Source organism: Dermochelys coriacea, chromosome 2 (genome assembly GCF_009764565.3).
Source record: "Dermochelys coriacea isolate rDerCor1 chromosome 2, rDerCor1.pri.v4, whole genome shotgun sequence".
NCBI lineage: Eukaryota > Metazoa > Chordata > Testudines > Dermochelyidae > Dermochelys > Dermochelys coriacea.
Genome location: NC_050069.1, coordinates 140,143,532 through 140,215,620, shown reverse-complemented (window position 1 = coordinate 140,215,620; position 72,089 = coordinate 140,143,532). Strand labels below are relative to the sequence as shown.

The 72,089-nt window shown below is 40.5% G+C and overlaps 2 long non-coding RNA genes across 2 annotated transcripts; one reads left to right on the top strand and one right to left on the bottom strand.

Annotated features, from left to right (window-relative positions):
* Positions 1 to 23,173: 23,173 nt before the first annotated feature.
* LOC122458512 lies at positions 23,174 to 40,386 on the bottom strand. Its single transcript, XR_006278553.1, has 3 exons — positions 40,196 to 40,386; positions 38,260 to 38,264; positions 23,174 to 23,184 (listed from the first exon to the last, which is right to left on the bottom strand). It is a non-coding gene; the product is annotated as an uncharacterized LOC122458512 (long non-coding RNA).
* A 4,382-nt stretch (positions 40,387 to 44,768) lies between these two features.
* On the top strand, positions 44,769 to 63,918 carry LOC122458511. Its single transcript, XR_006278552.1, has 4 exons — positions 44,769 to 44,962; positions 50,153 to 50,158; positions 62,433 to 62,437; positions 63,907 to 63,918. It is a non-coding gene; the product is annotated as an uncharacterized LOC122458511 (long non-coding RNA).
* The last annotated feature ends 8,171 nt before the right edge of the window (positions 63,919 to 72,089 follow it).

Genomic DNA, 72,089 nt, shown 5'->3' with positions numbered 1-72,089 from the left:
TGAACCTGATATGCTCTCACACTAAAGGAGAGAGTCAAAAGGTCACCTTGTCTGATGTGTTCTCTCCCTTGTACCTAGATACAAGTCTCACTGAAACTTTCTGAGACCTTCCTCTGTTTTTGCACACACTGCTTAAATAGTTTGACTTGCCACATTCCTTGCAGTGCTGTCTGACTGTGCGGGCACTCCTTTAGCTTTTCATGCTGTTTCCCATGGAAAATGCACATTGTGGTGGGTATAGAACTCTGGCCACCTGCTCTCCTTTGTACTTCTGGGAGTGTTGCATTTCCTAGGGCTTTCATCATGTCTTGAGGCTTCTGCTCAAGACCCATGTCTAAGCATCTACTAATGCAAAATCACCTTTCTAAAGTAGTTGCTCCCACAGGGGGTTATTCCAAGTGCCACTAACTATTCTGTCCCAAACCAGGAAGTCCTTAAATTGCCTGTAGCAGCCATTGTGCATAAGGCAGTAATATAGAGGTCTATCACCTCCCCTTTGGATTGGTCTCTAGTGAACATTTTGTGTTACTCCACAGTTTTATTCTGCTTCAGGGAACAATATTTCCCCATGGCTCCTGATGAGAGGCTTGAAGTAGTGATAAACAGCTTTCGGCTTTGTTCCCCAATAAGGCACAATAACAGTTTTACTTTCCTGCTGTTCTCGTCCTGGTGCATGGCCAGGTCTTTGTAAACTCAAACTCTGCTTCTGCTGGGTCCATCCCTGGGTTAGGATTGTGCCTCCAAAATCAAGAACTCCAGAAGGCCTCATACCAAGTTCCATGGCTCATACTACAGCTGCTGCACAGCAGAGAACTCTCTGCTCAGATGCTGCTACCATGTTTCATTCACACTGAATGAAGCTGAATGCAGATTAAGTTGAACAAATAGAACTTTATTAAACCCTGTGGACTGCTCTGTCCATGTGGAGGCTGAGTTGCTTCCAACCTAAATCTCAGGCCTTCTTTGTTTCCATTGGGATACTGTCAATATTAGTCTCTCCAGGGAACAATAGCCCTATATCTCTGATTCCACTGTTCAGACTAAATTGTAATTTGGGGTAGTGGATAGTACTCATTTGTACAAACCTTTTCTTTCTGTTTAAATGTATTGGTATCAAATGGTCACCGATCAGAAAGAAAAGTTGTTAAAGATTTTTTTATCTGTTAATGTAAAGAGTATATTATAGCTAGCACTATATACTTGAAAACTCTTAATCCCTACTTTAATATTTTAATTCCTGTTTTGAAGATATATATATATATAAAATGCTGCTTAGATTCATATAAAACTACTTTTAACAATTAGGTAATTAACATTGCCCATTCCACAGAAAATACTATTATATTTGGTAACTTAATCAAATTATAAATCTTAAATAGAAATGCTTAATCTTATCCCTAGAAGATGGTACTTCTAGGGATGAAAAGTAGAAAGAACAGGAACAGGCAATTTATATTAACTTTTTTAAAAACTGAGTCATGATCTGTTAAATGTATCTATCATCATTGTAAATGAGAATAATTTTACATGGAAAAACAATCCTTCCTATATTGACTTTATCCCCTACTTCTGTGATAGTGGGATATAAGAATAGGAGGGCATGAGGAACCCTTCCTTTTCTCCACTCTTCATATGTCTTAAAATAGGATATTAAAAGTGTTTCACATGCTTGAAATACATCATGTAAACAAGGCAAGTTGTAGATAGCATGTGCTAGATAGTTGAGTAGAAGCCTAGGCTGCATGTTAGTTAGCCTAGGCTAACCATCATGTGCTAAACCCCCAGCTTTTATCCCAATCTAGACATACCCTCTAAATGTAGCTGTGCAGAGAGCAGCCATAATTTGATTGACATGCTGTGAAGCATAGCATAGATTTGGAGGAGTTGCCAACTAGTACTCTAGCAGTGGCAATGCTCTCGTACAAAACACGTCTGGATGGGTCAAAGCATGGCTGAGGAGAGAGAAATGGTAATTAAATCAGATACTCATAAAACACCATCTTGATGAGAATAGCCCACATTTTATGGGGAATTATATTCTTAGCAGTATATATATCAACGTTGGGCACAGTGACGTGTGCCTGTAATCTCAGATACTTGGGAGGCTGAGGTTGGTGGATCACTCAGGATTCTGGGCTGCAGTGCACTATGCTGATTGGGTGTCTGGTGCCACTGCCAGCCTCGCCAGCATGTGGCTGAAGGACTGACTAGAACAACACGAATGTCATGTTGTGATCAGCGCTCTCTCTGTGATCTGATCAATCAAGGGGATATATATCGGCCACAGTTTATTAAAAAGCATATAGCTAAAATAAGGATCATTAAAACAAATAAAGATACAATTTCAACCTTAGAACATGATACTAAGGGCTTGTCTACATGGTAAGGAAATGTGCTCCAGGAGGAGGGTGTGATCTCTAAAATGCATCAATGTGCTTAGTGTCAATTCAATCATGTAGACCCTGCTGGTGCTCACTAAAGATTCCCTCGAGCACTTTAACATGGTACTGTTTTAAATAGTGCTACATTAAAGCCCACCAGCAGGGTCTACATGGACCAATTAATGTGCAACATGTTCATGCACTCTGTAGAGCTCATTACCCCACCATGTAAACAAGCTCTCAGATACACGACATTTAAGAGGCGATTTAAAAAAAAAAACTTGTGGTAAGACTGACCCAGAGGAATGTAATTTGTACAGAACTCAGCCTACATACTATAACTCAGAGAATGCGAAAACCTTCTCAAAGATTTTAGCCACACAACTGAAGAAAATACCCGACAGTCTTATAGCTGGAGATCACATGAGATTGATCAGTAGTAGCTAAGTTCCCTTATGAATTTTCTATGTCCTTAAAGCTCTTTAATCAGCAAAGTCAAAGCGCTATTAATTTATATTTTTAAAGCAGAGAAAGCATTTGATGAGGTCAAGTGAACTTGTAGTTATTTGAATTTGTATTACAATTTTTCAAATGGTAACAGTATCCTCGATAAAGAAAGAATCTTCCTTTCGGGACCCAAAGGCGAAGTAGTTAAGGTGAATATTGCCCTTATGTAGAGGACCAACAGAAAGCCTATGTCTATTAAAATAAGGGCTTAAGTGCAATTTAAGTGGTGCATATGCCTTGCATAGGGCGCTGTACATAGGGGTGAATGCCACTTTAAGTGCATAGATGCATAGCAGAAATACTACATCTCCCAAAAGCTGCAAGTATGGGATACTCTCCAAATCACTTTTTGAAATACTGAACCTCAGCTACTGTCAGTATAGATTTTTGTTTTGAAGTTCATGCAAATTTCTATAGTGAACATTTTGCTAAAAATCCAAACTCCGTTCAGAAAAGTCCTGCATAGAACTCTTGAGATCACTGACATTTACATATTGGGTTCAAATCTTGCTCAGCTTGATCCTTTATATGTACTATTACTGCACAGATAGCAATTTTTTTTGTGTTTTGTCTTACTTCACTACAATGTTGCGTTAATGAAGGTTTCAATAAGGAGAGATGAGGTGTCAGGGTACAGTGGTCTAGAGAACTGGAGTATGAAGAAGATTGGAGCTTGATAGCACTCCAATTTGAGTAAAACCAGAATTTCCAGGAGGCTTGGCACTTATCAGAAACTAATTTACAAGGTGGCCGTATATGCAAGCCAGACTGTGTCTCCTGTACATGCTCTTGGCAGAGCCAGTTCGAGGCACCAGCAAACCAAGCAGATGCTTGGGGCAGCACTTTCCAAGGGGCGACATTCCAGACCCTTTTTTTTTGCTTCAGCGGCACTCCATTTGGGGTAGCAAAAAACCTAGAGTCGGCTGTGGCTCTTGGGTTTTTTGTGTCTTTGCTAATGCACATGCAGATCATTTCAGGGAAATCCAAAACAACTTGCCCTACCGTAGAACCAGTGTATGCTGGGTTCAAATTTGACAGTGCACCTCACATATTGATATCAGCTAAATTGTGCAAATTCAAACACCTAAATGAAGAGCCTGTCTTTCAAAAATGTTGAGCACCCTACAGCATGCACAGACTTCAGACAGAAACCAGCTGAGTACTCAATACATTTGAAAATCATGCCACTTATTTAAGCACCCCAATTACAGATTTTGAGTTTAACTTTAATCACATATTTCTGACAATTTTGATTTGAGGGCCTATGATACATGACTTCAGTGATATATGAAAGTAACTATTGAAATCTTCCCTGTTTGAAGGAATACACATAACAAAAAGGTTAGTACTACTAAAAAAAGTACATTTCAGACAAATTGTTATTGACATACTTATGGGTAAGACAAGCTGTTATTTGTATCCCCATGGCCATATAGATAAGAAAGTCAACCACTTACTGTATTTCAGTCAACATCTTAGGAGAAAGTTGATTAAAATGAAGAGAAAGCCCTGTATTTTATGATATTTTAAGATGGTAGAACCTCATTTGAAATACAAAATACACTTGGAACAACACATTACTATGTTTATTCAAGATCAGCTGGTCAACTAAACACTTATTAAATCTAGATTTTGACCTGTCACTGAGGTTGCATACCTTAAAAATGTTCAGTTCAAGTCAAAGTTTTCAAACTTGGGGCCTAACATTAGATATCTACACCCAGCTGAGTCAGGTAAGTGGAAACTGACCAGAAACTGTGTGTGACATAATCAGATTCCAAATGAAGGATGTAGCTAAACTGAAATGAATGAGGATGAATTGCTATTTGCTTGAAAATCACTGGGAGACTGACTTTTTATTTGTTACCCAAGAAGAAAATCAGGATCACCATGAAATTCTTCAGCTGAGACACCAATGGGAGGGGATTGTTTGTTTTTAATTAATCAAACAGGGCTGGGGTCAAATTTTGTTTCTGGAAGATGATCCATATTTTTGAGCCAAATCATAGAGTTGGGTCAAAATCCTGTTGCCTTTTTAATATTCTTTGCAAACTGTATATAAATTGCATGAAATTTCTCTTTAAATTGCTATTTTTTATTACATAAAGATCAGGAAACAAGAGATCTGTTTTTGTGTTTTGGGCATGAGCAGAGAGATTGACAAACTCAAATAGCAAGTATTAATATGTGTATAGAAAGCCAAATAGAACTGGACAGCAGTAATGATTGGGCAACACTTAAAGTAAGAATTTTTATGAGGGTGAAAAACAGCAGCCACTCAGATCAATTTGATTTTCACTCTGTTGATTTTATATTTCATTATCTAACAGATTAAAGGAATAAAAGACAAGTAGATGCAAAGGAGGCACTAACCACTGATTGAGAAAAGTATAAAATCATTTCTTATATATTACAGTGGGGGGGGGGAAATCACGAGAAGTAGTCAAACATGAATGATGCAAAAGCACAAAAAACAGAAATAACACCTTTTTAAAACATAGCAGAGAAAAAGAGGTGACAGATAGGGCCCAAAAAGCAATACATCAATGAGATAAACAAAGATTGAACTTGCCATAATAGGAAGGAGCAAGATGGCTACTGTTGTTTCATATTTAATAACAATTGAGAAAAAAACCTAAATGAACTTAAGAGCACCAAAAATTAAGGGCTTTTCCCATCCATACTTGGACAATAAATTAGCTATAAAACAAAGAGCATAAGCTTCCTGTTGGTCAGATTATCAAAGTTCAGCAGATTCAAGTATTCTGTGCACCTATTTGTGTGTGCAATATCAGCTGAGTGTATGGAAAGTAGGCATTTGCATGTGCATGTGGGCAGGTAGATACATGCCTCACCTGGAAAATCTACATTTTAATTGTTAAGTGCCCACTCCAAAAATGCTTTTTACTGATGCCTAATGTGTAATGGACCTGGACACCTCTCATGTGGAGGAAAGCTTACCAGTCCTGGGGTCGGTCAGGCTACCACGTGACATGGAACAGAGCTCCTCCGTCTTTGTGGCCTATGAAGGATGATAAGGGTGAACGATGCACACAAATGAGATCTGTATGCCCTCCATTGGCTCTCTATGGATCCTGACTCCTCCCCCACGCAGGAACCCTGGAAACTATTATTTCCTGATATCGTAGCAGTGGCAGCAGCTCCTGCAGAGTAACCTATGTATGTGATTGCATGACTGGAACTCAAAGTTATGCCCCAAAACCAAGTGTTTGTGGGTGAATGGCTGGCTGTTGCTTCAGACTCAGCAACTCTTCCTCCACTATCGTCTCTGGGGAGGCCCTGTGGGTCCTGTGTCAGCTAGCACCAGAGGTGCAAGGGGGACTGCTCAATCCACTCACTGTCTTCCCAGACATCAGTCAATCAGGGAGCCTCCATCTCCCACATGCAGGAACAAAAGGGGAGTCACTGTCTCCCTCAGCATCACTGGATCTATCCAGTACCACATTATGAATTTCTTTCCTGATAAATGAGATGCATTGGCCTCCCTTTATTAGTGGTGCAGAGCCAAGGCTCCCCTTACATTTCCTTCATGTACTGGTGCAAATACCAGGCACAGTCCTTACTTTTCTTCTCCACACCTGCAGTGGAAATCCTGGGAGGTCACACACGGACATGGGGACTCCTGCACCACACATATGGATGCAGAGGGAAGTGCCACAATCTGTCTTGATGGTATATATTCTTCATTAAACTATTAGACATCAGATCAGTAGTCTAGTGGCAATGCTAGCAGCTGCACTTACAAATGATATCCCTGTTTGGGTCCTCTGCTCAGTCCCATGCTATTTCGCATTTGTTTCACAATTGTTTTGAAAAGATTCAGAGAAAGGAGGACCTTATCAAACTTTCAGTGCTTTTTTTAGGACGTTCAATTTTATTTTTCAGATGCATTTATTTTCCTCATGAGGGGTTATTTTTTATGTACTAAAAACTGTGAATCACTTTGGTCTTAGCTTCTTTGTCTAGACTGAGACATGGCTGTCTCGGGTGATCGCTTCGTTAGGCTCCTGGCTGCTGCTCTGAGAAAACCCATTGTATTTCTAGCAATAAACGAAATATGACTCTTAACTCAATAAAAGTGAACATTAGATTTAAGGTTTAGGTTCTGCATAATCATATATAAATGCATAATTGGCAAATTACATTCTTCTAATTTCCATACAGTTCAAATGCATGCTATTGTCTCTTCTGATTAATAGCATATAGTTGTACATTGAGTGTGATGTAGCATACCTCTAAATGAGAGCACTGGAGGTGGACAACAGAATTACAGTTTTAAGTCTGTAAACAAAAGGAAGAATACATTATCTTCATTTTCAGTACTCTTTGTAGCTTTTGCAATTTAAATGGCCACTGGTGAGCTGCACTTCAAAACTGTATGAAGACTAATCTTCAGCAATTGTTCTGTCAAAAAACTATATAGATTTTTTTATGCAGGGCATTTTTGTTTGTTTTATATGTAATGATACCACTTCCAAGAAACCTAAGTATTTTCATTGTTGCTTAAAATATATCCACTTGTCATTTAGAAACCTCACTATTGTAGGTGTTTATTATCTAGTAGTTCAAATCTTTTTTTCCCCTTCACCTTTGTCAGCCATATTTTTTCATGAAATAAAGAGCAGTTATTTATACAGTTCTAAAGTATCTGATGCCAGTAAGTTATATATATTGTTAAATTCCAAACAAAGCCACAGTTTGAAATTCATCCTTTCAGAACTTATACATATAATTTTAAGAACTAAAGTAGATAGAAATGTTTCATACTGTATATAGAGTATGCATAGAATGAAATGGGGAAAAAGTATTTTTTATAGTTTTAATGTGTCATTGATCTATACCTTAATGATAAGGTAGTGTGCAACTCTGAAATTCTGGAATCATGGCAAACTCCACCAATTAGTAACATATTACATAGCATATATATATATATATATATATATATATATATATATATAAACTAATAAAGCCATTTGCAAATATTATGAACACTGGGTAGCATAATAGCACTTAACACACAGCACCTTTAAAGTCTTGAAATGTTATTAATTATGAACTATTACTATTATCATTATTTTAGAAAAGAGAAATGCAGGGCAGCTTGGCCATGATCATGAAACAAATTAAAATCTGGGCCAGAAACAGAATACAGTTCTTGTGATTTCTATACCTATGCCCTATCCTCTGGAGTGTGCTGCCTCTAATGAAAACATAGGCCAAATATCAGGACAAATATAATGGGTTCTATTAGATGGCAGAACAGATTACTAGAGCTGGCCAAAAATTTACGGATTGAGCAGTTGGAGTGGAAAGTTGAACATTTTCAAAGAAAGCAGACACTTTCTGGAAGAAAAAAAAAGTTTAATTAAAAAAACAAAACACAAAAAACACAAAGTTTTCTATCAAAAAATCTGATGGAAATACAGACTAACATGGCTGCTACTCTGAAACCTGATTGAAATTTTATATCTATCCAGTCCTACTAGTTTGTGCATGTGCATGCACTTATGTGTGCATAAATTTATATATCACACTCAGAAACAGATTTACTTATTCTTGAAATCAAAGCTTATCTGCTTATATAATTTAGGATATTGTTTTTCCACCAATGGCAATAACAATTAGTAGTGGCTTCTCAAAGCTGTAACACTTCATTTTTGACATCTAAATATTTCCTAGTTATGTTCGATAAAAGTCAAGCCACTGGACCAGTAGGCTTCAGAGCTAACTGCAGCTATGTCACAACTCTGCTTGACTTTCATAGAAGTGGATGTCCCCAAAACCTGCACATCTGATGAGAAATTTAATTCAACACTGATTGTACAAGGACATGCAGTTGTAACAAAAGAGAGATTCTAGATCTGTCGCTATGACACTGGGCCTTTAGTGTACCTTTTTTGTAAGAAGGGACACACATTCCTGGCTCCTACTTATTTAAGAAAATAAAGCACAGTCTGGAGGTGTGTCCATCTTTTCCCTTTTTTCTGATTAAGTGGGAAGGGTGGTCCTGAAACCTTATATTAATGGCCCTAATTAACTTGTGATATTGTGGAAATTGCTGAATCCGCAATATTAGCCTTCCACTGCAATTTTGACACTGGCAGCCCCCACTCTCAGCCCTGGGTGGCCAACAGAAGAGAATTAAAAATGGACTTTATTATCAAAGATAATAATATCCATTATTACTTTCCCACAACTTGGCTTGTCTGCAACTCAGCCGCAATTTTTTGACAATCATCCTGCAATTCAAGTAGGGCCTTATTTATATTGTAATATGGAGTCATAGCACAGAAAAATTGAGAACCTCTGATCTAGAGTATTACAGGATGAAGGCCAATCTAGAAAAACATATATTCTTTATTATTCTCTCAACCAGGCCTCATTGGCTTTCAGATGAGCCAGTTACGGCCCCTTGACTGAGTAGCAGAAAAGCTAGCAAACACAGCATTGTGCCAGGTAAGATTGTCGAGATTCAGGAAGAATTGTAACTAGGGAATCTAGCATCTGAAAATAAATCTAATAAGGAGTCAGTTAAGATAAGGAGACAGTTTGATAGGTATGCTAAATTCCCTAACTCTGGTAACTCCAGTGAAACCAATGCAAGGCACATAACTGAATGGCTCATGGACTTACCATCTGCTACTACTTTGGCTAAAGTCAGTGACTAGGTGTTAACTACCGCAAGGGAATTTTTAAACTTTCAATCTGATACAACAGGCAAGAGATTCCTTTTTCTTTCAGTCTGAAAGCAATAACTCCATTTCAGTCTCTTTCAGAAAAGCTACCTGAGACCAGACATGCTATCAAAGAATCCTACACTGCACAGTTATCTCATTGCAAATTTGTCATTTTGCCTAGCCTTCTTGGGATTATTGGGAAATGTGTAAAGGATCTGGAAGACAGAAAGGAGTCATGATCTGGACAGTCAGTAATGGAGTATCAAAAGGCATCTGCCTGGTTTGTCATTCACTGTTCATACTAGTAGTGAGTGAATTATTTAGAAGGTTGATAACAGGTGCAGAAATTGACAGCTTGCCCAAGAATTGAAAAACCATCTCTCTCTGATACATATTTTAATCCTCAAAGGTATTAGCAAAGCCTTCTATACTGACCCTTCACCAGGGATGTGGCTCGACTGAGGCCAGGCTAAAGACAAAGCAGTTTGCTGTCACAGGATCTTCCATTTCCCTAAAACCAAACAAAAAATCTGCAAGGAAGGAACTGTCAGAGACAAAACATCACAAGCCATATCAAGATGCAGGGTGCATTCTAGTCAAAGTTGGCATCAAGTTAAAGAGAAGAAAAAAGAGGAGAAAGAAAGATAAATCCTAATTATAGGGAATTCCAGCAATTTTTTCTGGGTGTAAACTTCCTTCCTTCTACTTGCTATCATTTAGAGAGAAAGGTGATAAGATAAACACCTTTTCTTGAGGATGCAGTGGGGAAATGAAAAGCTACAATCGAGTCATAGGAACAACAAGAGGGAACACTGGGGGTCAGGGAATCTGCTCAACATCTTAGACAATGTAGTTGAGATAATATAACATCATTTATTAGACTATCTTCTGCTGGTGAGAGAGACAAGCTTTTGAGCCCCACAGAGATCTTCTTCAGGTCTGGGAAAGGTTTTCTGAGCATCACAGCTAAATGCAAGGTGGAACAGATTGTTTAGAAGAAGTAGTCAGCATATATTAAAAGGGACCATTCAGTGCACAGTAGTTATTTAATGATCTGGAAGTCAAACAGGAATCCTACAGAAAAGTGGAAACAGACAAATTGTTAAAGATGAATACAAAAGAATAGAGCCAAGCAAGTAGGCACAAAATCAGATAGGTTAAGGCACAAAATGAGCTACACCTAGCAAGAGACATAAAAAGCAATGAGGTTTTATACTTTATAAAGAGAGGTTCTATAAATACATTAGAAGCAAGAAAAAGATGAAGGAAAATGTATGTCCACTACTTAGTAAGCAAGGAGAATTAAAAATGGAGAAGAAGAGTGTTTAAGAAGAATACTGCAGTGTTTAATGCCTATTTTGCTTCAGTCTCACTAAAAATGTTAATTGTGTTAAGCATCTGGTCACAATGAGACAGAAGGTATGCAAGATAGAATAGGGCAAGAACAGGTTAAAGAATATTTATATAAATTAGATGTATTCAAGTCAGCAGGGCCTGATGAAATTCTCCCTAGGTACTTAAGGAACTAACTGAAGCAGTCTCGGAATATTAGCTATTATCTTCAGGAACTCATGAAGGATGGATGAAATCCCAGAGGACTGGAGAAGGGCAAATATAGTACCCTATCATTAAAAGGAGAACAAAGAGGACCTGGAGAATTATAGACCATTTTAGAACATATTAAACAATCAATTTGTAAGCATGTAGAGCATAACAAGGTTATAAGAAATAGCTAATATTGATTTGTCAAGAACAAATTGTGCCAAACCAATCTAATTTCCGTCTTTGCCAGTGTTAGTAGCCTATTGGACAGGTGAAGATGTAGATTGATTGATTTTAGTAAGATCTTTGACACAGAGCCACATGACAATCTCATAAGCAAAACTAGAGAAATGTGGTCTAGATGAAATAACTATAAGGTGGGTACACAACTAGTTGAAAAACTGTACTCAAAGAGTAGTTATCAATGGTTTGCTGTCAAACTAGGAGGATGTATCTAGTGGGGTCCAAAAGGTGTCTTTCCTGGGTCTGGTACTATTCAATATGTTCCTTAAATAATTGGATAATGGAGTGGAGTGTATTCTTATAAAAGCTGCAGATGACATCAAGCTGGGAGGGATTTCTAATTTCTTTGGAGGACTGGATGAGAATTCACAGTAATCTTGACAAACTGCAAAATTGGTCAGAAATCAATTAGATGAAATTAAATACAGTCAGGTGCAAATTACTACTCTTAGGAAGGAAAAACAAATACACAATGGGGAATAACTGGCTAGCAGTAGTGCTTCTGAAAATAATCTGTAGGTTACAGTGGATCACAAATTGAATATGTCAACCATGTGACACAGTTGCAAAAAAAAAAAGGCAAATATCAGTTTGGGGTGTCTTAACAGGGGTGTCATATTCAAGACATGGCCAGTAATAGTCCCATTCCACTCGGCAATAGTGAGGCCTCAGCTGGAGTATTGTGTCCAGTTTTGGGCACTGCACTTTAAGAAAAATGTGGACAAACTGGAGAGAATCCAGAGGAGAGCTACAAAAATGATAAAAAGTTTAGAAATTCTGACCTATAGTAAAGGTTAAAAAACTGGCCACATGAAGCCTTGAGAAGAGAAGACTGAGGGCTAAGTCTTCAGATATGTTAAGGGCTGCTATAAAGAGAATGATGATCTTTTGTTCTCCATATTTATTGAAGGTAGGACAAGAAGTAAAAGGCTTAATCTGCAGCAAGGGAGATTTAGGTTAGATATTAGGAAAAACTTTCTACCTATAAGGATAGTTAAGTTCTGGAGCAGGGTTCCTAAGGAGGTCATGGTATCCCCATTGCTGGAGGTTTTTAACAACATCAGGTTACATAAGCACCTGTCATGGATGGTCTAGGAGGCTGGACTAGATGGACTCTTGATGTCCCATCTATCCCTACATTTCTATGACTCTGTAGCCCATCAGTGGATGGATGAATCTTCCTCCAGTTGGAATTGTCATTTTTAGAACCCCTTAATGCTATTTGGCCCTTTTGTGTGGTGTAAAGAGGCTGAAGCAAGGATGAAAGGAATAGTCAGAATGAAAATTATGACTCAGAACCAGAGCTGGTAAAATTTATTCAGACAACTAGTTTATTTGCCAAGAAATGCAGCTTGGGGTCAACCTGTACCTATATTTGGGAGTTTGACATAAATGTGCCCAATAGTTTTGGTCTCCAGAAAAATTCTGGGCTGTAATCACAAGAAGACTTAGGCACCATTCACAAAATGGCCAGAGGAGAAGCTCTCTCTCTCTCTGTCTCTCTCTCTCTCTCTCTTTCTGCAATGGAACAGCTCCAGCAGGAGAGAATCAAAAAGACCCACCTGCCAACAGCCTGATGATTAGGGTCCTCTCATCAGGGAGAAGGGAGACCTGGGTTCAAATCCCTGTTTCAAAGCAGCAATTTGAACCTGGGTCTCCCTTACCACCAGGCTAAAGGTAATAAGGGAACCTCTTCCTCCCAACCCCCTTTTTGTGAATCTAGTTCTTTAAAAATGCCCTGAAACAAAACATTCTGGGTTGAACTAAACATTTCACTTGATCTGAAATGGACTTTTTGATAACTTTTTTTTATTCACCAAATATTCAGAACAAGTTTGGATTTAGTTTGATCCAAACTGATTTTTTAAAATGATTTTTTTTTGAACTGCCAGTGAACTGAAAAATCCATTATTCAATCAGCTCTACTCCAAGCGGGTGTCTTAAGTGCTTTTTGAAGAATGACAAAAGTAATAGAGCCATCACTTTTAGATGCAGAGAGACTCTACTAACTTGGAATTAAATTTCTTTAGCCTTTGAACTTTCATCTCCTTTCCCCCTTTTCCTTTCTTTTCTCCTTTTTCCAGATAAAGCTAATTTACTGGACAAATTAATTTCTCCATGCTTTGACAAGTCTAGCTAAACCTAACCTAATACAGCAGAGCTCAGTTTTCCATTTTTATGTATTTTCTCTTTTATCTGTTCTCCCTTACAATTACCTTACAAAGCTTACAAACATTGCAAGGGGAGGTTTCTTTTTTTCATCAGGAAAGATTTAATTGACATCACTTTAAAAGTAATCATTGCCTCATACATGGTATGGCATCTATACAAATCCTGGCAGAAAAAAAACTATTTATAACAGAGAAAGGAGAGACTAATCATGGATAGCCCCTCTTGGGGGCAAAGATGATCCACGTATCTGTACTACAAGGATATTGATAGTGACAGACAAATTACAAAGCCTCTGTACTTTTGTAAGGTTTCCTCTGCTTCTTAAGTAAAAGGTGCACATGTCCTTTTGTTTTGTTTTTTTTTAATGTCACTGCATCCACATTACAAATGGAGAGGGGCATATTTTGCTGTTGGAAAAGGCTTCAACTCATTCACATTATGCACTTAAAGGAGAACATGCAGGATGCCCCATAACGGCACTTGGCACATTTCATCCACAGATCTCAAAGTGCTTTTCAAAGGAAGGTGAAAATTTTTCTCCCCCATTTTACAGATGGGGAAACTGGCACAAAAAGATAAAGTGACTTGCCAAAGGTAGATCCACGAATCGATCACAGGTATCCTGACTATGAGTTTTGTGCTCTATTTATTGGACAGCACTGCCTTGCTGTGCTTACTGCTGGCCACATAGGCAACAACTCCATGGATGCCCCAGGGATCAAGCATCCACGGAAAAAAAATAGGGGGTGCTCAGTACCCACCAGCCACAGCTGTTTGGTGGGGCTGCCAATCAGCTGTCCGGTGGCTGGCAGAAGGTGCTTGGTGAAGGGCAGAGAGTGATGAGTTACTAGTGGATAGGGGATCTCGGGGGAGAGGACAGAGCAGGGTGAGGCCTCGAGGTGGAGCACGCATTGAGGAAAAAAAAAAAGTCAGCCCCTGTGGCTGGCCATATCTGTTCCTGAGTTATATTTGGAAGGATGAAGAAAAATGTGATGAGCAAGGAGATTAACTCGTCATAGAGCATCTTCCTATCATCTGAGAGTTAGAGTTCCAATCCCATTCTACCATCATGCCTCTCTGATCTATTTGCTGCCTAGAGTCTGGAAACAAAGAAAAATAATTTCTTATTCTGACCTTGGATGGTCAAATTGCCTCTGCCTTTTGCAGTAAAGCAACATGAAGCCTTTGTATCTCAGATATTTAAAATGACTTCCGAGTTGTCAGGGAGGTTTTGGACTCTAGAAGTGAGTTATTTTTGAGAGAAAGGACACTAATGTCATTTGTTCATAGTGTGTATCTGAATTATGTACATCTCCTGAGAATATGGTTTTGAAGACAGCTATTACATAGCAAAAGAATAGATGCTCATTTTAATTCTAGTTTGCTCACATACTTCAGCCACCACAAAATCTACACATCTTCAGAAATTATAGTATTCTTTCACTTGCAATTGCCACAATTGCAAGAAATTGCCAGAATTCACTATTAATCTCCACAGCTATGTGTTTCAACTCTTCTATCAGTGAACGCATTGTTGTGAAACTAATTTGCTTCCAAGAGGTATCTTTTTCCACCTTTGACCCCCAAGCCAGCCATGATTTCTTGCCAGAAACCAAAACACCACAATGCCTTTGTGGATGTACAAAATTGACAAGTTTAGCCTTTTGTTCTAAGATAGTAATCAAAAACTGTTCACATATGCCAGCACTTTGTGGTGCATGGTTGATCTGGTTTGTGATAGTACAGGACTAGTAGCTGTAAAAAGTCTGTTAGGAGCCAGGAATAGCGGCACTTTCTTGCTATGTTAGTGTGGGACCACCCTTCCATAGACTTCTTCACTTTTCTTTATTAAGTCTTTGCTGTAGCTGCTGCTACTAGGTCTTTCCTGTAACTTTGGTCTGCTCACACTTATGTATCTCCAAGTTTAGGGGTATGGTGACTATTTTATTGGCTGCACAGAGTCTCTGGGCAGAAGTCCTCGCAGACTTGAGAGGAACATTCAGGGGAGATTGCTGGGATCATTGGGGATGATTACTCCAGGAGGAAGGAATGTGTGAAGTAGTCACATTGATGCATGTTCCTGAAGAGCCCAGCCCTTAGACCTCAATACCAGGTAAGGAAATCTTTCCAGGAAGAATGGAAATCGTCTCGGGACCCCAAAGATCTTTCTTGTGTTCACTTTGGCCTTGTGTCAGGGTATGAAGTTGCAAGTCACTAGCTGAGGGGTGGGGTGGGTGGGCCTAGGTCTCCTAGTGCTGATGCATTCTATGTCTGAGGTATCTGACTTTTTTTGTGACCAAGCCCTTACCAGACGAGCAAGCAGTTTCAGAGTCACAATGATTAAAAAAAGAAGAAGAAGAAAATTCCCTTCAGAGAATTCAGTCTTTTCAGAAGTCTGAAAGGCAGGTGTATGTGGGGTGTGTCACTAGAAAAGGCACACCCGAGGGGATTAGGATTTTCTCCATGCAGTTGCATATCAGCTCAAGCAAAATATCAGTCATTTGAACACAGAACACTTAAAACATAAGCCCCCATATAAGAGAGGGGAATTTAAACATTTGAAAGCTAGGATTATTTGATAATCATCTGACATCAGAGCAAAGGTTCAAGTGATAGCTTAATCATAGGGAAAAGGGAGCAAGTACTACCAATTTCTTCTGTTTCTAAACTGGGTAGGCTACATGCCAGACAGACATTCTCTCACTGATAAGATTTCTCAATAGGCATCTGAGCCCAGCACAGTGTGAGAAAAATAATCTTTTCTTCCTGATTATCATAATGCTGATGACCACTGGCAAGAAACAGAAGGGCACAAGAAGTTAAACTGTCGTTACCACTTGCCAAGATGCTATTCCAGGAATTTCTTATTTTTTTTGGCATGACTTTTTTTTTTTTAATTAAAACTGGCTTTAAAAATGCATTAGTAGAAAATGTTTCGGGCAAACTAGAAAAAAAAAAGACAAAAATCCTTTAACTTGAACAAAGACTTTTTAGGCGAAAGAGCTGGCATGTTTCTTGTTGAAGTAGAATGTAATTTAAAATGACAAAGTTATAAACCCTAGAAAACATCTGATCCTTAAATACAGTCCTATTGTGTTGCTGTGCTATAAATATATGCCGTGCACTGACAGTACATTTTTGTAAAAGCTGCTCTCTAGCAACTTGTAAGATGCTGTAAAAAGGGAGATCTAGTAAATATGCTCTTTATTTATATTTAGAAGTTAATATACCCTTCCAGTTTTGCTGAAGATGATTTTGTTGAGCTACAGTTCAATTTGGCCACCTCTTGGCTAGCGAGATAATATACATACTCTGTCACCCAATGCTACATTAACTTCGGGGCTGTGAATCTCATCAACATGACAAATATTACTTTGGCAAGACCAATACCAGGAATGGTAGATGACCTTGATAATGTAAACTTTGGTCGTTTCCTTATATATTTCTAGCTGAGATAAAATAAGGTCAGGAAATCACAGCGCCATTGATTACATGTTGTAAATTGACAGAAATGTGTTTTTTTTGGAATATAATTTCCCTTCCCCATTGAAAAACTAACAGGTTTTATTTATGAAATATTTAGAATAGTCAAATTTTTGAGATAGGGCTAAAGTTTTTTTTTTTTAAAAAACTGGGATACTTTTAGGTAAATCCCACACAAGCATATAATTAATTTACTAAAATATATGTAAGAGTCTCTGCCTCGGTGGGTTCCATACTTCCACTTAGCAGTGGGCTGGGGTGTTCCTCTCTACCTCAGAATTTCTCCATGCCCCTGGGCTTGTTGTCCATACCTTGCTTGAGCCAGATTCCTCAACACTGGGAATCATAACATTCAAGAACACTTCAACCTCTCTGGCCACTCAGTAAAAGATTTAAGGGTAGCAATTTTGCAACAGAAAAGCTTCAAAAACAGACTCCAATGAGAAACTGCTGAGCTTGAATTAATATGCAAACTAGATACAATTAACTTGGGTTTGAATAGAGACTGGGAGTGGCTGGGCTATTACACATATTGAATCTATTTCCCTATGTTAAGTATCCTCACACCTTCTTGTCAACTGTCTAAATGGGCCATCTTGATCATCACTACAAAAGTTTTTTTCTCCTGATAATAACAGCTCATCTTAATTAATTAGCCTCTTACAGTTTGTATGGCAACTTCCACCTTCTCTGTATGTATATACATCTTCTTACTATATGTTCCATTGTATGCATCTAACGAAGTGGGCTGTAGCCCACAGAAGCTTATGCTCTAATAAATTTGTTAGTCTCCAAGATGCCACAAGTACTCCTGTTCTTTTTGCTGATACAGACTAACAGGGCTGCTACTCTAAATCTTTCCTCCTACAATTCCTATCATACACCCTTATCTGGCTGGAGGGGAGGCTTTTAACAGGTTCTGGCAGGCCCTTGATTCGCCCCAGGTATCCTAATTAACCTAGAGTAACCTCTGTTCAGTTACCAAGGTAAAAAGAATCTGCTTATCCTGTAGCTAACATGTTGACATTCCAGGACGCTCTTCAGGTGTGGAGTTGCTGCTACTGGACCCAGAGCTCTTTCCCTTCAGAGTCTTGTCTGGGCCAGACCTACTCCCTCTGCTATCTGTCCGGTGGACTCCCTGGTTGCTGCTGCTCCTTGGACGGGGGGTCTACTGGCCTGCTCCCCAGAGGGGGAATGAGGGATCCTGCCCCTACTCTTGCTGCCACCACGTGAGGGGTCCCTCCTACCTGGTTGCCAGACTGCCTGCTGGTGTTGCTGCCCATGCAGCTTGGGAGCCCTACTACTGCCCGGAGGAGGAAGAGGAGGACCCTTGCTGCTGGGGGAGCGCGCAGGGACCCTGCAGGATACCATGGAGGAGGCTCACTGCTGGACTCAGTGACTGTTTCCATCTCTGCTCTTGTGGTGGGGGTAAAAACTATTACAGTGGGGACAAGGGAGGATGGCATGGAGCCTGATCCATCTGTCTCGTCTCCTCTCCTTACTCCAGGACTCAGCTGCTTGTCTCACCCCATCCAGGCCTATAGCAGTAGCAAACACAGACTGAGTTTTTACAAATGCATGTAGACACAAGTGCCTCCTCCATTACCCTTGGACTGGCCCTTACCTCTCCTGCTGCCTTTAGCGGGTGGACTATCCCATCCTTTGCTTCCCCCCCACCCCATCTCCTTGCAGTAGTTTGCCACCTGCCCTTTTTGTCCTAGCGCCCAGTAGCTTCAGCTTTTTGCCTGCCCCACCCTTTGCCCTTGTGAATTTAGCTTGTTTGCCTGCCCCAACCTGGTTCCTGGATGATTGTTAGTTTGACTGCCCAGCCCTAACCCCTGAAGTTAGTGCCTTCTGTTTGCTTGTCCTGGCCATGGCTTGTTTCCATCCTGTTCCTTTTTCCCATTGGTCTTGAGTATTCCCTGTCCCCTCCATTGGCCCCTTGCTTTGTGCACTTGTAACACCAAGAGACCCCAGTCATCAGGATCAAACCGGGGACCTCTGAAGCTTAGTGCATGAGACTCTACCACATGAGCTAAAAGCCAACTGCTTGTTAGCTAAGGCTGTAGAGGAAACTCATTTAACTCTCTCTAAGTGGCCTCGGTGCCACTAGATGGGACAGAACACCACAGCCAGGAGGTGTGTGCGTTACACACCCATGCCCCCCGACAAACTTGAGCCCCTTTCTGTTGAGCTCACTGTTCACTTCACCCCTCAATGATTATATACTCCTTCTCTTTTCCCCAGTGCAGCCAGAGGAGCTGGTAATCTCACCTTGTGTCGGAGATAGCCCCCTCTTGATAGCTTCCCTGCCTTAATAGGTGCCCCTGTGCCCTCCCCCCTCTCTTGGCGCCCTCCTGTTTTGCCTGCAGGCTAGCAACGAGGAGCAGTTGACCCTTCCCTTCCCCTTCCCCCCTCCCTCCAGTGTCCGTTCCCATCCCCACTGACTGTGGTGGGGACAAAGGTGGGTGGGGCCCCTCGAGTTGACTCTGGTATCCCTCCTCCGCCTGTCCCCCCATTCTCCCCCTGTGGTCACCATCTCAACCACCACTTCTGGACTGCCTGTCATTGCCCCCAGCAGCGGCAAGCACAAGGGTGGCCTCAGTTGCTGCCATGCCTCCTGTCCCCTCTAACTCTAGGGAAGCCCCCCCAGCCAGCAGGATGGGCCAGGGGACTACAAAGGGCAAATGCTCCACCAAGAAGGCCAAAACCTCCATGGTAGAGGCTGTGCCTTCTGCTGTGGCCCTGCCATCAGTGATGGCATTCCTCCCTTCACTCCTTGGTATTCCCTCCCCCAGCTCTGGGGGTGCCCCTCCCCTGACCCCCAGGGCATAAGTCCAGGTGGCTGTGGCTCCCACGCCTGATGCTATGTCATCTCTCCAGGCCACCGCCTCTGGATCCATCCCTGGTGGCCAGGGCCCCTTCCCCACCTTGAACAGGAATCTTGGCTTTTGTTGCCTCCTGATGCCCACCTCGCCCCACGTGGAGACCTACATATGGGCATTGGCAAGGGTGGTGGGGCCTATGGCTATAGTGGCAGCCTCTAAGATGTATGGAAAGGTAATCTTCTTCCTGGCATTGGAGGCCACGGTCCAGAAGGCAGTGGAGAAGGGCCTGGTGGTGGGGGGCATGTACAGTGTCCTTGAGCCACTGGAGGACCCAGGTGTATAGGTGTTCCTGACCTCTATCCCACCCTTCCTTCCTAATGCTGCCCTATTGCCTTCCCTCTCTGCCCTGGGGAAAAGACTGTCTGTCAGCCTTCTCCCACTGGGCCGCAAGGACCCTGCTGTCTGTCACGTCCTCTCATTCTGCCAGCACGTGGCGGAGAGGTCCTCGAGGGGTCATTTCTGGTCTCCTATTAGGGGGCCTGGTATTGGGTACACTATTCCTCGGGGGAGGCCCGGTGCTACCTCTGCCTGGCAATGGGGAACGTCTGGAGGGACAGTTTTCCCTCTGCTACCCCCTCCTGTGCCGGGGTCTGAGATGGGCTGTTTGGTGCTGGTACAACGGGCGTCATATCGGGGTTCTGCCTCCTGTCAGCCCACCTCAGTAGGCCATGGGGCTGTTGTGGGGACCCCACCGGAGGACAGCCAGGGGCCAGTGACCCCATCCCCGGATGTGCTGCAAGAGGAGCTGCGCATTTTAATCTGGGACATTTGTGGGTTCTGGAATAAGGTGCAGCTTGCTCTCCAATGCTGTGGGGATTTCCATCAAGTCCTCCAGACCATGAGGGCCATTTTGGGGGAGGGTAAAGGAACTGGGAGACAGGACGCTATGGTCTATCAGTGGCCCAATAACTTCTGTGACTCCCTGCTGACCTTCGGAGTTGGTCATGGATTTCTGTGAGATCCAACAGGTACTGTTAGCATCCCTGCTAGCGAGGACCCTCACCCCTAACCCTCACTATGGCACCGATCACATTCAGCTGTTGGACTATCCCATCCTCTGCTTTGCCCACAGTCCCCCTGCAACAGTTTGCCCCCTTTTCCCTTGCCACCTGCCCCACCTTCCCCCTGCTGCCCATTCCCCCCTGCGTTTTGCCCTAGCCCCCAGTAGCTTCAGTTTGTTTGGCTGCCCCGCCCTTTGCCCTTTGGAGTTTTGCTTAATTGCCTACCCCGCTCCAACCCCTGAAGCTAGTCCTTTCAGTTGGGAGGATGGGATAGTCCATCAGCTGAAGGCAGCAGGAGAGGTAAGGGCCAGTCCAAGGGAGCTGAGGAAGCATGTGTGCCCACGTGCGCTTGCAAAAACTCAGTCTGTGTTTGCTGCTGCTACAGGCCCTTGCTGCCTGGGTTCCCAATCCTGCATCTGTCCCTGTCCCTGACTCCAGCCCTGATCCTTCCCCCACTCCTGTCTCTGCTGTTGTCCTTGTCCCTCTTTCCTCTCTTTCCCCTGTTGCTGCAGCCCCTGGAGTTGCCTCGTTTTCTTTCTAAAATGGCCCCTGGGAGGCACCATTTGCATTTCCTTCTCCTGACCCATCTGGAGTTGCTGTTTTCCCTCCACCGCTGTCCTCAGTGCCAGGGTTTGAGATGGGCTGTGTGGTGCTGGTGGCTCTGTGTGCAGGTGGCAAAGTCCCCCTTTGTGCGCCAGAGTTTGGTCCAGGCAGAAGTCACCAGGATTGGAGACTTTCAGGACTACGATGGGGGGGGACTGGGTGAATCCCTTGGTGCTAGGTTGGTGCATGCAGCTCTCCACCCTTCGTACTCCCTGGCACGTACTTCAGGAGATTGAGGCCACCTGACTGCCTGCTTCTCGGGTCTACCGCGAGAGGGTCCTGCAAGAGGGTACTCCCATGGCACACCCAGACAACAAGTGGTGTGACCTATTTCCAGCTGTGGAGGGTGGGAAACCCCAGTGGGCCATCTTGTATTGTATCCTAGTTCCAAGCCCACCGGGGATATCAGCTTGAGGGTCCTCCATGGAGCCCTGAGCACAGGCATGTACCTCCCATCCCCGAAGACTTTTCTTTCTGCGGCATGAGGGAGACCCTGGCACACATGTATCTTTCGCGTGCCAGGTGCAGCCCCTCTTCTGACTCCTCCAGAGCCTCTTATTGTGGTTCTGGCTGCACTTTTCCTCTCACCTGTTTGTTTATGCACACCACATCCGTGGCCCCATGAAGTTGAGGGACCTCCTTGTGAGCCTCCTCCTAGCTATGGCCAAGGTGGCCATTTATAACACCAGGGAGAGGAGGTTGGCTGGGGGGGGGGTCCTCTGTGACTGTGGTTCCTTTTTTCGTTCCTTTATCTGCTCACGCATCCAGGAAGAGTTCATTAAAATGTATTTCTTATGAGTTTCAGATAGATATAGGACTTGTACTATTCATGCAGATTGTTGGGTTTATCGTTAACCTAGAATTCAAATCAGTTAAGATCAGATTCTGCCACCTTTACTCAGGGTGATTAATACCATAGTTCTACAAGTAATTATACAACTATGTAGAGAGTAAGGAGTTACTTAGCATGAATAAAGGTGGCAGAAACTGACTCTTAAGTACTAAAGGACATATTGTGCCCATCTTTACTCATATTTAATTCAGTAGCATTATATGTGAGAAGTTCTACTCAACATGGGTAAGGATGCCTGCTAAAGTAACTGATGAGTGATCTGGGAAAGTGTCCTACCACAGCAGAAGGAATAAGGCAGCCCTCCCCAGAAACATTTGGCAGAGGATTGCAGATAACCTCCAGGAAATTTTCCTCAAGATCTCTATGGAGGACTCACGAGACATCCCAGTGCATATAAACAAACTGTTCTGCAGGGACTCCTCACCCGAGCTAGACAGCAGATAGCGACTCTATCTCTACTTGTTATTTCACTCCCTCTTCTAGTGTGATTAAAAAAGAGTAAATGAGCAGATGTGTCCCTGCAACATCACAGCAAATTGCATACTTACCAGAGGTTCCTTCTCCTGCATCAGGCTCACACATGCTGGATTGCAGCGACTGGTTCAACTGCTCTGGATTCAAAAACAGGTCTTGGATCGCTGTGCCACTAAATCTCCTGGTCACTTGTCCCCCATATTCCCCCTCCTGCTCTTCCTCTCCCAACACCTCCTCCTCACTGTTCACTCCAGGGGCCTGTGATTCCAGCTTTTCAAAAGTATCCACGGGACTCTTGAGGGTGGTGGTGCGGGTCTCTGCTGAGGATGGCATGCAGCTCTTTGTAGAAGCAGGATATCTGCGGCTCTGCACCAGAGTGACTGTTAGCCTCCCTTGCCTTCTGGTATGCCTGCTGAGGCTCCTTGGCATTCACTCAACGCTGCTGTGGGTCCCTCATGTAGCCCTTCTCCCTCATGCCCTGAGTGATCTGCTCATAGATATTGACTTTCTACGGCTGGATCAGAGCTGGGCCTGCACACCTCAGGAGATCCACCACCGCCTGTGTGCTCTAGGCAGGAGTGTGTCTGCAGCACGGAGCCAGAACGGTCAGCTGGGCAGTTGCTTGGTGAGCTCTCCCTGCCGAGCAAACAGGAAATGGACTCTCAAAAATTTGCAGTGCTTTAAAAGATATGGTGTGTACAATTGTGTACTTGTCATCGTGTGGTAGAGTCCAAAATCGTGACCAAAACAATCACAGTGGTGCATTGTGGGACACCTCCTAAAGGCCACTAAAGTTGATGTAAGTAATAAAAATGTCTACACTGACACTGCATTGCTCTAACTACATTAATCTAAGTGCTACACCTATCATGGAGGTGGAGTTACTAAGTCAGTATAGCAGGCGAGTTATATCATCAGGAGCGACATTTTAGCGTAGATGCTGATAGATAGGTTTTAAGTGATTATAAATCAAAGCAAAACAAGTCTGATTTGATCAAATGAAATAAAAACAAAACACATTCTAAGCTGATCTTAACACTTTCAATGCCCTTACAAACTTAGATGCTTCTCAGCACAGGCGGCTGGTTGCTCTTCAGCCAGGCTCTCCCCTTTGATCAGCACTTCAGTCACTTGGTGCGGTGTCTGTAGATGTAGGTGGAAGAGAGAGAGCATGGCAAACGTCTCTACCTTTTATCATTTTATTTCCTCCCTCTTGGCTTTGCCCCCTGACCCCTCTTCAGAGTCAGGTGAGCATTACCTCATCACAGTCCCAAACTGGCCAAAGGAAGGGGGTGACACGCTCAAGAGTCTAACAGATTCTTTTGTTGCTGCCTAGGCCATCATCTTTTGTTCCTGTGAGGCTGGGCTGGGTTTGTCCCATACCTGCCCTAATGAGATGTAAACTGCCTCCCTGCTCTTGGAGAATTTTTGCCTGGGCTTATTTTAAGCCATGAGAATACATTATCAGCCTCATAACTATATACATGAAATTATAACTTATAACATTACTATAACAACAATGCTCAGTGCATCATGATCCTTCTGAAGATATCCGACATGACAAACTTTGCATTGGATACCACACAATTATTTTACAAGGATGAACATGGGGTGCTGGGTGTTCCCGCGAGGTACAGAGCATCACAGACACTTACAACGTTAGGTCAACATAAACTGCCTTGCATTGACTTAACTCTGTAGTGTAGACCAGGCCACAGACAGGGTGATATAATGAAAGAGGGGGAAGTGCAGGCTGCCAGAAGAATAGATAGCCCTTTGCTGAGACACTTGCGTGGGAACTATGATAATTGGATTTCATCTCCGCATCTGCTACATACTTCCTATTGTTAGTAGATCTCAAACCCGCTATCAGTCTTTTATATAAAAAGAAAAGGAGTACCCGTGGCACCTTAGAGACTAACAAATTTATTAGAGCATAAGCTTTCGTGAGCTACAGCTCACTTCATCGGATGCATGAAGTGAGCTGTAGCTCACGAAAGCTTATGCTCTAATAAATTTGTTAGTCTCTAAGGTGCCACGGGTACTCTTTTTCTTTTTGCGAATACAGACTAACACGGCTGCTACTCTGAAACCAGTCTTTTATATATCAACCAGAAATCTTTCTGTGTCTAAACAAAGTGTTTTGGATCTATAAAATCTAGCTCTCTGTTCCTATCAAAGTGAAAAGTTCTTTGTACTTAGACTGAACCATAGTAGAGTAACCAAATGAAGGAATGTGGGTAATCTTTTACTTTGACTCTGCTGACCTATGGAGAATGCTGTCCACATATTCAGAGAGGCAACTAAAAAAAGATGCCTGTCAGTGCAGTTGGATGTTGTAATGAACAAGACAGTATGGTAGATAGGGGCTAGTATTAATCCAAAAATATGGTCTGTGACTGATTAGGGATATTTTTTATTGCAAATGTTTTCTGTGATTTGTGAAATAATGATTCATTGAAAGATGTTTTTAACTCATTAGGAGTTGCTTGTTGCCACAGATGTTTTTAATAATAATGCCTGGGTTAAAAACCCCTTTAGTTTATCAGTCTTGTAAATTAAGACTACATATGGAGCTTCTTTTATGGTATTAGGTAAATTGAGATATTGAGAACAGAACACATAGTGGGATCAATTGTGGGAAAATAGCTTTTCCTTCCCCACAAAGGAATCTCTTCATCCCACATTCTATAAAATGAAAGAGTTTTTTCAATTTAAACTGGAAGTGGACTAGTCACTATTGCTTCCCCTGTTACAGAAGTTTGGTAAACTATGATTTTCTTTCTGTATTCTGTAATGTGTTTTATTAATAATCTCTGATTAAATTATTCCAAGTGAGGGGATTATCCTACAGTATTGTATTATTATTATTATAATTCAGTTTGAACACGTAACACTATTCAATGCAGGATGAGTCATTTCAACCAAAATGTTCTGAAGTTGCCACTAATGTGCATTCCCCATTTTCGGGGTGCTCATCTAGGGCTGTTTTTCACAAGAGCTGAGCACTCATTACTCCACAGGACTACAATGGAAGCTGTCAGTTCTCAGTATCTGGGCACCCAGTTATTGGTGAACCCCAAATAAGTGGACATTTTGCAAATTTTTGCTTCAATCTGTGTCTCAGTGATTCATCTGTAAAATGATAAAAAACCGAGGAGTACTTGTGGCACCTTAGAGACTAACAAATTTAAAATGATGATACTAGTCCTTTTCCCCTTCACAGAGATATGGTGAAGATAAATGAATTAATATTTGTGAAGTGCTCACACACATAATGTGATGATGAGAATGAAGAAAAAATAAATCCTTATTTAACTCTGGGTTTTATTATTAGATTAGATGCTTCCATGCCTTGTGACAGGAGACAACCTAGTATTTCCATATCCATCTCTCTAGTGCCATATTTCTTGCTCCATTATAGTCTGTTTCCAAAACAATGACATCTTTCTCAGTGGTTTTCTTATATGTCATGTGTTGTCCTCTTTTCCGTCTTTCACCAAGTCGTAATTGTCAAGGCTTGTCTGGGAGTAAAGTGGTTTTGGGTTTGTTTGGGTTTTTTTTTTCTTTTTTGACATTTATACAACATGCTCAAATCATTTCAGACTTCTTTCTCAAATTTGGGTTTGGATAGTTTGTAATAAATAAACTACGGGGCCTCACAATGAATTATAAGTATATAAAAGGGAGAGAGACAAGGTAGGTGAGGTAATATCTTTTACTGGACCAACTTCTGTTAGTGTAAGGAACAAGATTTTGAGCTTCACAGAGCTCTTCTTCAGTTCTGGAGAAGGAAACAGTAGTGTTCAAGCTAAATGCCAGGTGGGACAGATTGTTAAGCACAAATAGCTCACATATATTGTAGGAGACCACTTACAATGAAGTGGACAATTAACACTGCTGCAATCAGTGGAGGGTTGTTGTTAAAAGTTGTTGTTTGGGCCATAAAGCCAATTTATCTTAAGATTGTATTTTTTAGTGTGCAGTAGAGTTCGGAATTTAAAATTTCCAGGCTCTTCTTCTCAAGGTGTTTGTGAAAGTTTCTTTGGAGGACTAGGACTGAGAGGCCAGATGTCGCCCACAATTGATAGGGTGTTTGTCTTTTATCATTTTTCAGATAGTTCATTCAAGAGTATGGTGATTGTTTTTTTATTAAAGTATAAAAAGAAAGTATTGATCAGCTGCCTCACCATCTTGTGCACTGGTGAGACACAGGTCCTGCAGCAGGCGGGGGAGGAAATGTATATGATCATGTAATTAAAGAAAAGGGGCAAAAATAAGTTTCATGGGCAATATTGATTCTGGCATTTCCTAACTTCTGAGTGCTTGACTTTACAGTCATAGAATCATAGAATATCAGGTTTGTAAGGGACCTCAGGAGGTCATCTAGTCCAACCCCCTGCTCAAAGCAGGACCAATCCCCAACTAAATCATCCCAGACAGGGCTTTGTCAAGCCTGACCTTAAAAACTTCTAAGGAAGGAGATTCCACCACCTTCCTAGGTAACGCATTCCAGTGTTTCACCACCCTCCTACTGAAAAAGTTTTTTCCTAATATCCAACCTAAGCCTCCCCACTGCAACTTGAGACCATTAATTACTCGTTCTGTCATCTGCTACCACTGAGAACAGTCTAGATCCATCCTCTTTGGAACCCCCTTTCAGGTAGCTGAAAGCAGCTATCAAATCCCCCCTCATTCTTCTCTTCCGCAGACTAAACAATCCCAGTTCCCTCAGCCTCTCCTCATAAGTCATGTGTCCCAGTCCCCTAATCATTTTTGTTGCCCTTCGCTGGATGTTTTCTAATTTTTCCACATCTTTCTTGTAGTGTGGGGCCCAAAACTGGACACAGTACTACAGATGAGGCCTCACCAATGTGGAATAGAGAGGAATGATCACATCCCTCGATCTGCTGGCAATGCCCCTACTTATACATCCCTAAATGCCATTGGCCTTCTTGCCAACAACGGCACACTGTTGACTCATATCCAGCTTCTCGTCCACTGTAACCCCTAAGTCCTTTTCTGCAGAACTGTTGCCTAGCCATTTGGTCCCTAGTCTGTAGCGGTGCATGGGATTCTTCCGTCCTAAGTGCAGGACTCTGCACTTGTCTTTTTTGAACCCCATCAGATTTCTTTTGGCCCAATCCTCTAATTTGTCTAGGTCCCTCTGTATCCTATCCCTACCCTCCAGCATATCTGCCTCTCCTCCCTGGTTATTGTCATCTGTAAACTTGCTGAGGGTGCAATCCACACCATCCTCCAGATCATTTATGAAGATATTGAACAAAACCGGCCCGTGGACCGACCCTTGGGGCATTCCACTTGATACCGGCTGCCAACTAGACATGGAGCCGTTTATCACTACCTGTTGAGCCCGACAATCTAGCCAACTTTCTATCCACCTTATAGTCCAATCATCCAGCCCATGCGTCTTTAACTTGCTGGCAAGAATACTGTGGGAAACCGTGTCAATAGCTTTGCTAAAGTCAAGGAACAACACGTCCACTGCTTTCACCTCATCCACAGAGCCAGTTATCTCGTCATAGAAGGCAATTAGATTAGTCAGGCATGACTTGCCCTTGGTGAATCCATGCTGACTGTTTCTGATCACTTTCCTCTCCTCTAAGTGCTTCAGAATTGATTCCTTGAGGACCTGCTCCATGATTTTTCCAGGGACTGAGGTGAGGCTGACTGGCCTGTAGTTCCCAGGATCCTCCTTCTTCCCTTTTTTAAAGATGGGCACTACATTAGCCTTTTTCCAGTCATCCAGGACTTCCCACGATCGCCATGAGTTTTCAAAGATAATGGCCATTATAATACAGTAATAATAGGGCTGTCGATTAATCGCAGTTAACTCACAAAAATTAATCATGATTAAAAAATTGTGATTAATCGCAGTTTTAATTGCACTGTTAAATAATAGAATACCAATTGAAATTTATTAAATATTTTGGATGTTTTTCTACATTTTCATATATATATTGTATTCTGTATTATAATTGAAATCAAAGTGTATATTATTTTTGCTTACAAATATTTGCACTGTAAAAATGATAAACAAAAGAAATAGTATTTTTTAATTCACCTCATAAAGTACTATAGTGCAATCTCTTTTTTGTGAAAGTGCAACTTACAAATGTAGATTTTTTTCTTACATGATTACACTCAAAACCAAAACAATGTATAACTTCAGAGCCTACAAGTCCACTCAGTCCTACTTCTTGTTCAGCCAATCGCTAAGACAAACAAGTTTGTTTACATTTAAGGGAGATAATGCTGCCTTCTTCTTATTTACAATGTCACCAGAAAGTGAGAACAGGCATTTGCATGGCACTTTTATAGCTGGAATTGCAAGGTATTTATGTGCCAAATATGCTAAACATTCATATGCCCTTCATGCTTCTGCCACCATTCCAGAGGACATGCTTCCATGCTGATGATGCTCATTAAAAAAAGAAGCACTTATTAAATGTCTGACTGAACTCCTTGTGGCAGAATTATATGTCCCCTGCTCTGTTTTACCTGCATTCTGCCATATATTTCCTGTTATAGTAGCCTCGGATGATGACCCAGCACATGTTGTTCATTTTAAGAACACTTTCAGTGCAGATTTGCCAAAATGCAAAGAAGGTACCAATGTGAGATTTTGAAAGATAGCTACAGCACTTAACCCAAGGTTTAGGAATCTGAAGTGCCTTCCAAAATCTGATCGGGATGAGGTGTGGAGCTTGCTTTCAGAAATCTTGAAAGAGCAATATTCTGATGTGGAAACTACAGAACCTGAATCACCAAAAAAAGAAAATCAGCATTCTGCTGATGGCATCTGACTCAGATAATGAAAATGAACATGTGTCGGTCCACACTGCTTTGGATTGTTATCAAGCAGAACCTGTCATCAGCATGGATGTATGTCTTCTGGAATGGTGGTTGAAGCATGAAGGGACATGTGAATCTTTAGCACATCTGGCATGGAAATATCTTGCGACACCGGCTATAATAGTGCCATGAGTACACCTGTTCTTACTTTCAGGTGACATTGTAAACAAGAAGCAGGCAGCATTATCTCCTGCAAATGTACACCAACTTGTTTGTCTGAGTGATTGGATGAACAAGAAATAGGACTGAGTGAACTTGCAGACTCTAAAATTTTACATTGTTTTATTTTTGAATGCAGGCTTTTTTGTACATAATTCTACATTTGAAAGTTCAGCTTTCATGATAAAGAAATTGCACTACAGTACTTGATTTAGGCGAATTGAAAAATACTATTTCTTTATTTCAATTTTTATTTAAATATTTTAAAAAATATTTAAATAAATGGTATTCTGTTGTTGTTTAACAGTGTGATTAATCATGCAATTAATTTTTTTAATCGCTTGACAGCCCTAAATCGTAAACTTCTTTTAACATTGCTTTTTTGCATGATTATATACTTTTCTCATGTGAATGCTACTGTTTGTATGGTGCCCTCGCTCCTCCTCACTTGTAGTCCTAGAAACAGGAGAAGCATTTTTTAAAAGGGTGGGGGTGATTATTTCAGTTTGAAAGTGAAATATAAAGAGAACCTTGGAAAATGGAAAATAACCCATACTACCGGCTGTGAATCTGAAGCTAACTGGAAATCAGTTGTTTTCTGCCGGAAGTTATAAATTGCCAAGATTTTAATTTAAGATTCACTTAAACTATGTCCCCATCTTTCCAAAATATTCATGAATGTTAGTGTACCTGGGATGGGACTTGGGCTTGTAATAAATGCTAAACCGTTTTCGTATGAAAAGTATAGCTCAGTCTGTATTTGGCAACAATCTATCCTTCCAGCAGTAAATCACCCATTTACAGCATGCATGACGTCTCTGTTTCCTGATTTGAGTCTTGGTTTTTATTTTAAATGAACTTTTCTGCTATATGTCATGGCTTCCTTCTCGCAACATTACATCTTACCATTAAGCTGGGCTATGGGACTTTGGCAAAATGTACTTAGGAAATGTATTATTCATTTAGAAAAGCTTTGATGTCAAAATAGTGTTTTGAGGATCACAAGAAATGATTTAGCCAGGCAAATAAAAATAGAGCAAGCTCAAAAATACCCTTTAAGTGGTAACACTATCTATAATTAGCATCCACTAAACTGAATGAAGTATTCATGTTACAAACACAGCTTCATTTCACTGATTTTTTTTAAATGTCTCAAGTCAATTGCATAGTTTTTACATTTCAATAATGAAAGCATTGGCAAAAATGCAGCTGTAGAAAGCAATTAAAATCCAGCACAATGTGGTGGATTTCAAACAGCCTGGGATACTTTGGATGTGTTTTTTTTAATTTTGTTTTGGTTTTGAACCTTATAAAAATATAATCCTTGCCATTCAAAATGGAAGAGAGACTACAAGCTATATAGAGATCTTTTCTCCCACCACTGAAATACAGCTGCATCTTGGATGGAATATTATAGTTCTCTAACAGGGTACAGCAATGCTGTTCAGGTGTAGAGGGGAAGAATTCTTATCCAGTTAAAGCATCAGGGCATTTTAGGGAGGCAGACAGTTCACCTGAATTGGAAATTGGTGAAAAGACATGGGCTAACTACAGCCTATCAAAAAGGTAAACTTTTGTAAAAAAAATTGAAATTATTTCCATTTCACAGGATTCAAAATGGAACCATTTTTTGTATTTACAAATTGAAAGGGGTTTTCATTTTTTCAAAATAATTATGAAAAATGTAAAGTTTTTGAAATGTTCATTTCTCCCATTTTGCCACCAAATACAATAAAGATATATAATGTTCACGGTTGATAACACAGACACAGACCCATTTTTCCCTCTTTACTTTTATATTCTTTCCCTCCTTTTCTATTCTACATCAACTTTGGAAAAGTTAGACAACTGCAACAGTTTTATTCTTCCCTTTGCAGCTTTGTAATGTTTCCAAAGTCAAGGAAACACTGAAATGTTACTGAATGGATAAAAGGGAAAAGAGAAAAAGCAGAAATGAAAAACATAGACATACCCCAAATTTAGACATTCATACCTACTACATTCAGTGGGGAAAAAAGTTAAGAGGAAAAATAAAAATCCAAAAATTTGAATGTTTTATTTTTCAAAAAGTGAAAAGAAATGACAATTGTTGTATAGTTTCAGAAAAAAATAATCAAAAAGGACATTTTCCTGCCCCCCAAAAAAATCATTTTTGACAAAATCCCTTTTTGGGTGAGACAATTGTATTGATCAAAATAATTTTGACTTCTTCTAGCTAATTTTTTCCCTTAAAAGTTGTTATGTTGGATTTATAATAGCCACAGATAGACTATTTTTCAGCACCTACAATGTCACAATGCCCCATAACACTATATTGTATCATTACTTGAGTATTGTCTCAAAGGGAAGAGTGCTATTTACTGATCCATCAATACCATTTCCTGCAACACATGACCCTCCTTCAGTTGTAGTCCCAACACAAGGCAGCTTAAGCATTTGAGATCTGACAGGATCACAGTACAAGGTGGATGGCTTGGGCCTCTTGCATGATCTCATCCATTTCTTCTCTACACATTTCCTCTTTCTCAGTAACAATAATGGCAGTTATTCTCCCAGGGCGAAACTCTTCACATCTTCATTTCCACCCCATCACAAAGCATGCTGTGTTTTGAGTGTGTGTTTTATTTTGGTGAGAGCTTCAGATCCTAAATATCATAATAATCTGATGTTTTATGATCCCCAGTCACCTAAAGAGTTCTCATAGATCCCTGTAATAATCCTTTAACAATACTGACACACCATACCCTCATCCCTTACTCAGTCTCTCCCTCCCCGCACCCTTTGGCTAAAGATATTCAGCTCTTGAAGCCTTTCCTCTTAAAAGAGACTTTTTAAATCCCCAGATAAACCTAGTTACCAAATGGTATCCCCAGAGCAATTTTATAATTTCAGTAATTTATCAATTTTATTGTATGGAAATGTCTTATTTGAGGCATATTTTAGCAGTAACATACATCTAACAATTGAATATTTGACATATGTTCCTTCTCTAATGAAACAGACAATTTTAAAATCAGATTATGGAATCACCCAACCAGGACATTTTACTAGTTACCATTAAAAAAGCACTCATCACTTCATGACATCACACTGATGGATTCTCCATTACATGAAGTTTTTAAATAAAGATTGGATGTCTTTCTAAAAGAGATGCTATAACACAGTCAGAAGTTATGGACTTGATTAATAGGTGAAGTTTTATGGCCCACATTACGCAGGAGGTAAAAGTAGATGATCATAATGGACCCTTCTGGCCTTAAATTCTATGAATTATATGACAACTTTTAAAAGCCACACCCTATCCCCAACATCTACTTGCCACTTCTTAACTTCCTTAGTATTCACATAACTTTCAAATGCTTTCCCACACCTCCGATAAAACCTCTCAGCCTCCTCCACAGATGTGGAAGAAAATGAACTGAAATGCTGGCCACACACAGATCCCACTAAAGTCAGTGGGAGCTGTGGGTGTTCAACATCTTTGAAGAACTAGGTCCCTTATCTATTTCCCCTCATTGTGGGGATGTGTATATGGAGTGGTAGTGAGGCATGTTTTAATAATGTAGTGACAAAAATTGCCACACAAATTTAACCACATTCATGTAACCTGTTCAAATAATTTGAGGATTTTCTTCTACAATTGCTAATACAGGGAAATGAAAATGTAGGCCAGAAGAGGGAAGAATTATTTTTCCTGTATGTCCAGTGCTGTGTGAAATTCAGAGTTTGTTTTAAGTAAATTCCCCCCAAAATCACCTGTCAGCTCTTTTGGCATGAAGTTCAACCCTCTCAAATGTAGCTTTATTCACAGTTTCAAACAAAAAGTGACTTTTTTTCCAATAGAAATCATGTGAAAACAAAATGTCTATTTTTACTGCAAAGAGGTTTTTGCTAGAAAAATGCATCCATTTTTTCCATATTCTCACTGAAAACCTTCTCATTTTCACATGAGAATCAGCTTTTTCTCTTGAAAGCTTTGCATTACTTACTGTAGGAAGTCAAGTTGAGTCCATAACAAAACACAAAAATCCTTGGGCCTGATTCTCCACTGTCTTGCACCTCATACAGTCATTTTACATTTGTGCAAAATAGGTAAAATACTAGCATTCTGATTTGAATGAAGTTTCTCCTGCTGAAGAGAGCTATCAAAGATGGCATTCATCCCTCCTGATTTGGTGTAAGGCAGTTCTTACATGGAGGATACAAGGGCAAACCTTACATAGATTCAAGGTGGCTAGCCTACCTGCATTCAGCCATTGGCATGCCAGTCAGCCCAAAACAACTGGAAGATGCATAGTCAATCAAGTGCTCTAGTGTAGACAAGCTCCTGAAAAGAGGTACCTTGACATCATCTCCTTTCCTAGACTCCCTGAAGCACAGAACAATAAATACATAACCTATAAACTTTAGAGATCTCAGAGCTACCTACTTTCTTTAACTCCATAGGGAATGGAGTTGTTTCAAAATCAAAAACAGGTGATTGTAACAGGGCTGCCTTGGTCCTGCCTCTGTCTCAGTCCACAAATTGCAGAGGCCCTTTTGCTGGGTCAATACCCTGTGCAGTTTATTTACAGTTACATCCCATCGCCTTCATATCATACCCAAGACCTTTCCTAAGCAGAGGGGAGTAATTTCTCTCTCCCTGTTACTACTTCCCCCCATGTTCTTCCTTTCTGTGCCTATTTGTGGGGTCTTGGCTAATGGCTTAATTGGCCTTTCTGCCCTGCCTCACCAACAAATTAGGCACAGCCTTGTACAGTCAGCTCCAATCTGCTTTGCCTGATTGGGGCTGCTGTGAAGAGTGCTGACTCAGGCCTTTGTACCTAGCACTCTGTCACAGTCACATCAAGTGTTGTGCTCCAACAAGTTTAGTACCTAGTTTATATGCCACTCTTTCATCTCTTCTTTCCTCACTCCCTCCAATGCCACAACCTACTCTGATCTTTGGTTTTCTACACACTTCAGCTATCCCATTCAGAATGATATTGTGACATACTGAACTGCAAATGGTATTTCATTTCAGCATTCCAAATCTCTCACATACAAAGTATAGGCATTTCAGACAACTCACTGATGTGAATTCCCATATTTTCTTTGCTTTTCAAAGTAAGCCTAATGGAGGTCTTACAGTTTGCCTTGAAGAAGCAATAGTACAAAACTCACAAGCTAGACCTCCAGAACTTTAACATGTCTGTTTAACCAAGTTTACTGGCAGAGTGAACAGTGTGGTTCAGCTCTTCTACATATCCCCAGTACCTGTCCCTTTTCTGGTCCACCTTTCTGGCAGATGTGTGATTCTCTTGAAACAAATGTCAGTGCTGATTTGAGGATTTGCCACCTCTTAGACAAATGCATTTTTTGCAGTTCAAAGTGCATTAAACCTATAATTGCTATAGTACAATAGGTTGCTTGCCAGAGGCAGGCAAGTACTGTTATGATTTCACAATGGAAGAAATATATCTATGTTTATAGTCTCTCTTAGTTATAAAAAGGATATTTTTATTGAAAAGTGATAAATATACACTGTATATCTATATATGTATATACACTCACAAACACATTCATATACTGGAATATATATTCCCATAGTTTACATATGTTGAAGTGAGGAGGCATGTCTTAAATTGTCACATCAAATGACAATGGCATAATATTTTTTATAGATACATATATAACCAGAGGACACCAATTGCAGAGGAAACTGCTAGCCAATAAGGCCATTATATCTAGATTTCAAATAGCACTTTATTCATAAAATTGGGCCCATTTTTAAGCTATATTCCTCCTTAAAATTAAATCCTGAACTCTGTTAAAATGGCAGGTGTGATGGGTTTCCCCCCTTTAAGGTGCCACCTGATGTACTGGGATACCACTGAGCCAGCCTGTTCCACCAGCCCGAACCCCCCTTTACCCTGTGTTGCTGAGCCAGGCTCTTAAGCTTCCTCTAGCACACACACAAGCAGGGCCACAACCAGCTGCAGAAAAGCACAGACATTGAGATCAGCTCTGGGAAGACTCAGCTGAAGGTACTTGCCCCAGCACTCAGATGCCCACCTCTCTGAAGGGCAGACCCAATGGTATATTGTCTTGAGCTACATAGGTGGTTTAACAGGCCTGTTACAAATATAAATATATATATTTATAAGATATATATGTGAAGTATACACACCTTCTTGCTCCCCACCCCCCGAGTTAGAAATTGCACAAAATGGGTTTAATAATAAACAAAAACAAGTTTGTTAACTATAAAAGGCAGATTTTAAGTGACTATAAGGGATAGCAAACAGAATAAAGCAGATTACTAAGAAAATAAAACAAAACACACATACTAAGTTTAAGATCTTAAAGAGCCTGGCTTCAATAAGTAAGTTCTCACCCTAACTGTTCTTTAAGGCAAGTTACAGACTTTCTGTAGCTTAGAGTTTCAGTTATCTCTTCTTATAGACTGGATCCTTGTCTCAGTCTGGACACACCCCTGACTTTCCCCTCAACTTAGTTTCTTTGTCTCTTCAGGTATTTTCAGCAGCCTTTCTTCTTGGGTAGGCAATGGAGGAAAGTCCTGTTTGCCTTACCCTCCAGCCTTAAATACAAGGTACATAAGGCAGGAACCTTTTGTTTCCCAAACTTCATAGATTCATAGATACTAAGGTCAGAAGGGACCATTCTGATCATCTAGTCCGACCTCCTGCACAGCGCAGGCCACAGAACGTCACCCACCCACTCCTATGAAAAACCTCACCCATGTCTGAGCTATTGAAGTCCTTAAATCATGGTTCAAAACTTCAAGGAGCAGAGAAGCCTCCCTCCAGTCAACCATGCCCCATGCTACAGAGGAAGGCAAAAAAACCTCCAGGGCCTCTCCAATCTGCCCTGGAGGAAAATTCCTTCCCGACCCCAAATATGGCAATCAGCTAAACCCTGAGCACATGGGCAAGATTCACCAGCCAGATACCCAGGAAAGAATTTTCTATAGTAAATCAGATCCCATCCATCTAATATCCCATCTCAGGGGATTTGGCCTATTTACTCTGAATATTTAAAGATCAATTACTTACCAAAATCCCATTATCCCATCATACCATCTCCTCCATAAACTTATCAAGTAGAATCTTAAAACCAGATAGATCTTTTGCCCCCACTGCTTCCCTTGGAAGGTTATTCCAAAACTTCACTCCTCTGATGGTTAAAAACCTTCATCTGATTTCAAGTCTAAACTTCCTGGTGGCCAGTTTATACCCATTTGTTCTTGTGTCCACATTGGTGCTGAGCTGAAATAATTCCTCTCCCTCTCCTATATTTATCCCTCTGATATATTTATAGAGAGCAATCATATCTCCCCTCAACCTTCTTTTAGTTAGGCTAAACAAGCCAAGCTCCTTAAGTCTCCTTTCATAAGACAAGTTTTCCATTCCTCGGATCATCCTAGTAGCCCTTCTCTGTACCTGCTCCAGTTTGAATTCATCCTTTTTAAACATGGGAGACCAGAACTGCACACAGTATTCTAGGTGAGGTCTCACCAGTGCCTTGTATAACGGTACTAAAACCTCCTTATCCCTACTGGAAATGCCTCTCCTGATGCATCCCAAAACCGCATTAGCTTTTTTCACAGCCATATCACATTGGCAGCTCATAGTCATCCTATGATCAACCAATACTCCAAGGTCCTTCTCCTCTTCCGTTACTTCTAATTGATGCGTCCCCAACTTATAACTAAAATTCTTGTTATTAATCCCTAAATGCATAACCTTATACTTCTCACTATTAAATTTCATCTTATTACTATTACTCCAGTTTACAAGGTCATCCAGATCCTCCTGTATAATATTCCGATCCTTCTCCGAATTGGCAATACCTCCCAGCTTTGTATCATCTATCAACTTGACCTCCCCTTCTTGTTCGTGAAAAATTAATGAGGAAGTGCTGAAAGAATGCGGAATCAGTCAATGCTACCATTGTCTGATGCGGCAACGCATGGTGTTGGATGCCATCAGATGGTTGAGGGACATCTACGTAGAACACATCACTGGACATTGGCAATACCAGGAGGGATGAGCTGGAATGCCGATGAGAAGCTCAGTCAGGAAAGTAACTGAAATATTTTCCTCATGGATTGTATTTTCTAAATGGACAATCTACGTAATTCTCAATTACTGAGGGACAATATCCACTCATTGATATATTTTGCTTTCCACAACCAAATCTCTGTACAACTTTTCATGAGTGATGTACCCACGTATTCTGATTCTTATATCTAAACTATATTATTAAATATATTCGCCTAAATTTGGGTAATTGCTGATTATGTACTCTATGTATCATATGACTTCTAAAAACTAACTTTATATTTGTGGATAATCTAAGCACTATACCCAGATGTACAGATACTATTTTCCCAACCTATGTATTATATAATTTTTTAACATTAGCTTTAATAAATTTTTTAAAACCAGGTGGCAGGACAACTTGACCTAGTGTCACAGCTATGTCCCAGGATGACTCTCAGGAAGGAAAGAGATTAGTATCTTCACAGTCTTCTTGTTTCTTCCTAATGGCCTATCAAGGCTGATGGCCTGTTGTCTGGTGGGTGCCTCCCAAATACACACACAGTTGTAATTGTTACATAGTCAGTATTCCACATTCAGTAATTTATAACCTTTCCAATGATACCTTATAAGACCCATTTTGCATAAAATATATCTCAGTTATGCCATAACCATAACATAAGCATATTTCCATAAATAATATGGAGTGTCATGCCAGAGCAGGTATATTTAATTTTTTTAAGTGTTTGTAGCAAAGAAAATAATTCTAATTGAAACACGGGCTTGATACTGATTAGTTTGAAGCAGTGCCGATTTCTAAATTCAACTACAATATACATTTTAAAAGTGAAGGTGCTAACTAGCACAGAAGATATCATAGTAGCTTATTACTCTTGTAGAAGTCTTTTCAAACCTGGCTTTAGTCACAATCAAACAGGAGCTTGGTGGGATCAGTCTTACCACTAGGACCTATTTATTCACATAACAAACTGGATCCAATCCCATTTAAGTCAGTAGGTATCTTTCCAGGATTTCAGTGGGCGGTATGAGACCCACATAAATCACTACAATTCTGTGAGAGGCATAGGACTGAGATAGGAAGGGAGTTACAACTCAGTACTGAGGTGCATTTGAGAAGTGCATGTAAGCAGTATTTGCCTATGCTGCCCTTGTTTCTAGCAGGGATTTAAGTCTCACTTTTTCTTGATAACTAGAATTTACATCATAGTATTGTTGTGGCATGGAATACAGTCTTAATATATTTGTGTATTACATAAATTAAGACAAATTGTATAGTATGTATACTGTGTGTATTCAGTGTACATTAAAATACAGAACAATACATCTCTAACATAACATTTGATAGTTATTTAATAAAGCATAGCCCAAGGCTATATGAGCAAGCTGTATATCATTAGAGAGTTGGCATCTTGTTCCATTATTTTAAAATATTATCACAGCTGCATTGATGATAGATTATAGACCAGAAGCAGTTCTGATTCACTCCACAGACTGAAAGCTCTGAATTCTACCCTCATTTACACACACCACCTGTGTTCCAGGTGTAAATGAAGACAGAATCTGACCCAATGTTTGTAAATAGCATTAATGTATGTTGTTGATTGGCAATATGTATACTGATTATAAATAATTTATTTTGAGGGCAGTAGCAGTAAGGATAACAAAGACTGTAATTTTAATTTTTAAGTCACTGTCCCTACGCACACTACCATTTTAATTAATAATAATACCTAGCTCTAAATTTGGAGAAGATGAGAACATTTATAAAATTTAGTATAACTTGCCAATAATTTTCCTTGAAGTTTCTGAAAGAAGATGTATGTTTGAAACAGATCTATTCCCAGATCATTGTTAAATGAATGGATCACTTCACATGAAATTGCAGAACTACTAACTGTAGTCTGTAACCTATCATTTAAATCAGCTTCTGTACCAAATGACTGGAGGATAGCTAATGTGATGCCAATTTTTAAAAAGGGCTCCAGAGGTAATCCCGGCAATTATAGGCCAGTAAGCCTGACTTCAGTACTGGGCAAACTGGTTGAAACTATAATAAAGAACAAAATTGTCAGACACATAAATGAACATAATTTGTTAGGGAAGAGTCAACATGGTTTTTGTAAAGGAAAATCATGCCTCACCAATCTACTAGAATTCTTTGAGGGGGTCAACAAGCATGTGGACAAGGAGGATCTAGTGGATATAGTGTAATTAGATTTTCAGAAAGCCTTTGACAAGGTCCCTCACCAAACACTCTTAGGGCATGTCTACACTTGCCATTTAAAGAGGAAAAAGTCACTTTTTGTGCAAAAACCATGGGAGTGTCTACACTTGCCAATGACTTTTTGCAGTGAAACTCAGAAGTTTCATTGCAAAAAGAAAACCACCTCCACTAGAGGCATACAGCTCTTACTGGTGATGCTGTTGCAGTGATATGCAAGTGAAGACACATTCTTCCTGTTTACACTCCTTTTAGCCTCCTGAGGATATCCCACAGTGCCTAGGTGACCACTCTAGCCAGCAGCTCTGCTGCCCTGTTGCCAGGTAATCAGACATACATCCCTCCCCCTGTAAAACCAGGGAATTTTGAAACTCCCCTTCCTGTTTTCTAGGCAAGTGCTCACTTATCTGGCCAGGTGACAATGCCTGCTCTACTGAGCAAATGATCCCCTGCTTGGAGCAATGCTGAGCTACTGGAGCTGATCAGGTGTTTGAGAAGAGGAGGCTTTGCAGGGACCCAGGATGCCCTGCGATCACCCCCACCTCCTTCCCACAAGACCCATCATCAAACTGGAGAGAGCTGCACTGTGGGATAGTTGCCACAGAGTGCTGCTCTCATTGGTGATGGAAGTGCTACTAATGTAAACACTCTCTGACACCTGAGTAATTAAGTGAGTACACAAACCAGTACTTTACTTTCATTGGTTCCCTATCACTGTTGAAACTTACAGTGCAAAAACTCTGCAACTGTAGACATACCCTTAGGTAAAGTAAGCTGTCATGGGATAAGAGGGAAGGTCCTCTCATGGATTGGTAACTGGTTAAAAGATAGGAAATAAAGAGTAGGAATAAATGGTAAATTTTGAGAATGGAGAGAGGTAAATAGTGGTGTACCCCCAAGGTCTCTACTGGACCAGTCCTTGTCAACATATTTATAAATGGTCTGGAAAAAGCGGTAAACCATGAGGTAGCAAAATTTGCAGATGATACAAAATTACTCAAGATAGTTACGTTCCAAGCAGACTGCGAAGAGCTACAAAAGGATCTCTCAAAACTGGGTGTCTGGACAACCAAATGGCAGATAAAATTCAGTGTTCATAATTGCAAAGTAATGCATGCTGGAAAACACAATACCAACTATACATATAAAATGATGGGGTCTAAATTAGCTGTTACCACTAAAGAAAGAGATCTTGGAGTCATTGTGGATAGTTCTCTGAAACATCCACTCAATGTGCAACAGCAGTCAAAAAAGCAAAAAGAACGTTGGGAATCGTCAAGAAAGGGATAGATAACAAGACAGAAAATATCATATTACCTCTATATAAATCCATGGTACGCCCACACCTTGAATACTGCATGCAGATGTGGTCGCCTCATCTCAAAAAAGATATATTGGAATTGGAAAAGGTTCAGAAAATGGCAACACAAATGGTTAGGGGTATGGAATGAGTTTCGTATGAGGAGAGATTAATAAGACTGGGACTTTTCAGCTTGGAAAAGAGATGACTAAGGGGGGAAATGATCGAGATCTAAAAAATCATGACTGGTGTGGAGAAAGTAAATAAGGAAGTGTTATTTACTCCTCAACACAAAAGCTAGGGGTCACCAAATGAAATTAATGGGCAGTATGTGCATCCGATGAAGTGAGCTGTAGCTCACAAAAGCTTATGCTATAATAAATTTGTTAGTCTCTAAGCTACCACAAGTCCTCCTTTTCTTTAAACAAAATGAAGCATTTCTTCACACAGTGCACAGTCAACCTGTGCAACTCTTTGCCAGAAGATGTTGTGAAGGCCAAGACTATAACAGGGTTGAAAAAAATAACTAGATAAATTCATGGAGGATGCCTATTAGCCAAGATGGGCAGTAATGAAGTCCCTAGCCTCTGTTTGCCAGAAGCTGGAGATGAGCGACAGGGAATGGATCACTTGATGATTACCTGTTCTGTTAATTCCCTCTAGGTCACCTGGCATTGGCTACTGTTGGAAGACAGGATACTGGGTTAGATGGACCTTTAGTCTGACCCAGTATGGCCATTCTTAGTTCTTATATATGATTTTCATCAGCTGATCTCCAAGTGCTTTACAATGAAGGCCAGTATCATTATGTCCATTTTACAGACAGGGAATGTAACATGCTTTATTAATGGTTAACATGCACTCAGACAATAAAAGGGTTAAGCTGAAGTAACACAAACCAGGAATTAAATTAAGTACCACATAGTGTATTGTGATACAGCATGGCCAGAGGGCAGCAGGAGAGTGTTAGAAGGGAAGCTTATTCCCTGTAGAGGGAAGAAAGTTTGCTATAGATTAATTAAAGCACCTGAAGCCAATTACCTGATAAAAACCCTGTGCTTCAATCAGACAAGAGAAGGAGTTGAAGCAGAGTTGACTGATGTTGGAGTAGAGGGTAGTTTGGAGGAGTTGAAGTAGATTGGATTGGTGCTGGAGCAGAGAGCAGTTTGGAGGGAAGCAGTGGAGAGTTTGGAGAAGTGCTGTGGTGGGCTAAGAAGATCAAGACCCTAGGTAAAGGGACACCTGGTTTGTGCAGAGGGAGGGCAGGAAGCCCCACAAGCTGAAGGGCAGGAGAGGGAATTAGTCTAGGGGAAGGAACCGCTAGTTCAAGTGGTTGACTGCTAACCCTAAGGCCCCTGGGCAGGGACCTGGAGTAGAGGGTCAGCCTGAGTCCCTCCCTCTCCACTCCCCTCATCTAGGACACTAGTGGGGCAGTTAATACCCCAGTTCAAGGGCGAGAAACGGTGCCCTGAACCCTCCCCAAGAAGAGAAAGTGCGAGACCCATCAAAGTAGTGCCGGCAATTTGCCACAGTATGTAGAAGAGGGGAAAAAAATTCTAAAAATATTTGTAGAGATGATTCTGAATGTTTGAGTGTTCCACTATATGAGGAAATAGAGAAGCTAACAGACAACTGGAACAATAAATCTGTGTTGTGCATATTTCCAGTACACATTCCTCCTGGATCTGAATGCCCCACAATGTAATGAACAACTGGAAGAGAAGGTTCTCAGGTCCCAGTTAAATCTTTTGTCTATCTCATGAGAAATTGGATCAAACCCTAGGATATAATCATAGGGCTGCAAGGGACCTTGAGAGGTCAACTAGTCCAGTCCCCTGCACTCATGAAAGGACTAAGTCTTATCTAGGCCATCCCTGACAGGTGTTTGTCAAATCCGCTCTTAAAAATCTCCAATGATGGAGATGCCACAATCTCCCTAGACCAGCGGTGGGCAACCTGCGGCCTGTCAGGGCAAACCGCCGCTTCCCACAGCTCCCATTGCCTGGAAACTGTGAACCATAGGCACTGGGAGCTGTGGGCAGCCATAGAAATGTAAACAAATGGTCTGGTTGCCCGCCAGTGGCTTGCCCAGATGGGCCGCAGCCACAGGTTGCCCACCACTGCCCTAGGCAATTTATTCCAGTGCTTAACCACCTGACAGTTAAGAAGTTTTTCCTAATGTCCAACCTCAAACTCCCTTGCTGTAATTTAAGCCCATTGCTTCTTGTCCTATCCTCAGAGGTTAAGAGAAACAATTCTTCTCCATACTCCTTGTAACAACCTTTTATGTACTTGAAAATTGTTACCATGTCCCTTCTCAGTCTTCTCTTTTCCAGACTGAACAAACCTAATTTTTTCAATCTTCCCTCATAGGTCCTATTTTCTAGACATTTAATCATTTTTGTTGCTATTCTCTGGACTTTCTCCAATCTGTACACGTCTTTCCTGAAACATGGCACCCAGAACTGGACACAGTACTCCAGTTAGGGCCTAATCAGCGCAGAGTAGAGCAGAAGAATTATTTCTTGTGTCTTCCTTACAACACTCCTGCTAATACATCCCAGAATTATGTTTGCTGCTTTTTTGCAACAGTGTTACAATGTTGACTCATATTTAGCTTTCCTTTCTGCATATCCCTTTCTGCAGTACTCCTTCTTTGGCGGTCATTTCCCATTTTGTATGTGTGCAAATGATTATTCCTTCCTAAGTGGAGTACTTTGCATTTTTCAGTATTGAATTTCACCCTCTTTACTTCAGATCATTTCTCCAGTTTGTCCAGATCACTTTGAATTTTAATCCTATCCTCCAAAGCACTTGCAACCCCTCCCAGCTTGGTATCGCTCGCAAACTTTAAACTTAATTGATGAAGATATTGAAGAGAACCGGACCCAAAACTGATCCCTTCCAGACCCCACTCTGTATGACCTTCCAGTATGACTGTGAACCACTGATAACTGCTCTCTGAGGATGGTTTTCCAGCCACCAGCTTTGCACCCACCTTATGGTAGCTCCATCTAAGTTGCATTTCCCTACTTTCTTTATGAGAAGGTCATGTGAGACAGCATCAAAAGCTTTACTAAATTAAAGATATACCACAATCTACCACTTCCCCCCATCCACAAGGCTTATTACCCTGACAAAGAAAGCTATTAGGTTGGTTTGACACTATTTGTTCTTGACAAATCCATGTTGACTGTTACTTATCACCTTATTATCTTCTAGAGGTTTGCAAATTGATTGCTTTATTATTTGCTCCCTTTTCTTTCTGGGTACAGAAGTTAAGATGACTAGTCTGTAATTCCTCAGATTGCCCATATTTCCCTTTTTATAGTTTGGCAATATCTTTTCCCTTTTCCAGTCTTCTGGAATCTGTCCCATCTTCCATGACTTTTCAAAGATAATTGCTAATGGCTCAGATATCTCCTCATTCAGCTCCTTGAGTACTCTAGGGTGCATTTCATCAGTCCTTGGTGACTTGAAGACATCTAACTTGTCTCAGTAATTTACACATTTTCTGTTATTGTTTTCCCCCTCCCCCATGTCATTGAGTAATGGGCCTACCCTGTACTTGGTCTTCCTCTTGCATCTAATGTATTTGTAGAATGTTTTCTTGTTACCCTTTATGTCTCTAACTAGTTTGATCTCGTTTTGTGCCTTGGCCTTTCTAATTTTGTCCCTACAAATAAATTGTGTTATTTGTTAATATTTATCCTTTGTAATTTGACCTAGTTTCCACTTTTTGTAGGACTCTGTTTTGAGTTACAGATCATTGAAGATCTCCTGGTTAATCCAGGGTGGTCTCTTTCCATAGTTCCTATCTTTCCTCCGCAGTGGTATAGTTTGCTCTTGTGACCTTAATAATATCTCCTTAAAAAACTGTCAACTCTCTTCAGTTGTTTTCCCGTTAGACTTGCTTCCCATGAGATCTTACCTACCAACTCCCTGAGTTGACTGAAGTCTGCCTTGAAATCCATTGTCTTTTTATTTGGCTCTTCTCCCTCCTCTCATTCCTCAAAATCATGAACTCTACCATTTCATGACCAGTTTCGCCTTCCACTTTCAAACTCTCAGCCAGTTCCCCGCTATTTGTCAAAATCAAATCTAGAACAGCCTCTCCCCTACTAGCTTTCTCCACCTTATGAAATTGTCTCCGATACATTCCACGAACTTGTTGGATAACCTGTGTCCTGCTGGGTTATTTTCCCAGCAGATATCTGGATAGTTGAAGTCGCCCATCGCCACCAAGTCCTGTGCTCTGGATGATTTTGTTAGTTGTCTTAAAAAAAAGCCTCATCCCCCTCTTCTTCCTGGTTAGGTGGTCTGTAGTAGACCCCCTATCATGACATCACCCTTGTTTTCTACCCCTTTTATCCTTATTCAGAGACTTTCAACAACTGTCTCCTATTTCCATCTCAACCTCAGTCCAAGTGTATACATTTTTAATATACAAGGCAACACATCCTCCTTTTTTTCCCTGACTGTCCTTCCTGAGCAAGTTGTACCCTTCTACACCAATATTCCAGTCATGTGTGTTATCCCATCTGTGATGTCAACTGTCATAGTTGTGTGTGTGTGTGTACGTTAGCATTTTGAGTTCTTCCTGCTTATTCCCCACACTTCTTGCATTAGTATGCAGACATCTAAGATACTGATTTGATCCCCCCCCCAGTTCTGTCTTGTCTCTCCTTTATCCCTGCTATAACAGCCCATGATCCCCACAAATTACGAGCCTTCTCTCAGGTCTCCATGCTTTTTTTACTTCCTGTGGCCTTTAGTCACCTGCCCCCTTCAAACCTAATTTAAAGCCCTCCTCATTAGGTTAGCCACTCTGTTTCGAAATAGGCTTTTCCCCTTTCTCAATAGGTGGACCCCATCTCCACTTAGCAGTCCTTCCTCCTAGAAGAGTGTCCTGTGTTGAAGCCAAAGTAAAAGCCAAAGCCCTCCTGGCGACACCATCCTCACAGCCAGGCATTCACCTCTAGGATACATCTGTCTCTGCCTGGGTCCCTACCCTTGACTGGATGGATCAAAGAGAACACCACCTGCTCTCCCAGAAATCAGAGATTCCAAAAAGCAGAGATTTTACTTCTGCTACATCTGATTAATTTGGGACCTGTAAATCAATTCTACATATTTTGATTTTAATTATTCTAGTACTTGCATTAAAGAAGCTGGTTATTACTAGTGTTGGTATGGTTTTTAATGTAACCCCATATTTTAGTATAGTATTTTTAATAGAATCACAAATTTAAAATGTGTGATTTCACTGTAGTATGGAAAATGTAGTGACCAATCATATTCCTGCATTTGTCAATGCCACTATATTTTGCCATTTTCATTTTATAGGATCTGAGGACAGCAGGGATTGAGAAGATGGCAGGGAGTTTTTACACAGGGTCATTGAGAGCAACAGAATATAAACACTGCGTTATCACCATCTGTTCATCAGAAACTCTTTAACAAGATGGATTCATGTCATAGAGATTCCCTGACAAATCTAGGAAAGAAGAAAAAGGTAAAAAGCATTCTCAAGCTTAAGAAAACAACCTTCAAACTCAGTATTATTTGAACATCATGAAGTAGGGCTAAAAATGAAAAGTGAAAGCAGAGAGAAAGATACCAGAATTTGCTTCTCTGTTTAAGTCTGACAAAACTTTAGAGATGTTTCAGGGAATGATGCACTTACTAACATCACTCAAAGCCATACTTACTCAAGAGCTGTCAAACACTCAGCAATATGGATCTACGTTTGAATCTTGGTCCTGTATACATCATGAAATATATTGTCTGTCCCTTTCACAATAACCGAATATGGGTTATTTTCTCGTGGACTAGTCTGTAAAATTCTGTATAACAAATATTTCAGAGGAATTCTATTGTAACTCAAGCATAACTAACTCATTACATAGAAGTAAATTAAATATGCTCTTCTGTGGGGTGTGTGTGCACGCATTAGAAGTATAGATAAAGTTTGCATAATGATTTCCATTCTTAACCCTTGTGCTTTCAGTCACTTACAACTTTCTGGAACTTACAACTTTCAGCCTGAATTTTATACATTGATTTCTAAGGCAAATGTATTGATTTATTAAAAAGAAATTCAACTTGTTTTGTCTGGATTTTTTTTATTTATACAGAGTTTTTTTTACAGGAATATTATTAAGATATCAACAGAAATATGAGACTTTAGTGGGGTCATATGCACATACTTACAAGATTTGAACGAATATACCACAAATGGTTTATCACGTTTTTTTCATACAATGCAAATTCTAATAACCACTTTTGATTTTATAGCTGTACATTGTAGCTAATTAAATATTTCTGTTGTATAGGGCCTTTTAAGTTGTCAACTTTTCATCTTTCAGGCTGATATTTTCCATGTTTAGTCTCTGCCAAAGCATAGGTAGAGACTAAACTGTTTGGTGTATAAAGTTTTCTCACACAGTTTGATTTGTAAAGTTTCAAATATGGTTGTTATTTTCAAATGTAAATAAAGTATCCTTTGGTGATTATAAATCAGTGTGTGCTACTTCTTTATAAAACTGTTCTAGTATCTCTGCTGGTTGAAGTAGGAACTTGAAATCTAGCGAAGAAATAGCAATTAGAACAAAACATGTGCCTTTTGATAGTCTGGTGAAGGTTGAAGAGGGACTGGACATTAATATGGCTATTAACAATAACAACAGTAAAGTTAAAGGATTTTAGAAGGAATTAAGCTTCAGGGTTTAAAGCAGTTTCTAAATATTAGGAATTGGGAACAGATGATCTAGTCTGCAGACAGCAGGGTTTCTTGCATCTTCTGAATCAGCCGCAGCTGATTCAGCGGTCAGAAAAAGTAATTGGTGGTTTAATCTGGTACTGCAATTCCTAGATTACTTTAATTTTTTTCTGGGCTATAACAGATTAAGAAAAAACCTAGAGCATGGTCACTATTTTTAAACTCATGATTATAGGGTTTTTTTTTCATTTTCAAACTGTCTCCCATTGTTCTTCAGGCTATGTGCATGTGCATATCAAAAAGAAATTTGAGTGGAAAATGTGACTGAATTGTGCCATTTGCACCAAAGCCCCTGGGAAAGGGGGCAGCCAAGTGTATTGAACTTGTAGGACCTACAGGAGGCATTGTATTCTTCCAGGGCTCCCTGATTGTGCTGGTGGGAGGAGGAGAATGTATGATACTTTTTGTGTGTGTGTTGTAACACAGTACCCCTACCTGAAAGTATGTTTGTAGGGAGAGCCCCTATTCTGTCCAACCTCAGCTCTGCTGCTCTCAGGGGGAAGCATCTGATAAAGATGGGTGAAATTTTTCAGACAAATTATTTAGTTGCTGAAAAATGCAGTTTGTGGTCAAACAAAACTGAGTTTAATTTGAAGATGCTGATTAGTTAAGAGGAAAAATAGTTGATGGTGGCATCTCCCCACCTCCTCTTATAGCCTATAGTCCTATGATTTGAGTACTCACCAGGCGTGTGGGAAACTTCAGTTCAGGTTCCCATTCTGCTGAATTCAGAACAGGGTCTTGAACTTGGGCCTCCTATGTTGTAAATGAGAGCTGTAACCACGGGGCTATAGGCTATTCTGGGATGGATTTCTGTCAACCCAAAGTAGGATCCCCCCAATGGTTGAGTACTTTCATCACACCAAAGAGGCATTTTCTCGGTCTGTGGCCCAATGAGTATTATGTATAGAAACTGGAAGAGCTTCTAGAGCAATTGAGAGAGACCCATCCTTGAAATCCCCTATGTGAATGCCATTATAAAAGTGTGCTTGTGCTTATATAGTTTATTTCTCTTGCTGAATCAGCATAAGCTCCACCAATGTGACTGATTTGGAGCTGCTCTGTGAAAATTTATAAATACTGAATGTTAGCTGGGCTGTTAGGGTGTTTTCTCTGACAATATTGGTAACTCAACAGGAATCTGCCTGGGGGCGGGGGGAAACAGGTCAGGAGAAGGAGAATGGCACAATATAAGCCAACCCTCAGCAAACATGTGAGTTAACAACAGACAACACCAGTGCCTGGGGTCTCAGGCTCAATCCTTGATTTTTTGGTTTTGAACTGACGTGCCAAAGCACGGAAAAACAAAAGAACTATAGCAGGAAGCAGAAATAGTTGTTTGGGAGCACCAGGCTGAGACACCACAGTGCTGAAGAAAGTAGGCCTATGTAGGCGATCAGGGCATGGGTGAGCCTTTCAGGTAAAACAGACATGTGCAGGCTGGTGTTTTAAAATCCTCTCCTTTTTTTTCCTGAAAACTTTATTCCTACTGGTAAAACAAACAGTACTTTTATGCTAAGGCTGTCTGACCAATGATTACTAGAACTGTCCAAAACTCAGGGATGTCTTTTTTGGGGGGGAATTTTGATATTTTAATATTTGTGTCTTTTCCAAATAAGAACAAACCCAAGTTTTTTCTAAATTTACCACAAACCAGAAATTCCATACAATCTTTCTTTTGGACACACCAATACCTGGTGTTTCTGCAATAAAATATGCACCTAGGAGCCTGCTAGTTGGTGGGTGAAATTGACACAGTTCTTGTCCATTTCATTGCTACCCTCCACTTAACATTTCATTTCATCATTACATTTCCCATCCACTCCACTAGTCACAGATGTCAGAAGGGAAGAATCACAGGTGCTGAACTCAATCTGACCTGCTGGATAAGAATGGTTGACACACAGAGTACTGTGGCCCAGGGCCTGGTCCAAGAAGGTGATAATTGCAAATTCAATCCAAGAAAATAGACACTAAGTCTTGCATCAGAGGGGGCTCTTAAAGACCAGAAAAGAGACAAAGCTGTAGCTCCACTGTCAGTGTGACAACCAGCAAAAGTACTTTTTGCTAGTATAACTGTCTACATTAGGAGGTTTTTTTTCCCCTGGTGTAGCTACTCTGACAAAACTTTGAATGTAGACAAGGCCTAAGATACTGGGTGCTCAATTTGTGGCTCTTATGTTTAGTAAATCTGTATTTGTTCCATAACAAAGAACTCTAGATAGTACATGATCTTGAAAATGTATTAGAGGAAAATGTGGGTTTGTCTGTACTTTGTGGTGATGTATGTGTTCATTCCTGAAGATTTACAGGAAACCAAGTTAAGGCAGAGAGTGGTTTGAGTTATTTCAAACAGTTAGTTAGCCTGTTCCCCCATTGCTGTAGTGCAGATACCTCATTGGTGCATGTGCAGATTTCACAGGGTTTATAGTTTATGTTCCTATGACAGGACGATTAAACCTAGTAGTTTGGCTGATAGCTCTATTAAGTGCAACTTAACTTTAAAAAGAATTTGGGTGATATAAATAAGTTTCTATTCAAGATCTATTTGTATTTTCTCATAAGATTTTAAGTCACTTGCTTTCAAAGGAGCAAAATGAATACTGTAGCTTTAACTTTTATTCCCCCCCTTAGATTAAAGCAGATGAAAAACTAAGTTAAGCACAGAGTCTGCATGGCTCTTTCAAGAAAGTGCTGTGTAGTGGAGTGTGAAGCCTTCTGCTGTCCTTACATGGCCCAGTTCTTGCACTACTGCTCTGTCCCTCCTATGGCCCAGGGTGTGCAAAGTGTCCACCCACAAGAAAGGAAGAGATGGGGCCATGGCTCCACACCAGCCTGCAGTGCAGCCCCAGCTTGAAGGAGCAACAGGCTTGTACTCCATAAATAAATGTAGCAGGAGTGCTTTCCTTCATCCTGAGAAATTCAAGGAGTGATTCCCAATATCATCCCAGGACAGTATGGGTCTATATTGCTTGTAACTGTATGATGCATCTAACAGAAGGAATGTAGCTCCTAATGACTATAATTTAATTACTGCTGACTAAATAGATTCTAAATCATTACCAGTATAATCTCCTGTAAACTCAGATCAGTGCCTTCCTGCTTTCCATGTTCAGACATGTAAATCTATGTGAAACTGACAATATACAGTGGCAGGATGCCTGAAAAAATTGATAGCAACACAGCAGTTTCACATACAGTCAATAGATCTAAATCCACATTCTCAAATTGTTTAATTAAAATTTCATTTGGTCTGGGAATTAACCCTTTTTCTGTCACTGTTTTACAGTGGTGTGCAAGTGTGAAGAATGTTGTGGGTGATATCTTCACTGTAATTATTCTGAATTCTAAGATGAAGCACAACTCCCCACGCTCCTCCTCCAAAAGTGCTTTATTTCAGGGTCACTCTCCAGAAACGGAAGCTATGATTTATTCATACATGTTTGGCTATTCTGATAGTAGAGGGAAAGTAATGCTTGTGTGTTAGATGTGGTTTTGATAGAGTTTTGCAAGGAAACTGAGAAACTGAGAAAAAGCTCTATTTGTGAAGAATTTTTTCTGTTGTGGTCAATACAAAAGGTGTTAAAAAATAAAACAGGACACAGCAAAAGCTGAATGTGGCCTGGTTTTCATAAGGTTGAACACTCACAGGACACACTACCTTCAGGGAGAGTTATAGCCTTAGGCTGACTCACCACTGGGCACTTGGTAAGCAACCCAACATGGGGCAAATTAACGAAATAATTAGTTAAGGACTGAATGATTAATCAAGTAACAAGTCCTGTTACAGAGCCAGGCTTTGGTCCTAGTGAACAAGAATTCAGACTCAAGAGGAAAAAAAAAGTCTATAACCCATTTCCATGTGAACATAGCCTGGAAACTGTAAATTGACATCAAACAAACTGGTCTCTAGGGTTGAAGAAGCATCCAGTTGGGCTCCATTTCTCCAGCAGGAGGCTAGAGTGACCTGACAGACAGATGCTTATGCATGTGCATGCGCGCACACGCACACAGTAAGTTTACATCACACTACACTTCCGATTTAAAATTACACATACCCACCCCCATGTTATATAGGTTACAAAATCAAACACTTGAAGGTAAGGAAATCCCACAGTGTCCCACACACACTCAATTGTTCTGCTATGTGCATTCATCTTGTGCACTGAATAAGACAAGGATCCCGTAGAAAACAAGAGTATGCGATTACATATGTAAAACATTATTGCCACTACACTTGGGGAAAAAAAATGTGGACAAAAGAGTGTTGCCAAAAAATGTAGATTCAAGTCAAATGAAAGATTTTGCAATGTGTGTTGATTTGCCAAATAGTTTTGAGAAGTTTTTTTTCCCCAAAAATATCAAATGGCTTTTTTTCTCCTAAATTTCATTTTTTTTAAATAAAAACTGAAAAAAAAAACCCAAACTGTACGTCAAACAGAATGTTTCATTAATCCCCAAACTGTTTTTTTTCTTTGACTTTTTGGTTCACCAGAGAGTTCAAAAACATTTTGCTTCACTTTGACCCAAAAATTTTGGTACGGTCAACTAACCAAAAAGTCATTATTTGTAGAGCTCTAATCGTAATAAATGTGTAAGTAGAACAAAAGTAAAGCTTCATAGGCAACTGTAAATCTGGCATTTCCTTAGAAGGCAATGGGCTGTAGGGGTCCAATGCTGGGTGCAAAGGAGCCTACTCTTGCTCTTGTTTCAACACTGGGCATACCCCTCTCATTCCTACGCAATAGCAGTTCTGGTAGCTCCCAGATGGTCTCACTACAGCGTCTGCTTCTACTCTGGTGGTGGCATGAGCCCAGCACTTTGGAATATTTGTGAGTAATGTATATTATATTGTCCAGTTTCCAAAATGGTGTTGAGGAACAGAAATGAGAGAAGGAAAAATGGCAATTTAAACCCTTTTATATCTTAGTGTGACAGGATCCCCAGGGCACAACATAGAGCTGTTAGATGGCTGTGCCCCCTTTACCCTGTGCTGTCTCTCACAACGCTTTGCTACTGACAAGCAGCAAACCCCTCCAAGCATTGTTATCACTCAGCCATTAGCATGCAGAGGCACACCCAGCTAAATTGCATGAATGCTCTCACTCACTCATGAACTATATGCAGGAAAACAGCAGCAAATCTCCCAAGCTTCCTCCCTCCCCTGAAATATACTGCCATACACTGTTCAAGATCTTCTCTTGAACAGTGCAAGCTAATTAATTAGTTCACCCCTTCATCAAAGGATAGGGGATATGCACCAGCTTTTGTAATCTGAGCAGATTCCCAACGCACTTAAACAAAAATCACTGGAAAGGATAATAAACTTATTTCCATGTTTTAAGTACAGAAAGATAGATTTGAAGTGATTATAAAGTATTAGACACAGAGGTCAAAGTTGGTTACATAAGAAATGAAAATAGAATCACAGTCCAAATTCTAACTTTAAGAGACTAACCAAGATTTGAATCAAACAGCTTTTCTCACCCCACTGGATATTCCAGGCAGTTTATACACAGACTGAATTCCCTCTCAGCTTGGAACCAAACTCCCCAGTACAAAGTCTTTGTCTTCCAAATGCTCTTCCAGGGGTTGAGATGGGGGAGGTGAGAGGCCAAGTGGTGATATCAACCCTCATTTATACTTTTCTCCAGGTGCTACATGGAGGGTTAGGCAGCCCTCATTGTGTACGTGCCCACTCTGAGGAGTTGCTGGGAGAGGGGATTCTGGTCCTGATTTAAATCTGTCTTATTAGTTGCTCCTTTGTTGCCACTGAAAAATGCCCACAGCTAGCCTCCGACTTACTACATATATCAGAAAGAAACATATAGCAATACTTCATATAAAATGATAGTATATAGAATGCAACAGGACACAAATGTTCAACAGATCTAGACTTCTTAAATGATACCTCACAAGGCATGCATTGTACAAAACATATAATCATACCACAGTAGTGAATATGGGGGTTCCAGGGTGCTATTTTGAGGTACAGAGTGTCACAATGAGCAAAGGCTAAATGAAATTTCATGGAAGACAAGACACTACTGTAGTCTGAAGGCATTTCACCAAGTGTCAAACGTCTGCTTCAAACAAAAGAAGTAACAGCTTTTTAAAGAACAGGTATAAATGATCCTTTAAAATGGAAAGCGTTCAGCAACCTAAATAAGAGTTGCTACTGCAGCAATCTGCATGGATTTTGGAAGGGGGGCTAGTAGTAGCACTGATGCAAAGCCAGCGGCCCATAGCATTTACTAGCAGATCCTTGACACAGACAGGAAGGGGACATGCTCAGGTAGAAAAAGAGATACTGGCTGTGCTCTTTGGAATGCAATGATTCTATCAGGTAGATGTGCAGATGAAGAAGCCACGGCTGAATACACCCAAGTGATTCCAATGCATGTTATTGAGATTCCAGCACCATAATGTAAGAAGAAGTTACTGCTCAGGAAAGGCAATGCTGGTGGCAAATCCACTGAGCAGGGCATTCCTTACAGAGTACAACACAAATGGCTCTGTAGAGCAGGAGATAGTTTCTATCAACATGCATCAATAGTTTCATATATCCGATGGGCAGCTTCAGGCAACACAGCAAAGTACAAAACAGGTAGGGGTGCTAAAGGCAGTACAACAATTCATAGTCCAAGGTTGGCCAGGTCTCAAGGAGTAAGTGCCAAAGAAGGTTAACCTCTAAAACCTGCAGGGAACTTGGACGGAGGAGCACAGGTTGCAGGAGGGAAGAGTTTGAAGAAGGCACCAGGAAGCCCATGCATCTGAACATGGCTAAAATGCCAGCTAGAGTTGCACCATCTCTCTAAATTGTTTTCTTAATGAAGATCCAATTTAATTTTACAAGCATGGAGTCCTTCCATGTTGTTACAGTACATGAAACAGCTCCCAGCTCCTCCTACACTGAGTTAGTCATTTAAATTGGGATGTATCTTCCCTCCCCCCACCAAACAAAAACCCTCCCTCACTAATCCTCTACATAATCCTTAAACTGGCCCTGAGGTCAGTAGTGCCATCAGAGTACATAGGACTTAAACATAGCTGTGGGGATGCTGAGAAATTATTTCACAGGCCCTCTCGAAAATGTGAAGAGTTGTCAAAAGTTTTAGCCCTCTGTCAACCTACCATTGCTATAGCAGCTGCTGCAAAAGCACCTTTTCTGCATCTTCCAGCAGAACTATTAAGAGAAGGGGGCACACCTCACAGTCTCAACATCTATCAGTCCTTGCAAATGGCCAAATGCAAATCATTGCTGGCTGTTAGCAAATTCCTCTCAGCTGTGTGTCGAGAGGGAAATTAGTGGGACAGAGGAGAATAAGTAATACAGAAGAGGCAAAGAGTCCTGTGGCACCTTATAGACTCAGACGTGGAACATGGGTATTCACCCACGAAAGCGTATGTTCCAATACGTCTGTGAGTCTACAAGGTCCCACAGGACTCTTTGGCACTTTTAAAGATCCAGACGAACACAGCTAGCTCTCTGACACTTAATACAGAAGAGTTATAATATGCTATATCTGCTCAGGGGTGCAACCAGAATTTTCTTAAGGAGGGGGCCCACAGAAAGGTCCCCTCTCCTGTAGAGCACCTGCCCCAGGATGAAGGCAACAGTGGGGTGCAGGGTGCCCTCTGGGCACAGCTCAGAAATGCTCACAGAGGGCAGAACCAGCCACAGGCAGGTCTGCAGCACTGCAGCCAGGGAAAGATACATTGGACCATGCTGAGCCTGAACTACTGTCTCAGGATTGGCTGGGAGAGGAGGTGGTGGCTGCGGGGTGTCTGCTCAGAGCCAGCCAAGGGGGCTGGGGCCACTGTGCCATCCCTCCCCCCCCACACACACACGCACGCACACTTTGTGCCCCTGTATCTGCTTACAAGGTCATTTTATGTTTCAACTTAATCTTTATTCATAGGAACATTGAGTGCCACAAAAAAATCTATACATAATAATATACTGTAGAAATCTCACTTCATCAGGCTATTCCTGTGTGTGACTTGATTAATGTAACACTGGGAAGCTTGTTTAACCTAATTTTATTGTCTACTCAAAATTTATTAATTTTGCAAATCATTGCTTGTTCACTATATTTAAGTGAAATGTAGAGCATTTTTTTATTACTAGGAATAATATTGGACTTGCTCACTTTTTTCTTTGCAAAACATAGGACCAGATCCTGAAAATTCTGTCACAAAAGTAATCCCATAGCAGAAAATCACCAAAGTAGAAGTGAAAGGCATAGAAATACATTATGCAAGCATTAAGTAATCATTCTGTATGGTTAAGGAGCCATTTCAAGACTGAAAACAGAGCTCTGATCTAGGCTGCAATCTGAATGATATTCTCATGTACATTCCAGGTCTCCTAGCTTGACAGACTTCCACCTGAAACTGGAATTTGACTACCAAAAACTTCTTTTTAGAAAGTCATGTTTGGACAAGAGATTGTCATCCTGAAAGCCACCCAATTAGACTAGGCAAATATAAAGAAAAAAGTACACGAATATTCACTCAAACCATGATGTTTGCTTTCTGCAAAGATTCATGAGACTGAATTTTATTAGCTTGAATGTTAATGGAAAAAGAGGTTTTTGAAATTGCATGTCTGAGGGCAACTAAAATGATTAGGGGTTTGGAATGGGTCCCATATGAGGAGAGATTAAAGAGGCTGACTTTTCAGCTTGGAAAAGAGGAGACTAATGGGGGGGGAATATGATAGAGGTATATAAAATCATGAGTGGTGTGGAGAAAGTGAATAAGGAAAAGTTATTTACTTGTTCCCATAATATAAGAACTAGGGGCCACCAAATGAAATTAATGGGCCGCAGGTTTAAAACAAATAAAAGGAAGTTCTTCTTCACATAGCACACAGTCAACCTGTGGAACTCCTTGCCTGAGGAAGTTGTGAAGGCTAAGACTATAACAGGGTTTAAAAGAGAACTGGATAAATTCATGATGGTTAAGTCCATTAATGGCTATTAGCCAGGATGGGTAAGGAATGGTGACCCTAGCCTCTGTTTGTCAGAGGGTGGAGATGGATGGCAGGAGAGAGATCACTTGATCATTACCTGTTAGGTTCACACCCTCGGGGGCACCTGGCATTGACCACTGTCAGTATACAGAATACGGGCCTGGATGGACCTTTGGTCTGACCCAGTATGGCCATTCTTATGAGTATGACAGAAACATACAGAGGCAAGAGTGTCCAACAATAGGGAAAAGGACTACCCCTGCTGTATGTGTAATCTTAGGCAAATCATTTCATCCCTGTGCATCCATTTCCCCCTCACTATTTATCTGTATGTAGCACAATGGGGCCTTAGTTTAGGCCCTTAGTTGTGAGTGCAATGCAGATGATTAATAGCCATAAATATATACAAATATGCACACCGGAAGTCCTTATGCACTCATTCTGACAGAGAACCAGGAACAATACCACGTGACAATTAATCAGCACAGCGGAACTAATGACTGCTAACAGAGATCATAAATCAATCCCAAAAGGTTAAAGAGAAAATACCACAAAAATTAAATGTGAAGAAATTGCAAATTATATGTCATGCAAAGAGCAGATAAATTCATTGGAAAAATATTTTCTTTGAAAATTAGTCACTTGGCTCCATTTCAATTATTATACAATAGAAATAAGTTTCTCCCCTCCCGCCACATAAACATAGTTTTATAACAGAAGCCAAGGATTAGCCTGTGTGGCCTTATAGAGTAGTTAAATACTCCCCAGTATGGACTCAGGTTTTCCCAATCAACGCTGGTTAAACAATTTTCCCTTCCTTGATTTTTCTATTAACCTCTGAGGAAGGTTACTTTAGAAACAAGAGACTAAAACTTTTTGTACCATGTGCTTTTTGGCGCTGGTTGTCCTTTCAGCTGCCTGCTGAACAGATTTCAAGCTAAACCTTCCCAAAGGCTGTTCCAGAGCTACACATTTGTCACCATGTCTTAAATAGCTGACATTATGCATACAATTTTTATTAAACAAGAATAACTTTCAAATTAATTAAACAGTTGACAGCAAGCCTGTTAGTCACTGCTATCATTCCCAGCATTTTACATTGAACAACAGATAAGTTAAATACCTGATTACCTTTGAAGTTAATTGGTTTTTAATAGAGCAGCAAACGAGTTGCAGATACTGAGGTGCATGCCAATCATAGTACGTGAGCTATCTGTTTCTCACTAGTAAGGAATGTCACACACATACACTCTTCTTTAGAAGCTTTGAAAACTGAAAAATAGTAACTAGACTGCAAATAAAATAGAATTCTTGGCTATATGGAGTGACATAAGATAGACTATACCTTTCTACATATGCCTCCTGGCCCCAATCCTACATGGGAATATTAGGACAAACCACTACAAACTTTCTTTAACCACACTGGGACCATACACAAATGCAAGGTCTTTACTAGACTATTTTGATGCAAAAGATTCCCCATATAAGATTGCAACCCTGGGAAATGCAGTAAAAATCACTGATACTCATGTGAAAATATAACTTCACAATAAAAAGGAAGAACACACAACAGATACTCACCACAAGAAGGGAAGGAGATGCAGCCATCCATTACAAAATGGCTGCTTTAGAGATGCAGATTCTTGGTTCGACTAAATCTAAAGGGCTAGCCCCAAAAAGGCTTGCTGGGGAAAAAGTCTTACAGAAGGAGATTGTATTATTTCTGGAGGAGGGGATACTTTGGAGTTATGCCTAGCATCATTTGTTTTGTAGTAGTAGTTGGAGATCCTAAGTAAGTATTGGTACCCCACTGCTCTAGGTGCACATAATTAAAAGTCCCTGCCTCAAAGACATTAAAATGATCATTTCAGTAAATAAATTTCTTTTAAACATTCCTTCACAAGCAGGAGATAGTTCACATTTCAGCACTTCTAATGGGACAGATTATTACCAAGATTGAAGAAAATAGATGGCTCAGTATATTGGCATTTGAACACAAAGTTTTGGTTTTGGAGATGAGTATGGGGGATAAAAGGTAATTACAATCTATTCAGGACCTGGAACCAACAGTTCTGCACACTACAGCCAAATATTCTACTCTTTTCTACCACAGTATATATAATTCCCCATGAATTTTTCCAGCTTCTGTTTTCCTGACGTAGTTTCCGCATGCTTCCTTTTTTTCTCCCTTCTTCTCTTTATAATTTTCTTCCCCTTTCCCTCTGTCTTATTTCTCCCTTCTACCTTTTTTCCTCATCTGTCTCTACTTGTTTATTCTCTTTGTTTTGGTTCTGCTTCTGTTTTTTTTTCCTCCTGATTCCTCCTCTTCCTAATCATTTGCTGATCAATAGCTTCTGTGAAAAGAGTGTGAAATTCTTCCTAAATTATTCATCTTCAGAAAATCCACAAGATAAAATAAACCAAAAGTATTTTCACAGAAAAGTCAAGACCTCTAGCCTTCATTGGTCCCAGCCTGCCTGGTTCAGTTTCTGCTGTTAGGGGGCTTACTCCTTCACCCACTTACTTCCCTGGTCCTTCTCGCATGAACAGAGAGCAACAATACCCGAAGTCCAAAGGTGCAAACAATTCAATGTTTATTGGGGTGAGCTTCCAGCAAGCATGATTCCAGTTTCTTTTCTTAGTGTCCCCCTTCCCAGCTCTGACACCACAGAGCCTTACACCTGTGTCCCTGTTCCCATTCCTGCCCTTAGCCAAACTTGATTCCAATTTCCCCACCCCCATTCCCTGTTCCCATTTCCCACCCACTTCCTGACTGACTGCAGACTCTATAGTAAAACTTGAGTTCTGCTTAGCTATACCTTAACTAATCATTTTCCTGAAATTTAACTAACCAGTCCTAACATATTGTAACACGATTATGTAACCAATTATATCCCACCACCTTAATTAGCTTACACCCAGCAAAATTAATTATACAGCAGACAGGAACAATCACAGAACCAGACAGAGATTATACAGACAAACAATAGGGAAATGGGGACTACAGTGATAGAACAAACACAGAAATGAGGATTTCGCATCCCAGCTTTTGATAGATGAATTCTTGGCAGACAGGATGCTATCAGACTAAGTTTCCTTTTACATCTTCTAGGCACTTCCCTTTCTCTGGAGGTGATAGGCACTATCAGGACAGGATTGTGTTCCTAACAGCCCAATAGCACCTTATTTCAATGTGACTAGGTGGGAATGTGAGGATGTGACCGGTCGCTTCCCAGTTTATGGCTGCCTCTGCTGCTTAGACAAAGGCCTTAGCCTAAGCACAGGGCCTCCGACTGTCACAGTAGGAGAAGGACCTTACGCCGGCAGACAGTGACTTTGAGTCTTTCTTTTATACCTCTATAACTAGCCAAGTGATAGGAATACACCTAAAATTCTTAGAGTATAGGTCTTTACAGACAGGCCTGAATATCTATATCCTAACATCTGCATTCAGTGAAATTTAACAGAAATAAAGACCAAGATTCACAGGGGGACTTAACCCTGTAAATCCAAAATTTAGTCACCACTGGCATTCACAGACCACCTGCTCATCTGCCACCTAGCCCTGTAGGTGTTTAAATGTCTATCTAATTCTGGACACCTCTTAAACCCCAGTGGGATTCTAAATGTTCCCCTGTCAATCTTGCCTGTTGAACCCAATCTGGTAGTTGTGCTCAAAACATGTCTAAAGCCACATAAAGGATGGAGAAGGAAGAGTTGATGCCCCTTTTACATCCACCCTCACCCAAGCCACAGTGATTAAAAGTGCTCACCAGGAGTTAGGAGACCCAGATTCAAATCCCCAGTCTGCCTGAGTTGAAGCAAAGACCAGAATCCAGGTTGAACCATCTCCCAGATGAGTGCCCTTGTTTCAGTAGAAGCAACTACAAGCAGAATTAGCCTGTTGCTTAGGGAGAAACTTAAATTCAAGCCCCTGCTTCACTGAATATTAATTTACAGTAGAACCTCAGAGTTACAAACACTTCCGGAATGGAGGATGTTTGTAACTCTGAACAAAAAATGAAGATTGTTCTTTCAAAAGTTTACAACTAAACATTGACTTAATATAGTTTTGAAACTGTACTATGCAGAATCAAAAAGCTGCTTTTTACCTCTTAATTTAAATAAAACAAGCACAGAAACCATTTCCTTACCTTGTCAAATCTTTTTTAAACTTCCCTGTCTATTTTTAGTAGTTTACATTTAACACAGTACTGTACTGTATTTACTTTCTTTTGTCTCTGCTGCAATCTGATTGCATACTTCCAGTTCCAAATGCACATGTGGTTGACTGGTCAGTTCGTAACTCTGGTCTTTGTAACACTGAGGTTCTATAGTACACAAAGTGAAACAATAGGAGAGATAAAGAGCACCCTCTCCACTTCACAATAGCCTAGTGGTTCAGCTAGTCATTTAGGAAGGATACAATCTGAGTTCAAGTTCCTGCTCCAGAGTGGGGATTCAAACTTTGGTCTCTTATCTTCTAGACAAGTGCCCCACATATTGGGTTAGAGGTTACAAGAGGACACACACACTTTGCTGGTTCTGAAAAACTTTCCCCAAAACTATTGGACCAAATTCATGAATACCTTCAGGTCAATCAAAACTGCATTTTTCACTAAATAAATTATTTGTCCAAAACATTTTGCCCAGCTCTAGTTCCAATGCTTACATTCTCATTGTGAATCTAGACTAAAGTATTCTCCTGTGTTTTAAAATTCAATACATATTACTTCTACCAGCTACCTGTACCAAAAAGCGAAAAATATATATGTTGGTAACTTACCTAGTCTTTCCCTTTCATTTTGACTCAAAGAACACCTAGTGCTAGTTGAAGTTAATTAACCTTCAATTATATGTTCACATGTTCCACCTGCAAATGTCTAAAACATCTAGCTGGTCTAATTAAAGTGCTTTCCCCATCAGGAGATGGTAGACAAGCAGCCTTTCCACTAAGGAAGAAATCCCTAAACTACCAAACTTTGTTCTCTTTCACTGAGGTACATTTCATTGAATGTCTTTACCAGGAGATTTCAAATGATTTCAGTGGAAGAGACTTGATAACACCGTGTGCCACATTTTCAAATGTAATGCAAGGTTGCTAATAATAATAAAATAATTAGAAATGTAGTAATATTATGCAGTTCAATAGAGCCTTCATCCAAAGACCTCAAACATTAATTAGCCTTCCAACTCTTCTGTGAATACAGTTTTAGTTTTCCAGCTTTACAAACAGGTAAACAGAAGAACAGAAAGTTTATGTGACTTACCAAATTACCCAGAGCAAGTCAGTAACAGAACCAACTGCAGAATCAGGATCTTCTGACTCCAAGCTCCTTGCTCTAATCACTAGGCCACACTACTTTACTTTTAGATTACCAACAAAAATGTACATATCTTTTGATAAACTCACAGAGTGCCAGATCAGATATTTTACCTGCTTACAGGGGCAGCTTCAATTCACAAACCCCAACTATCAGCCTTTGGGTATGTCAATTCCAGCTGCCCCACTAAGTAGGTAAAATATCTGATCTGGCACTCCGTGAGTTTATCAAAAGATATGCACATTTTTGTTGGTAATCTAAACTTTTGCCAGTTTGCAATATGCAAAAAGCATCAAACTGAAAGGAAATGCTCCATACACGACAATAAACTGACAGAGCTCATGGAACAAATCCCTGTTAAAATGCTATCCATCTGATTGAAAACACTCCCAATTCAACCTTGTCTTCCTATCCACTAAAGCAAATATTTTTTTTCAAATTAGGTAATATAAAACCAACATGACAGCCACGAACGTTTTTATTTAGGTAACAGTGTTGGAAGTCAAGCAGTCACAATTACATTTCAAGGTGAATACTCTACTAACATGAAGGAGAGAAGTTACCTTTTTTGAGTTATTATTATTGAGTTATTATTTCTGTCAGCTTAGCTATAGACACAAAATCACAGCAATTCAACCAGTAGATTCAACAAGTGGACTGCTCAAAGGTAACCAGGCCTAGAAAATTAATCTCTTATAACATATATTTAGATTCCAGAGAACACTACAGGAATCTCTGGGAAGCTTAATTCCATTGGTTCTCTGGTTATACCAAGTGGAGAAGGTGCATACATGTGTAAAGATTAAGGCCCTGATCCTCCAAAGACTTTATGAATAGTGTAGTTTTTCTGAATATTGTGAATCCAAATGCGCAGGCCTATGAGGGAGAGAAAAGTTATTATAACTAATAAACTTGCAAGCATCTATGATGTATTATAAGGTAATAACAATTATAGTTAAGGTTGCTAAACACTTTCTATATTAAGAGCCAGGTTTCAGATACTTACAATATGAAATAGTTTTTCCATATATAATTTTGTGACTTTAGGTGTGATCTCAGGAACTTCCAGGGCTAGAAACAGTTGCTGTGTGTCCCATTGGAAAGCAGGGGATCTTTCTGTTCCACTGATATAAAGCTCTTATTTCTAGGCTTTTGGAGTCACAAAGGGTAAGAAAAATATTTTTGTGGCAGGCTGCTTTTATTAAGAAGTGACAGGTGTTTGAAGCTGCTCAGAGGTTTGGAATATTAGAAGTTGCTCTAATGTTTTGGATTTGAGGCCAGAGTGCAGGTGAGGCACTCAATGGTCTATGAAAAATGCCATTTACCATATGAATATCATATAGCCAGTAACCTTCCAGAGACTTGTGCTTTCATATGAACCCAGGAACTTAGGGGTGCTGAGTCAGTTGCTTTGTAAAGGCCTAAGTCTTGTCGACAGCCTGGAAAGGTAGACATCTCACAAAAGACTGTTCCCTGACATCCTTTCACAAAATAGAGGCATGTGCCTTGGCATGTTAAAGCTGCTAAACCTGGTGAGTTCACAAAGTCCTGGTCTCTGACATCAGCTCAGTAAACTACAGATGCAAAACCAGACACATCATAGAAATCTGTGCTTTGAAATTATCCCAGCAAGCTTGAGGTGATGAGCCAAAACTGCATAAAGGCTATTAGGAGCTTAGACCTCTGAGAGTCTCCTGTCTTGGCATCAGACCTGTCACCTAGAGTATCCGAACCTAACCTAACAGAGGCCTGACTCTTGACATCAGCCCAGTAAGCTGGAAATGCTGAGTCATCAAACCCACTGTAACCTGTCATTTGACATCAGACCAACTTAGTAGAACTATGATAGACTCCCACACCTCGATATCAGCCCAGCAAAAAAGAGGTGCTAAGCTAAGAACTTCAGAGAGTCTTGTGCTTTGATATGACAACAGCAAGGTAGAGTTATTTAGACAGTAAACAGACAAAGGCCTGTGCCTTGATAACGATCAGCTAAATTAAGGTACTGACCAACAGAGTACATTACTTTATTATTTTTCAAAAAATACTATGGCCAGTTTTACCATGCAAAATATATTTATTTATAGTTTTTTAGAACATGGTGAATGTTTGTTTTTTTCTTCACCTCACCAAGTTTCTCTCCCTTTCTGGGCTTGTGCGGAGCACAGCTACCCCAAACTTCTGTCCCTCCTACCTTTTCAGTGGGTGGTGAAATTAAGACTTACGAGGAAGAATGTGAGCTGGGAGCCGGAATAGGAGCTAGTGCCTGGCTGTGGAATATAAGTGACTCCAAACCTTTCTGCCAGTAGATGGGGCAACACTGCCTCTGATGGGAGAAGAATTTCCAAACTGTGACTCCACTATATCCTTCCTTTCTTTTATCAGAAGACCTATTGCCTTTCTGGTTTCCCTCCCCAGGAGAAGATCTGATGTCTCTAACTTGCCCTCCGCTCCAGGGAAACAATTGAGAATCTGTCACCAACTTTCCCATGCTTAGGCAGGGAAAAGTGAATGGTCCTATCAGTTCCCTCTCCCCTCCTGGCACTTCATCATATGTCGGAGTGTGTTGGGGCTAGATGTGGTAGGGCTGTTCCCCTATGCAGTCCTACTCTCTGTGCTCGTGCACACACAATTTTGTTTTGCAGGCTGTTGGTCTGCTTGAAGTTATGGGCTTCTTCAGGTACATTTAACTCCTTGTCCTCTTTTCCATGTCCCATTACTCGAGATGATGGAATATCACTTCACCTCATGGCCTCATTTAGGTGCCTATTATTGAATTGGGCACCCAAATTTGAAAATGTAGGGCCTTAACCTCTGTGACTGAGAGTCCTCATCTATTAAATGAGGACAACACAGGCAAGAAGTTTTGAGTCTTAATTCACTGATTTTTTAAAACATTTTTGACATGGCTGGATAGAGGGTTCTATAGAAGTTCAAAGTGCTATTGTGTTTCTCAGTCTTTTCTTCTGCTTAGTCCTTGGTTTTGTATAGTACGGATCCTGTGAGTCTACTTCTCCCACTAACAAAAAGAAACCACTCCTCAATTTACCTGCTTTTTGGCAAGGCAGTGTCAGATTACATTCTTCCTACCATAGATAACAAAAGAAAAAGGGAAAATAGCTGATGAAATACTGATTTGTTCATAGAAAAGATGGATTTGTGATGACCAAGAGAACCACATGATGGATTGCCTACCAGGTGCGAAGGTTGAGGATCTCTCTAGACATCTAGACAGATGTATGTACAGTGCTAGCGAGGAGCTGGAGGTCATGGTACATGTAAGTACCAATGACCTAAAAACTGTAAGGAGAGAGGTTCTGGAGGCCAAATGTAAGCTACTAGGTAAGAAATTAATGTCCAGGACTTCCATTGTAACATTCTCTGAAATGCTTCTAGTTCCAGGGCCAGTTAGACAGACAGAACTGCAGGGTCTCAATGCATGGATGAGACGATGGTATAGGAGGAGGGTTTTAGGTTTATTAGGAAATGAGAAATCTTTTGGGAAAGGAAGATCCTACACAGAAAGGATGGGTTTCACCTAATTCAAAATGGAACCAGTTTGCTGGCATGTAAAATTAAAAAGGTTGTAGAGGAGTTTTTAAACTAAGGGCTGTGGGAAAGCTGACAGGTATGGAGGAGCATACAGTTCAGACAGACACATCCCTTAGGGGAGGATCTATTAATGGGGATTCTTTATATCCTAGTAAAGAGAGAGGAAAGAAGTTGATAAAGAACAGGTAGGAACTGAAGAGAAACAGTCAAATGAAAAAAGTCCCATTCAATTACACCACATGAAGGCAGACAACTAAAAAGTGACATATTTTATAAGTGCTTGTAAACAAACGCTGGAAGTCTAAATACTAAGATGGGTGAACTTGAGTGCCTCGTATTTTCCACTGCATGAATTCGATGAAGTGGGCTGTAGCTCACGAAAGCTTATGCTCAAACACATTTGTTAGTCTCTAAGGTGCCACAAGTACTCCTGTTCTTTTTGTGGATACAGACTAACACAGCTGCTACACTGAAACCTGGATTTAATGAGGTTATTGATATAACAGGTATCACAGAAACTTGATGGAATGATGAGAATCAATGGGACATGGTAATACCAGGGTACCAAATATATAGGAATGACAGAATTGGTTGTGCTGGTGGCACTACATATGAAAGAAAGCATAGACTTAAATGTAAAAATCTTCAATGTATCAAACAGTACCATAGAATCCCTATAGTTAGAAATTCCATGCTAGAATAATAAGAGCATAGCAGTAGGAATATACTACCAACTACCAGATCAGGATGCTAATAGTGATTGTGAAATGCTTAGGGAGATGAGAGAGGCTACAAAAAACAGAAAAACCAATAATAATCGCGTATTTCAACTATCCCCATATTGACTGTACATGTCACCTGAGGACTGGATGCAGAAATAAACTTTCTGGACATCATTAATGAACGCTTCATGGAGCAGCTAGTCCTGGAACCCAAAAAGGGGAGGCTATTCTTGATTTAGTCTAAATGAAGCACAAGATGTGATCCTAGAAGCAGTTATGGCTGAACTGCTCAGTAATAGTGACCACAATATAATTAAATTTAACATACTTGTAGGGGAGAAAATATCAAAGAAGCCCACCACAGTAGCATTTAACTTCAGAAAAAGGAACTGCAGACAAATGAGGATGTTAGTTAAATGGAAACAAAAAGGAACAAGAGTGGAATGCCTGCAAGCTCCATGGAAACTTTTTAAAAACACCATAACAGAGGCTCAAATTAAATGTATACCCCAAATTAAAAGAATACTAAGAGGAGCAAAAAAATGCCACCAGAGATAAACAGAGTAAAAGAAGCAGTTAGAGGCAAAAAGACATCCTTTAAAAATTGGAAGTCAAATCCTACTGAGGAAAATAGTGAGGAGCATAAACTCTGGCATGTCAAGTGTAAAAGTATAATTAGACAAGCCAAAAAAGAATTTGAACAGTTACTAGCAAAAGACTCAAAAATTAACAACAAAAATGTTTAAGTATAAGCAGGAAGCCTGCCAAACAATCATTGGGGGCACTAGATGACTGAGGTGCTAATGGAGCACTCAAGAAAGACAAGGCTATTGCAGAGAAGCTAAATTAATTCTTTGCATTAGTCTTCACTGCTGAGGATGTCAGGGAGAATCCCACACCTGAGCCATTCCTTTTATGTGGCTAATCTGAGGAACTGTCCCAGATTGAGGCATCAATACGGAAATTTGGGAACAAATTGACAAATTAAATAGTAATAAGTCACCAGGGTCTGATGGCATTCACCCAAGAGTTCTAAAGAAACTCAAATATGAAATTGAAGAAATACTAATTGTGATAACCTCTCTCTTAAATAAGACTGTGACTGCAGGGTTTCTAATGTGATGTCAATTTTTTAAAAAAAGCTCCAGAGGCAATCCTGGCAATTACAGGCTGTTAAGTCAGTACCAGGCAAATTGGTTGAAACTATAGTAAAGAACAGAATTATCAGAAGCACAGATGAACATGATTTGTTGAGGAAGAGTCAACATAGCTTTTGTAAAGGGAAATCATGCCTCATCAATATATTAGAATTCTTTAAGGTTGTCATCAAACATGTGCACAAGAGTGATCCAGTGGATATAGTGTACTTGGACTTCCAGAAAGCCTTTAACAAGGTCCCTCACCAAAGGGACTGCAAAGTAAAAAATCATGGGATAAGATAAGAGTCTCTCATGGATCATTGCCTGGTTGAAAGAGATGAAACAAAGGATAGAACTAAATGGTCATTTTTAAAGGGAGAGCAATAAATAGCAGTTTCCCCTCGGGGATCTGTACTGGGACCATATATTCATAAATGACTTGGAAAATGGGGTAAACCGTGAGGTGGCAAAGTTTACAGATGATAAAACATTACTCAAGATAGTTAAATCCAAAGCAGACTGTGTGGAGTTACAAAGGAATCTCACAAAACTGTGGGATGGGGCAATATTGATAAATGTAAAGTAATACATATTGGAAAATATAATCTCAACTATATGTACAAAATGATGGGGTTTAAATCAGGTGCTACCACTTAAGAAGATGATCTTGGAATCATTCTGGATAGTTCTCTGAAAACATCCACTCAATGTACAGTGGAAGTCAAAAAAGCTACCAGAATAATATTAGGAACCATGAGGAAAGGAACACAAGGGGGAAACACAGATGGCAACCTCACTGAAGGGCCGAGTCACAAAGAGTATGCTGCTGTGTCAAAAACCAAGAGAAGGGCTGGAAGCAGAGACAGAGTGATGGTTTGCAGACCGCAGATGGGAATGTTGGCCTCAAGCTAATCCCCCAGGAGGAACCAGGAGGAAGCTCCAGTCTGGTGGTGAGGAATGTACACTGTGACACCCAGACATCCACTGCCACTGGAAAAGTATTATTGCAAAACAAATATCTCCAATCAATTATTTGAATGTTTGAGGACAACTTTGTGTTTCAGAAAGAGGACAAAGTAACCAGGGGGCACCCATTTAGATTTTATTTTGACTAATAGGGAGGAATTGGCTGTGAATTTGAAGGTGGAAGGCAATTTGGGTGAAAGTGACAGTGATATGATAGATTTCATGATTCTAAGGAAAGGAAGGAGTGAGCGCAGCAGAATAAGGACAATGGACTTCAAAAAAGCAGACTTTATTAAACTCCGAGAGCTGGTAGGTAAGGTCCCATGGCAAGATAATTTCAGGAAAAAAGTCCAGGAGAACTGACAGTTTCTCAAAGAGATAATATTAAAGGCACAATGGCAAACTATTACAATGTTAAGGAAAGATAGGAAGAATAGTAAGAGGCGAAAAAGGGACTGCATCAGGAGTTCTTTAGTGACATGAAAATCAAAAAGGAATCCTACAGAAATCAGAAATAAGGATAAATTGCTAAGGATGAATACAAAAAAAATAACACTAGCATGTAGCAACAAAAATCAGAAAGGCTAAGGCACAAAACTAGTTACACCAATCAAGATTTTGTAAATACATTATGAGCAAGAGAAAGACACAGAAAGTATAGGTCCTCTACTTAGTGGGGAAACAAGTATAATCTGGAAGACATTAAGAAAGCTGAGCTGATACAATGCTTATTGGCTTCAGTCTTCACTTAAAAACGTTACCTGGTGACCAGACACTCAACATAATTATATTATGGGGAAGAGAGCACAGGCCAAAATAGGAAGTAAGTTAAAGAATGTTAATTCATCAAGCCTGATATATCTACTAAGAACTAGCTGAAGCAATCCCTGAACCATTAGCAATTATATTGAGAACTCATGTAGGATGCATGAGATACAATATGACTGGAGAAGGGCAAACACAGTACCTATCTTTGAAAGGGGAACTAGGAGGACCTGGGGAATTATAGACCAGTCAGCCTAACTTCAATAGCTGAAAAGATACTGGAAGACATAATTAAATAATCAGTTTGTAAATACCTAGAGGATACTAGAGGGTTATAAACACTAGCCAGCATGGATTTGTCAAGAACAAATCATACCAAACCAACCTAATTTCCTTCTTTGAGAGGGTTAGTGGTCTGGTGGATAGGGAGGAACCTCTAGCTGTGACATATCTTGATTTTATTGAGACTTTTGACACAGATCCACATTACATTCTCATAAGCAAACTAAGGAAATACAAAATATGATCGATGAAATAACTATAGGGTGGCTGCAAAACTGGATGAAAGACTATACTCAAAGATTTCAGAGTAGCAGCCGTGTTAGTCTGTATTCGCAAAAAGAAAAGGAGTACTTGTGGCACCTTAGAGACTAACAAATTTATTAGAGCATAAGCTTTCGTGAGCTACAGCTCACTTCATCGGATGCATTATAATGCATCCGATGAAGTGAGCTGTAGCTCACGAAAGCTTATGCTCTAATAAATTTGTTAGTCTCTAAGGTGCCACAAGTACTCCTTTTCTTTATACTCAAAGAGTAATTATCAATGGTTCACTGTAAAACTGCGAGGACAAATCTAATGGGATCCCACAAAGTTCTGTCCTGAGTCTGATAATATTTAACATTTTCATTAATGGCATGGATAATAAAGTGGAGAGTATCCTTATAAAATTTTCAGATGACACTGAGCTGGGAGGGGTTGCAAGTAATTTGGAGTTCAGGGTTAGAATTCAAAATGACCCTAACAAATTGGAGAATTGGTCTGAAATCAACAATTTAATAAAGAGAAGTGCATGAGAATAAGACAGAGTGCAAGAGAAGTGCAAAGAACTTCACGTAGGAAGGAAAAATCAAATTCACAACTACAAAATGGGCAATACCTGGCTGGGCAGTCGTAGTGTTGAAAAGCATCTGGGGGTAATAGTAGATCACAAATTGAATGACCTATGTGGAAGGGTTATAAAACTGGGCATATTTAGTTTTGAGAAAGAAAGACTAAGCCTGGGGATGGGGAGGAGGTAACAACACTCTTTAAATATGTTAAAGGTGGTTATAAAGAGGACAGTGATCATGCTTTCCATGTTCACTGAAGATTGGACAAGAAGTAAGGGAATTAATGTTGATCAAGGAAGATTTAGGTTAGATATCAGAAAAATCTTTCAAACTAAAAGAGTAGGTTTATTCTGGAATAGGCTCAAAGGGAGGTTCTGGAATCCCCATTTGTGACATGCTTTTCAAGACATGAAGAACTGTGAACCACTGTGTTACCTCTCTGCCTCAGCAGGTCAGAGCTCCACTGGAGATTAGATTGAGAGTATGTCTACATAGCAAAGTGGCTCAAGCCTAACCCCCCTTTGTGTCCACTCACCAATTGTGCTAACCTAGGGCTCAGACCTAGGGTCTCAGGACCCTACAGGGCTGGAGGGTCTGAGCTCATGTTAAGCTGGGACCTAAAGTCTGAGGCCTATTGCTTTCCTGTGTGCCTGTGGTCTCAGCTTGACTTGGGTCCTGGAAGTCTTCCAGATGTATCCCAGAGGTCCTGGTGACAGAGGAGCAGTACTGCAGGCAGAAAACTTCATTACCTCCTGGCCAGGCATGATCCCTCATCCTGCTTGTCTCACAGTGGCGGTGGCTGCAATTCTATCTCCTTCTCTTTATTGTGTGGAGCTTGCATGGAGCAAAGCTGACTGGCAGGAAGCAGCAGGGAGGTTTTGGGATTGGCCCCCACTCACCACTTTGACAGTTCATGAAGCCCGGGAGCTTCTGCACATGCAGCCTGAATGAGGATGAGGCGGGGAGGTAGGAGCAAGAGCCAGAGAGTAGAGTGGGGACTAAAAGGCTACCCTGCAGGGAGTGGTATGAGCTAATTATGCAGTTTATGTGTGTGCAGGAGCTCCTGGCAGTGTGCACTGACAGGGTGGTAAGTGGGGGCCAGCCTCCTATGGTGGCAGCACTAGTTCCTCCTTACTGTAGGGGAGGGATGACCCCCAACAACCTGGCTGCTCCCCTTGCCTCCAGGGGAGCTGCTTGGTCCCCGCTCTGCTCTCTGTACCTCCCCCACAACCCATGGCATTGCGTGTGCAGGGGCATGCAGGAAGCATGCACTGTCAGTGTGGTGAG